Below are 52,984 nucleotides of genomic sequence, written 5' to 3' on the forward strand. Positions count from 1 at the left end.
AGAGGCTTCACCAGAGACAGAGTGGGGAGCAGAACAGGCAGATCTACGAAGTACACTGCTGAGGGGAGCAGCGGGCTTGTCAGGAGAGGTCTGCTGCGCCATGTGGATCTCCTCCCGGGCAGGTGGGGAGCGAACTCATGTGGAAGTGGCCTATATCTATTTTTTTATCAATACTTATTTAGAAAAGAAATCACAACTTTTGAAAATGGTGACATATACTATAAACACTACCCAAGCTAGGAAACTAGCCTAACATTAAACTATAACATACCTCTGAATAATTCACCTCTATAATGATTTTCCTCTTGAAACTTTAGTTGTAACTCGGATGGATTCTGTGTTAGTTGCGGTTCCATCAGAAGCAGATTGCACCTAACGGAAATATTTCTGTCCACCTGTCCCTCTCTCTACCTAGTTACCTACCTGGGAGTTTGCTACAGGACTTTGGCCTTCCACATGGTGAAGTTCCTTAAGTAGAGCAGGCAGAGTTGGAAGAAAAATGGACATAAAATAGAGGAGATCCAGAATAAGGCGAGACCCATAAGGACAGACTGGAACTCCAAACTTGATGATCTGGAGTACTCTGGGAGAAGCTGGTGTCCTGCTGGCAGAGCTAACACACCCTGGTGAGTCAGGAGTTAAGGAGCAGCAGGAGGGCCCAAGGCGGTGAAGCAGCTGCAGGTCTGGCTGCTGCCCCACCACAGAGGTGAGCCAGCAGGAAGGCAGAGCTAGAGTTATAGCTGCTTCCATCCAACCTTCATGTCTCCTTCCCAAATATCTCTTGTGGCCACCCTGATTGGAACAGAAGTGAATCTGGGAAGCAGGACTTTAGCCTAACCAAGTTAGATTACAAGTCAGCAGTACTTCCTAATGGTAAGCATTTGACATGTTTCCTTTTATCTGTAATAAAAATAAAATGGTGGACCCTCCCTGGTGGCACAGTGGGTTAAAGCGCAGCACTAGGAAGCTAACCGCAGCTGCTTAAGCACAAGTTCCATCCCAGACCAGGGGGGTGACCCACATGGCACAGAAGGCCTCTCCTGTGTCACCCTCTGCTCTCCTCAGCAACATACTTCGTCCATCTGCCTGTTCTGCTCCCCGCTCTGTCTCTGGTGAATCCTCTCACCACCCCTGCACCTCTGGTCTGCACCCTAGTTCTGTATGGATATATAAATAAATTAAAAAAAAAAAAAAAGAAAAGGAAAGGAAAAAGGCAACTCAGTCCTTCTGTTAGCATGTTTGATCACATTCCCCCCTCTTATTTCTGGCTGAAATTTCACAGAAGTGGATTTGATGTTTCTTCTCCTGTCATTTTGCATCCCACCAGTGCAGGGATTCTGATAAGTTCTATTTCATGTGATTCCTGCTCAAAAAGAAAAACACATACCCTCACATTTAATCAATAATTTCCCTGAATATAGAGTTGTAGGTTTGAAAAGTACTAGACACACACTTCCCTTAGTGTTTGGAAGGTATTGTGCAGTATTAAATACATTTCTGATGGGACACACTATTGTTGTTGACCAAACTTCAATAAGAGCTAAACTCTCATTATAATTTTATCCATCTGATGATGGGACATTTCCCACAGGCTGGCCTTTGGTTCCATACTTTTCAAATCTTGTTTATTCTACACAACCAACACATTAGGTTGCTAAATGCTATAGAGCGAATTCACATTACCATACAATATTTGGCCTTCCCCATTCACATCCTAGTGTAGTGATGGGCAATTTTACAATCAGATGACTATCCATAAAACTGTATATAGAAGTGACTGAAGAATGATTTAAACTTGTTAGTCCCAACTATCAATGAATGTAGCCATCCCCTAATTCAATATAATCTTAATCTGGCCTCATATATGCCTGCAGTCACCAAGACCACCTGATATGACTGCCCTGACCTATAGAAGGTTCTAGAAGGATCATTTGACTCCTGAGATTGGGTCTCCATAGGCTTGCAGCTCCCTCTTTGAGGAAGACCCAGCACCATCCTGTGGGATGAGAGGTCACGAGGACCCAGGAACACAGTGGGCAGCCATGGCCAGCTGCCAGCCCTTGTGTCAGGCGCTTCATGGACTCTGCAGCCCAGTCGGGCCACCAGCTGACAGCAGCTGCTGGTATCCACACCAGCCCAGCAAAAGATTGGCAGAAATGGTAAGTCACTTTTGTCATTAGTCACTAAGTCCTGGAGTGGGTTTACCATGGAGCAATGTGTAAAACACATATAATTGGATATCTGGAACCAAGTCTGAATGCCTTTCTTTTCATTGGTAACAACATATTCACAAGCTACTTGATTTTGATCTACTGGGGTCTCTTCCTAACACCTTATTTTGAGTTTTCTCCCTAACACCTGTTTTATTTTTTTATCTTCATCCTGTTTCTTGCCTTGTGTTAGCTAGGTTAGGTTTTATTTATTGCATTTTTCTCACTTGATCTTGAAGTTACAAATTCTATTTCTTTCTTCAGCTTTTTTATTTAGGAAATAAAAACATAGAGCTAAACCTGCTTCCTCATTTTTCTTTGGCTATGGGGTGTGCTGTGGGTGTAATTAGGTTGAATTTTACCCATCAGAAGCTACTGTTTGTGTCCTAGAAAAATATAAACCATAGAGTAAAGCAATCAAAATCACCACAGGATATGAGTCTTATGGGTCTGTCTGCATAGGGGCATATGAGTGGACGGCTACTGGGAAATGATTGAGAAATATCGTTCATCAGCGGAAGCCTTGTTCTTATCAGGCCCCCACCTGGCACTTATCAGAAACATTGGTTTCTGGAGATGTGCCAAGTGTCCAAATGCCCATTCCTGATGCTGCTGCCTTGACCCCACTTTAAGCCGGCTTCTCTCTTTCCTACAGGTCCTGTATGCTATTTACCCCCTCCCCAGCTGGGCAGGCACGAAAAAGTGGGATGTGCCCTACACTCCTTATTAGCTTTTCCTGGCAATTGACTGAGCACCCCGGATCTCACTAGTCATCTTCTTTTGTGTTCAGCTTCGGTCAAAGATTCTATTTGTCTCAACCTGTCCTCTATCCTGTGGAAGAAAACCCTTTTGACCTAAACACAATTGCATATTTCTGAATAGAGAGAGTTCTCCTGGTTGCCATTGTCTTTCTTTCTAATTAAAGTCTCTCCATACCGAAGCTAGATGTGTTTTTCACTGGCCAGACAGAGGTATCACTTGCTGGGTGGAGAATATGGACAACCCAGAAGCCTGTAGGGGAGACTCCTGACAGGCAGGAAGGGCATCTTACTTACCCTCTCTAGAACTCCCACTGTGCCGCAGGGTGGCGAGGGGTTGAGGATGTGTTTTCCGAATGAACAAGTGAACAGGTGCTCTACTAACGATACAGAAAAGGAAGCTGGGAGACCTGGTACCTGGGCTCTCTTTGTCCTAGAAACTAGGTTCTCCCCAGTGCACAGCTGTAACTATCAGGGATTCTGGAAACATCTATCTGCCTTGATGATAGGTGTCATTGCAGACACCCAGGGAAAGTTTAAGTCACTTTTCTGGGAGAGCCACAGCATTGAGAAGCAGATTTCTTAGAAGACTAGCTCCTGAAGGAATCTGTGACAAGTGACAATGATGGCAGAGACAACAGGGCTGGTGCTGACAGTCTCCCTTAAGCCTCAAAGCTGTTACAAATGGATAGAAATGCAGAAGCTACAGCCAGTTATTTGAGCTCCCTGCCAGTCTTTTCCTGGCTTTCTCCATGTTGATCTTCTCCAGCTTCTTGCGACCTGCTGTCCCTGTGACTCGACCATGGGCTTGCTTCCCCAATGGCTGCGGCAGGGAGTTGACCTGCTGGTCTTAGCTACTTTTGACAGTGTGTCCACTAAAATCTGTCAACCCCTCCTCAGAAGTCACAGCTAAGGCTGGTTCCCACCCCTTGGTGACTGTGCCAGGCTTCCTTTATGTTTGCCCCATGCCAGCCCCACTCTGACCTATTTCTGTATTTTATGTGTGTCCTCTGGCAAACCCCACATCATCGCCACCTTCCTGGTATCTAGGACTGTGAGTGGCATGGGAACTGCAGCATTGTTTGACAGAATCTGTGTTCCACTGTGTCAAAAGATAAGGAAAAACTGGCTTGTCAAAAGCAATGGAGCACACATGGAAGTCCCCATCACTGAACACCTCCATGACTGGCTTTCCCCACAGAGAGATTTTACATACACACCCCATTATTAATAATTTCGATTGTCTGATTTCAATTCTGGTGTATTTTTCTTTCTTCTCCATAGTTAAAATCATTTAAATCCATTTTTACCTGTTCATTCATTCGCTGGGCTGATAGAAACAATGGAACCACAGGACATTAGAAGACATTTTCCCTCTACGTGGTGTGCCTCTCTGTGCTCACTGACTTCCTCCCACTTTCTCTGAGCTTTCTTCTCCCCCAAAGATACTGCTGCTTGGGTGAAGTCAGTGGCCACTGAATTTGCCTGGGCATATCACACAAACCAACTCTCACTCCTGTATGTACACACACACACACACACCCATTTGTCACTTCATAAAACTCTCCTGGTGCCTAACTCTCACTTCCAGCCAGATTGGTCATTCCCAATCTGACAGATGACCCTGTCATTTTCAGGACACCAGCTGAGTGGAGAAAAGTCCCCATGCAATCTAGGCAAACATGCTTGATCTGTGTACTTAACATGCTCCTTCTTCCATGAACACAGTTTGGAGCCCAGGAACTGCGGTCGTTCATCCTCCCCGGTTCCTTCCCCACAGACAAATGAGGTTATTATGTCAGTGAAATCCGCTCATCATGCACCTTGCCAAACACTCTGCACGTCTTTCAATCTAGGCTGAAGCTGTTGATGACCACAGCACCATTGGCTCCCTCTCCGTTGATGAAATGCATCAGCCTAGAAAAGTCTAGAAAACCAGCTCTGGTTTGCAGAGGGGACTCATTCCTGTTCCGTTGGATGATATGTTTTGCCAGCCTTGCAACGCAAGAACGCTGTCTGGGGAGGGCAGGGTGTCACCGGCATATGGAGGCTGAACCCCAAGTCTGGGAAGGACAGTACTTAAAAAACCCAGAGCTTTCACCTCCCCCAAAGATTACCCAGGTGCACTCAGTGGCCCCTGAATTCACTGGGCAAATCACACAAACCAACTCTTATTTTGTGCTGTTTCTTTGATTGCTTCACAAAACGAAGTGACGCTATAGTTCCTGGCTCTGAGGATGTAGCTAAAATGTCCTGTAGGGAAACAAAAGGGAAACATTTTGCCGATGGGGCTGTCAACCCTTTACAGTGAGAGCAGCTTTTGTGAGTGACTCCAACAAACACATGCCCCTCAGTGTACCGAGCGACGAGCTGAACATGGCAGCAACAAAGACGTGTTCCCCTGCTCTTAGGGATTTTGATCTGAAAGATGGAGTTTCAAATCATTTTTCTGATCTCTATGAATAAATCACAAATATACGAAACAAACAATTGTGAATAGCTTGTCCAAATGCACACTAGACTTTGCTCATCCTGTTTGTTCAGACAGTTCTCACAGAGTAAAATCTGTTGGGCTGCTTTTAGAATACAGTTTCTAACTTTGATTATTAAACAAACTCTTTATCTATCGTTTATTTATTTCCAGTTAACTGACTAGGAGTGAAATGGATAGGTTGGATGGTAAATGTATGCTTCACTTTTTCCCAGGGGAGCATTAACAAATTCCTTAATGTGGACTTGGAATTGTGCACAACCTGGGGAAGGTGTCTGTGTCTGTGGGTCTCATCCATGCACTTACAACTGCAAGAGCCCACTCAGGCTGAGCGTGCAACCATAATGAGATTTATTAGCATAGGGGAAACTGGGAAAAAGGAATTTTGAAGGCCGCAAATGGTCATGTGTCCTATCCAGTTGTCTAAACCAAAATCTGCTGGTGCAAGATGGTGCTGTCTTTCTGACAACAGCCTGGAGCTGGTGGCACGTGAATAAGTGGTTAATCAGGACCCAACTCTTTTTTTTTTTTAAAGATTTATTTATTTATTCGTACAGAACTGGGGTACAGGCCAGAGATGCGGAAGGTGAGAGGCTTCACCAGAGACAGAGTGGGGATCAGAACAGGCAGATCGACGAAGTACACTGCTGAGGGGAGCAGCGGGTGGGTCAGGAGAGGTCTGCCACGCCATGTAGTCTCCTTCGGGCAGACGGGGATCGAACTCATGCGGAAGTGGCTTTAGCTTCTCAGTGCTGTGCTTTAACCTGCTGCGCCACCAGGGAGGGCCAGGACCCAACTCTTGGTGGTAGCAGGAGGTACACAGGTGGCACTGCTGAGAGCACTCAGTAGCCAGTGGCACCTGTCCAAAGTCCAGAAGGGACAGTGCTGGTTCTGCGGCCGCAGCATCTGGAAGTGGCACTGGACATGCAGACGTAGGGGTGATAGTCAAGAAGCAAAGCCAGAGGGTCAGAGGTGGTAGACAGCTCGTGGTCAGGCATAGGTCATAGTGCTAGTCAGTGCTAGTCAGTGCTGGTCAGTAGGCAGCGATGTGGAGGACCAGGAGTGTGGGACAGCTGTTTGAGGTGCTGCCAGAGGCTCATGCTCAGTGCAGTTCTTTCAGAGGTGCTAGGCCCAGTGGCCCCTCTCCGTAGGCCACGTGGAGCAGAACTGGAGTCAGGAGCAGCTGTCAGAAAGCCAAGCAGCAGTAGTCAAGGGTTTCAGATGATGAGTAGGAGAATGGAAGGTAGGAATAGGAGCCTATTCTGGGAGACAGTGTCTCAGAGGTCTGAGTCTCAGAGCTCAGGAGTGAAGGAGGTGATTGTGACTCTCTGCTGCCCAGGCTTATCTACCCTGCCGGGTGCAGGGGTCCAAACCTCAGTGGCCTGTATTCAAAACTGGTGCCATTTCTGATACTTGGTTGGCTCTGGTGTAGGTTCAAACCTGATTGGCATGTCAAAACTGGTTTCAAAACTGAAACCTCACAGCAAGCAAACCTACCCTACTGGGAGATCGGGGAGATCTGTGTCTCACACTGGGGCACAGCAGAGTGAGGCAAGGTTGGCTGCATCTCTGAACCGGGAGCCCCAGGTTGTTTTCCAAAGTGGTTGCACCATTTTGTGCTCCCCTCAGCTATGTATGAGTTTTCTGTCTCCTAGTTAGCACTTGATAATTTCAGAATTTTTAAAAAATATTTCCTTTTTGGAACTCTCCTGAACTGCTGGTGGGAATGCGAACTAGTACAACCACTATGGAAAACTGTTTGGAGGTTCCTCAGACTGCTTAACATGGAGCTTCCCTATGACCCAGCAATCCCACTCCTAGGTATCTACCCAAAAGACACAAAAACACTGATTGAAAAAGATACCTGCACCCCCATGTTTATTGCTGCTTTATTTACAATTGGAAAAACATGGAAGCAGCCCAAATGCCTAAAAGTAGATGACTGGATAAAAAAGACGTGGTACATATATACAATGGAATATTACTCAGCAACCAAAAAAGAGAAACACATGTCTTTTGCAGCAACTTGGATGGAGCTGGAAAAGATCATGCTTAGTGAGATAAGCCAGAAAAAGAAAGAAAAATACCGGATGGTTTCACACATAGCAGGAGTATAATGGACCAGACGAGAAAATAATAAGAATAATGAACAGCCATATACCGGGGGACATTTTGTGGGGGTGGAGTGGGGAATGGGATCAAAAAACGGGGAAGGGGGGGAGGGAAGCGCACGGGACTATGGTGATGGCACACCGGTGAGTCGGTGATGGGAAACCCACGAGGATTACAATTGAGACAAAAAAAAAAAGTACAAAATGATGTAAAAATAAACTGCTATATTATTAAAAAAAAAGAAAAAAGAAAGAAAAAAATTTCCTTTTTCAGTCATTCTGAGATATGTGTGGTGGCATTTCATTATCATACAGTTTCACAGCAGCCATTTTGATGGACATTCACAAGTGTCTTCAATGGAACGGGACAAAACAAAAACAAAGAAAATTCCTTCTGTGAAACTGGAGAGTGGGACAGGTGTGGGACAGATCCTGGGAATGAGCTTGATGTTGAGCTTATTCTGGGTAAAGCATCAGCTTTTGGCTGAGAACAGCAGGAGGGAGGATCAAACAGACCCCTCCCCAGAGCCCTGGAAGTTCTCTGAGGAATGAAAATATGGGGTGGGGGAGGGGAGGGAAGCCAGCAAGGCCTTGTAAGCCTGGGAGGCAGCCTGCTGTCAGTCCTGGCCTTTGCTCTCTCCCAGAGCCTGGCTCACTGCCCATAGCAAGAGCCCGGAGTGGAACATGCACTGATTGAGTGTTTAGACTGTTGGGTTGCTGCCTCCCACCACCCCTTTGTGAACAACACCCAGGAGTGGGCAATGCACTCTTCCTGCAGGCTAGAGGAGCACCCCCCCGCCCCCCTGGCCGACCTCAGGCCCAATGTGTCCCTTTGGTCATGTCCTTACATCCCTCATACTGCTCCTGCCTTCTGCTGCTTCTCCCCGTGCCCAGCACTCTTCTCTCCCCACGTCCCCATCTATCATCTCTGCACCAGATGCTCTTCATAGATCTCAGCTCTTCTGTTACTGTCACAGCCAAGTATCTGTACGAGTTCCCTGGCACCCATAAGAAAGAAGCCAGTGGACACCCTGGCCCCCGACTCCCTCCCAGCTTGTCCACTCCCACTGGCCCTCTGCAGAGTTTGGGATTTGGGCTTTGGATCAAATTCCACCTGCATATCCTTTATCCTCTTTCTTGCTGAGGCCATACCCTATTCAGGCCATAAGACTTCTCAATGGGATGAAAGAACTAGGGCTGGGGAACAGACAAACTTGAGCTTGAACTGGTCCTCCTATGCCAATCAAGGGCCACTGAAAATGCCTTAACCTGAACGTTAATGCTTTCATGTCTAAATACCCACCTTTTGTGTGGTTGTAAGGAGATAGTATTCTAAAATATCTAACCCATAGTACGCACTTAAAGAAAGGTAGATATGTGTTTTGCTAATACCTGCCTTGAGTAGGGGGGAAAAATGAAAACCAGCAGTGTGGTTAATGAAGTTATTCCATTTGGTGCTTGGACAGCTTGGGAAGTCGGGGCGCTGACATTCATGATAGGTTAAATTTGTGAATGTGGAATCTGTTGCTAGAAAACCTGAGTATAAAGGAGCCCTGCAATACAAACCCATGTTGTTCAAGGGCCGCTGTCACTTTTTCCTAATCCTCTCCCAATTAAGAAATTCAAGGATGATTCCCTAAACACATGGGAGGAACATTCTAGGGAGAGGCAATAGGGTTTCAAGTGTGGGTGCCCCTGCCGCCGAGTGAGGTCCCCTTACCTGGGTTCCGGGGCATGGCTCAGCCAGGTGAGGGGCTCAAAGAGCAGGGCTGCTGATCCCAGACACTGTCAGCACAAAGAGCCCACACAAAGCCGGGTCATTTTTAGTATTTGGCAAAGGCACATTATTCTTCTGACAATTAGAATAAAGAAAGCAATTAAAAAGCCCAGGAAATTAAAAGCTGGACAAAAAAGCCATCACCCAAATATAAAAGAAACAAAATGTGTCTTGTCTCTAAACAATTGATGGGGCCTACCTAAGACAATGGAATATGTTTATTTGACCTTGGTGTGTTATTAGTGTTTCTTGAGGTGTCTGGGGATCAGGAGGGAAAGAAATGTCATTTTTGGATACTCCTTGATGCAGCGACATGAGGGTGTATTGTTCTTGACTGATTGATTTCTTGAACTTTTTTTTTTTAATTTATTTATTCATACAGAACGGGGGTATAGGCCAGAGATGTGGAGGGTGGGAGGATTCACCAGAGACAGAGTGGGGAGGAGAACAGGCAGACTGTCGAAGTACACTGCTGAGGGGAACAGCGGGTGGGTCAGGAGAGGTCTGCCGCGCCATGTAGTCACCTCCGGGGCAGGCGGGGATCGAACTCATGCAGAAGTGGCGTAAGCTTTTTAGTGCTGTGCTTTAACCTGCTGCGCCACCAGGGAGGGCCAGATTTCTTGAACTTTTAAAGTCAATCTGTGTACAAAATGCAACTGTCTTATTATAAATTCATGAGAGAAAGAGATTTGCAGACTTAGGTTGAGAGGTAGAAGCTTGGGGAGAGAAAGAGAAGGAATGATCCAATTCTTATTTTATGTGGTGGGAACTTATTAGGTTGTAGTTTCTACAGAATTGGAGGTCAGATGTTTTATCTAGAGCACATATCAACCCCACAGAACTGGCCCTCCCTGGTGGTGCAACGGGTTAGGTCTCAGCACTGCCAGCTAGCTGAGCTACTGCAGTGCCAGTTTAATCCTTGGTCAGGGAGGTGACTCACATGGCGCAGCAGACCTCTCCTGACCTGCCTGCTGCTCCCCTCAGCAGTGTACTTCATCAGTCAGCCTGTTCGGCTCCCCACTCTGTCTCCTGTGAATCCTCTCGCCACCCCTGCACCTCTGGCCTGTACCCTAAGCTCTGTGTGCATAAATAGATCTTAAAAAAAAAGCCCCATAAAGGGCCCTCCCTGGTGGTGCAGCAGGTTAAAGCACAACACTAAGAAGCTAAAGCCACTTCAGCATGAGTTGGATTCCCGCCCCAGAGGTGATCCACATGGTGGCAGACCTATCCTGACCTGCCTAGTCCCCTCCGCAGTATACCTCGTCAGTCAGTCAGCCTGTTCTGCTCCCCACTCTGTCTCTGGTGAATCCTCTCATTGCCCTTGCACCTCTGGCTTGTACACAGTTCTGTATGCATAAATAAATCTTAAAAAAAAAAAAAACCCGCAGAACAACCAAGGTCAGTTTCATTAATAAAAATGAGGAGTAAGGGAGAGAAGACAATAGTTTAGACTTGGAAACAACCCAATTGCCCCAAAACAGATGACTGGATCAAGAAGATGTGGTACATAAGCACAGTGGAATACTACTCAGCAATCAAAAAGATAAACCCATGCCATTTGTACAAACATGGGAGGAGCTTGAAGAGATCATGCTCAGTGAAATAAGCCGGAAGGAAAAAGAAAAATCTCAATGACTCCACTTATAAGAGGAATATAGGGGAACCAAATAAGAGGTCATAAAAAATACTAATAAAACAAAACTAGCAGGCAACCATAAATAAGAAGACATTCTGTGATGGAGGGGCAGAAAAAAGGGGTCAAAACAGGGGGGAGAAGAGCAGAAGGGACTATGGTGATGGTTCACATGTAAACTGGTGGTGGGAATTGTGTGGTGATTGCACAATGATGCAAAAGCTATAAATTATACAGAAAATAAAAAGACATTTGCTGCTTGTTTCAAATTCAAAGTGGACCAGTGGGCTATATTTTGTCTGGAGCCCTCCCCTGACCTTGCCTCTCTAAGGGGTACACAGAGCACCTGTGTGTCCACTTCTGGACCTGGGACCCTGGAATTCTCTGCCCAGATGAAAGGGCGTAAACCTGCTTTTGGGATTCTGTATTATTGCCTACTGCCCTCTCCAGTACTGACTACCCCTTTCCAGAGAGGACTATACCTAAACCCTTACATGTAAGCCTGGGGTCCCTAGTAGTGCAGGATGGATCCTGGACTAGGAAGAGAATACGGACAACTTCAGTCTGGGAGCTGGGGCTGCCTGCTTGTCTACTTCTTTGCTGGGACTCCTGGGGGGGTCTAAGAATTCTAAATTCTAAATTTGAACTTGGCCTTCAAGTGGTTATGAAGGCACATGTGTCAAGGCAGAAGAACAGAAGATATCACCTAGTTTGTAGGATTTATAACTTAAATACTTAGACATACGGTGTGCACCCCCAATGGTACCCTTGCCTCAGGCCCTGCAGATATCATGGGCAGGCCTGATGTGTATGACTTCAGCAGAACTGAGAACAGAAGCCATCTGAGGCTGTCACCTCTGAGAAATGAATGGGGGAGGGAAAGAAGGAGAGCAGAGAACCGTAGCATTTTGTTATCAGCCTCTCTGTCCATTTGATTTTTGTCTGATCAGTTGCATGCTTTACTTTGATAAAACATGGAAGTTATCCAGGTCCTGATTCTTCCTTCAAGTCTTCTTGACACCCCACCCCCACCCCCCTTCCTCTCCTGTTTCAAAACTTCTACAACCTTTAGCGGCTGTGCGACATTCTGTCCTGCCCAGATCACTTTCCATGTTTCTGGGGGCACAGTCTCTTCTCCTCTTCTCTGCTGAGAGGTTATCTTGGGCCCAGGTCACCAGGCCAGTGGCCTTGCCTTCCCCAGGGTCAGTTGCACTCCTCCCGCCATTTCCAGGTGCTGCTTCCAGTGCACCCCGTGGGTAGCCCACTGGATTGGGGAAAGCCCAGGCTGCAGCCTCCTTCTGGCAGTGGGTGTGCAGCTTTGCACAGAGAGCTGAGCTATAGGTGACAGGCAGGCACCCAGTGGCTGTCTGCAGTCACCCAGACACGCCGCCTTCCTCCTTCTGCCTCTGGTTTTCTGCATCTCAGTTTTCTTCATGTCTAGCTCTCTGCCTGCATCCTGGCCCCATCTCTGCCCCTGCCTCCCTATTTTCCCCGTTGTCTCTCTTGGCCTTACTAAGGAGTAGTAAGCCCACTGCTTGGCTTTCATTTTCCCAACAGGACGCTAAGGCCGTGGCTCCTCTCCTGCCCGGACTACAGAATCTGCCCTACCCTCTTGAAGCAGGAATGTTCCCAAGTCTGCTGCTTAGATGCTGCTACTTTTGCAGGCCCACTGCTTGGGGGGCGGGGGGGTTGGGGGGGTGAGGGGGGACAGGGAAGGTCTTCTTGAATTCTGCTGCTTGCTGGAGCAGAAATTTCCTGCAGTGTTCGGCTTGCCTATAGCAATAACTGTGGCTACCTTGACCCCCTTCCCAAACAATAAAGAATGCTAATGCTCTGATGCTCTGATGGATGGGATGACAAAGCTTCCCATACAACCTGTATAAAACCTGACCATTCCTGCCATGTGGGGCTCAATCTTTTGGGACTGGCACCGTTGAGGCCCCCCCCCGTTCAACAGTAAATTTCTCTCATCCCGCTGAGTGCCGTCTGATTTCTCTGGGAAGTTGCTGTAATGCTCTGAACCTGAACCCACCTTTAGACCCTGTCCTTACTAGCTGACCCCTAATAGATGCCCTGACCTATCCCCAGGGCCCACCACCAGTGCAGGAGCGAGGGCCCTGGCCCTGTCGTTAGGGCCCGCATCTAGCACTTAGCACTCACTCTGGTTCATAATACACCCCAATTCTTGGCTTTGGGAGGGGCTGGGGCTGAAAGGTGGGGATCTGCTATGTGCTCTGGGTTTGTGGCCAAGGTCTGCATTCCTGCATATGGTGGGATCAGCCCAGGGAGGAAGAAAAATAATCCTATGAAATATGCCCCAGTCAGTGCTGCTGCTGAAGGAAAGCTCTGGAGAGAGCAGTGAGGATGGTAAAAGGGAGGGGGTTGCCTTCTGGGGAGGATCCAGGGGGGAAGAGGGAGGAGGGATTGGGGTCTCCAGGACAGACAGAGGCAGGCAGGGGACAGAGGCTTCCTGTGGGAGCCAGAGGTATCCTTCTTCCAATTCAACAACTACTTACGGAGCATCTGAGAAGCTGGGCTTTTGGCAGCGCTGGGGGTAAGGATGTGAGGAAGGAAGTACCACTTGTGGGGAGCTCCCAGTAGGGCAAAAAACATGCCCTCAGCCACTTCAAGGGCAATGACAGGAAGAGGGACAGAGGGTGGGGAGCAGAGGGTGACACAGCTGTTAATTTGGTAGCATGGGAGAGCCTTTGTGGGAGCCAGCATTTGAACTACTCTAGAAAAGAGGACAAAATTGGGGGATAGAGTATCCCTCCACTCCAGGTGGGAGCAGATAATGTGCAGGGCTGGGCGCAGTGAGCAGGGTGGCGATGTGGCCAGAGAGCAGCCAGGGGCAAACCACTGAGGCTTGTCCTGATTGCCAGAGTCTGAGAAATTGTGCCCCTCACACCGCGTGCCAGGAGGGGTGTGTGAGAGGCAGGTGGAGAGTGGGCTAGGTCACTCTCCACCAGAGTGAGCCAGGGCCCTGCTGTGGGGCAGCCCTGTGAGAACAGGTAAATGGCTGGGCCTCCTGGCTGGGGTTGCCTTAAGAGACAAGACAGGCCTGATCTCCGCCCCACCCACACCCTATGAGCCATGCTCACAGCACCCATTTTACCCATCGATGCGTATGGAAATGCAGCACAGGTTCATGGGTGTGTGAGCACCCACATGCATGTAGGTGCCTCATGCAGCTGAAGGTATTCTCGAGGAATTCCAGAATGGCAGAACCGAATGTAGTCTGGCTTCACCATAGGACAGAGAAACTGAGGCCCAGAAGAGGGAGACACGTCCTGAAGCCCCATGCTTTGATCTGGAAATACATGACTATCTTTGCACCCCCTGATCTTACGTGCATGCTCACACACAGGCGCTACCCCATCTTCTCATGGACCCAGGGCAGCCTCTGCCTCCAGGAGACTCACAGCATTAAGCAAGTCCTGCCAGGAGACTGAGCTTCCTCCCAGTCATTCCCACAAACTGCTTAGAGGTGGTTTGAGATCCACGGGCCCCATGGTCACAGCTCCACAAGAACAGCTGGCCGCACATCTGAGCCCCACTGTCTCCTTCCTCTTGGGGCTATTCCAGGGTGCTCCAGACTTCCTCTCCCTCTGCCCTCTAAGTCTGGCTTCCTTTCTTTACTTTCTGTCTGTTCTGGCTGTGGGTGACTGAGTGCTTTCTTTCTCCTGGTTCCTCCTCTCCCTCCCACTTCTTCATCTCTGGGTCTCTCTTCAATTCTTTCCCTACTGAGCTCTGAAACTCCCACTCCATTTGCTTTCTCTCTCTCTCCCCAGGATCTTTTTTTTTTTTTTTTTTGCCTTCCAGGAAAAGCTGACGTGGCAGTCAGCAGCCCCCAGGTCGCAGGAGTGGGCCTCTTCGGGGTGGGAGAGTCCCAGCTGAGCAGGACCCAGAAGGCGGGATTGGCTGCCAGAGCAGGAGGCGGAGCTGGTAGCAGTGGGAGGAGGTAGGGCTGGGTCTGTGAGGAGTGAGGAGGGGAGAGCAGGAAGCCAAACTGTGGGAATAGTGAGCATCCCCTCCTGTGCTGGGTGACCAACAGTCTTAGTTTGCATGGGACTGCCCAGGATTTAGCTCTGAAAGTTCCATGTCCCCTACAGCCCCTCAGTTGAGGTCACTTTACCACAAGCTACTCTGAAGCTCAGAGGAGCCAGGACCCAGGCTGGCAGGAAGGGCTCCCAAGCCTGGCCTGGTCCCCCCATCCATTCTTCCTTCCACTGCTCTGGGCTACTGAGTGCTTCAAGGAATGGGGAGGGGTTTGGAGGTCTGAGAGGAGCACTCCAGTCCTGGGCATCTAAGCCTTCGTCTGTGATCTGGGACAGTTAACAGCTCCAAGGGACTGGCCTACTCCCTGGTGGGCCCCATCTCCAGGCCTGAGTCAGGGGTGGAGGTGGAGGGGCAGAGAGAAATGACAGCAGTTCAGGCAGGCTTCCTGGAGTTCCTGAGCCCTGATGAGGAAGGAGAGCAGCTCTCTGGCTTGTCTCAGGCCTGCTCAAATTTTCTCCTGTGGGATAAGCTTTTCAAAGGAACTTTGGGGCCAGTGGAGGACTACCTAAGAGGCCATCAGCCTCCTAACGAGCCTCACACATCTCGAGAAGTGTGTGAATAGCTGGGAGGTAGAGACACCTACTCCTGGTGGCCCCCTGTGAAGTGCCTTGGAGGATGGGATGGCTCCTAGCTGAGGCCCCTTGGGCCCTGGTGGCCCTTGTCTGCCACCTTTCCTGGTGGGAGCATAGTTACCCCCTCAGCAGTGAGGGGCCCTGGGGAGATGGGGAAGAGAGCCCTGTTAGTGATGCATGTCCTCAGTGGTGGGGGAGGAGAGCCTGGCCTCTCTGGTTTCTCCTGCCTTCACCCCATGACTGTTCCTCAGTGGGGTTTTGAGAGTAGACTAATGTACATCTGCCATCAAGGTCTTCAATGACCAGAAGTCCAGAACCCAAGGGTGTCCCTTCCTGGAAAGGCTGGTGACTTAGCACCCAGCAAGGCCTGGGTCTTCACATATGAGCAACAGTCGGAAATTGTCCTGCTGTGAGGAACTGCTCGGCCTTGGACCCATCCCTCCCTCCTCTGTGTGGTCCCAGAGCTCAACTCATCCATTCACTGAATGAAGAGATATTTTCCCAAGCTTTTCTGTGCCAGTGATACACAGACACTGGGAGGGTGAGACCCACCCCTCACCAAGCTTCTGCTCGAGCAGAGGGTTTCATATTAAATAGGAGTGAATAAATCATTACAGATGGCAGTAAAAGCCATGAAGAAAAAGCAGGAGGTCTGTCTGTGAGGGCAACTAAAGGGGACCCTGTGTCTCGGAAGGGCTACTCAGATGAGGTGATGGTGACATGCCATGCCGGGAGGCACCAACCACAGCAGGCGGGACAGAGAGTAGGGAGGATCTTCGCACTTTACCCTGGTGTGATTTGGAGGAGGGGGGCAGGGTAGAAACTGAGCTCCTAGGAAGTGAGGTGTCCCTTGTATGGGTAATAAGTGGCTACGGTATGTGCCAAAGCACAGTGAAACCCCCTCCACCAGGAAATCCTCCACGACTGGTTTATTGAACCCTGGATATGTGGGCTTCTAGCCTATGACTGACCCACAAAATTCAGAAACTTTCTTAAAAATTCCCCAACATAATAATGATACCAGAGAGGGCTTCACCTGCAGTGGGATGGAGCTCAGACTACAAGAAGAGCAACATCAGCCTGCGGTGCTTTGCAGGGATCACACTGCGCTTTCCAGGATGCATGAAGTCTTCTTGCTTAGTGGCAGGAGATTGCATGTGAGGCCAGACGGGGCTCCTTGGGGCTGTTTTCAGCCTAAGCTGCACCTATTTGTTGTTGGCCCACCAAGAGGGTAAACTGAGTCATGAGCAGGGTTCAGTCAGCTATACAGAGAGTAGGGCAAAATTATCCAGCCCACAAATTTCCATCCAGGGCCTCCCTCATCTATTTACCCTCCAGCATTCTTGCTTTGGGCCTCTTTCTCCTTCCCACTGTCAATTCCTCGGGCTCTCCCGGGGCAAAGGTTCAGTTATGCTCCCCTGGAGGTATCCCAGCACTTTTATACAGTGCTGGGACTATGGTGCCCAGAGAGGGCAAGGCTGCCCCCGAGGCATGCAGCACCTTGTTGGGGGTTCACGCACATGGAGAGAGGGACAGAGAGAATATTCGGCACTTGATTTTAGCCAAGAAGAGATATGAGAGAATATTCTGGACAGAATGAGGGCCCTCAACCTCACCTGTCTGCCAGGTGGCTGTCCTCGGTGATGGGACCACCTCTGAGCCTGGGTATCTCAGAAGCCCAGCCAGGGAAGCTGAAGCCCAGCTGACTCCTGTTCCATACTTTCTGCTCTGGCTTCTGCTTCCTGTCAGCTCCCACCCAGCGTCGGTCTGGCACTCCTTGGACAGTGAGGTGTGTTCAGGAAAGTCCAGCCTCGGAGCCAACAGGACGTGGGCCAGGGGGATGTGATTTCCTACAAAACAGGACCAACACTGTGGCTTTTCACAGGGGCACTGGGGCCTTTCGGGTGTTCACATATTCTGGCCTTCTCAACTTTTCACTGAGACACACCCATCACCCACACAGACACACACAACCCCAAACACACACCCGGACTCATATCTATCACCACTAAGTCAGTCTCCACAAATTCACACACACACACACACACACACACACATAGCCTCGCACATACTCAAACAGTCCCAGACACACACACATCCCCACACGCTTGGTCTTCTGCATCACCACAACCACACACCCAAGTACACAAGCTCATTGCACTCACAGAGATGTCGCACCCACGCTCATATACACACAAACGTGATACACACAGCTCAAACAGTCCCGGCGTGGTGAACTCCCCTCTACTTTTTTGTTCTTGTTTGAAGCAAGGTTAGAAGTCTCCCGCCTTACAGTTTCTCACTTTTCCTCCATAAAAGCCCTTCTGGCCTCTTCTTTTCTTGGGTCCTATCCAGATAGTGCTGTGTCTTTAAGGAAGCTGAAGCTGCTAAAGTGAGTGAGAGAGGGAGGGAGGGGAAAAAAAACCCAAAAATTTGGCATCTTTTTCCCTCAAGTTTCTGGTGTCACTTATGAAACACGGGTCCTTACTGCTATAGAGAAGCAGTTTTTCCGCACGGAGGGAACTCGGGCCTGGGCTCCTTCCCTGAAGCCTCCTCTCAGCAAAAGTCCCAGCAGCCTGTGGGGAGGGCAGGCACAGGGCAGGGGCGGGCGTGTATACTCAAGGGGGTAGGAGGGACCAGGCTGCCCTTCTCCCAGCATCCTAAGCTTCCTTCCTCAGGGGCTCTTTTGACCCCGCAGACTGTCAAAGCTAACTTTGCCCTTTGTTGCTTTTTGGTTCCATTTTAGAAGCAACTCAGCCACCAAGAAAGAATACTTTGAAGGTAAGTCAGTGGGCAAGGAACACTTTGAAGGGGCAGTCGGTCTGCTGGTCATGGGGCCAGGCCCCTCTGGGCACGTCCTTGTTGGTTTGAGGTGCTGGGTCCCATCCCCTGCTGGGGTCTGTCCAGGGGCATCTCGCCCCTCTGACAGCTGCAGCCCTGGAATCTCAGCAGCATTTTGGTTAAGCAACTGGCCTCGCCCAAGCCAGCTGAGAGGTTGGGGGCCCAGGGCAGTGTGTGTGTGTGTGTGTGTGTGTGTGTGTGCGTGTGCGCGCGCTGGCGGGGGGGGGGCGGTTATTTAGGCAGCTGCCTGGTGTAGTTTGAACGGAACAGGCCACGGGTGTGATTCTATAGAAAGAGTCTGGTGTCTGCTGTGGTCACGGCCCATAGGAGCGGGCGGGGAGGGGGGTGGGGGGTGTGCACTGCACAAGGAGCCTTGTCTGGGCTAGGGCAAAGCATACCTATGGGGGGCTCTGGTGGGAGGGACTGCAGCCAGGATATGGGAGGGCAGGAGGGAGGTTCTGTGAAGTGCTGGGGGAGGGGGCGGCTGAAAAGCAGATTTCAAGTCGTAAAGTCAGCTAGAAGCTGTCCGAGCAGGGAGAGTTCTCTGCTGGGAGGAGGTGCTGGGCCCTCTTCTGTCCTGTCTTTACCCAGTCTGGCTGCATGACTTCAGGCAAGTCCTGGTCCTTTGGGCCTCAGTTTCCCTCTCTGTTGAAAGGGGCTTGGGGGCTAGGTGGCATGGGGTCTTGGCTGGGTTGTGTAGGGCAAGGTCTTCTCAAGGGGGAGGGCTCTGGAATGAGGTCATGAGGGGGTGTGCTCCTTCCATGGGTCCCAGGGGTCACCTGGGTGGCTTGTCTGTCTCTCCAGGAGCAAGGATGCAGGAGCTTTATCTGCTGTGCTGGGTGGTCCTGCCGGGCCTGGTGCGGGCCTGTCCTGAGCCCTGTGACTGCGGGGAGAAGTATGGTTTCCAAATTGCTGACTGTGCCTACCGAGATCTGGAGGCTGTGCCACCCGGCTTCCCAGCCAATGTAACCACACTGAGCCTGTCAGCCAACCGACTGCCAGGCTTGCCACAGGGCGCCTTCAGGGAGGTGACCCTGTTGCAGTCGCTGTGGCTGGCACACAATGAGATCCGCATGGTGGCCGCAGGCGCCCTGGCTGTCCTGGGCAACCTCAAGAGTCTGGACCTCAGCCACAACCTCATCTCCGACTTCGCCTGGAGCGACCTGCACAACCTCAGTGCCCTCCAGCTACTCAAGATGGACAGCAACGAGCTGACCTTCATCCCCCGTGATGCTTTCCGCAGCCTGCGTGCCCTGCGTTCACTGCAGCTCAACCACAATCGCTTGCACACGCTGGCCGAGGGCACCTTCTCGCCACTCACCGCGCTGTCTCACCTGCAGATCAACGATAACCCTTTCGACTGTACCTGCGGCATCATGTGGTTCAAGACATGGGCCCTGACCACGGCCGTGTCCATCCCGGAGCAGGACAACATCACTTGCACTTCACCCCACGTGCTCAAGGGCACCCCACTGAATCGCCTGCTGCCTCTGCCTTGCTCTGCACCCTCAGTACAGCTCACCTATCAGCCCAGCCAGGATGGCGCTGAGCTACGGCCAGGCTTCGTGCTGGCGCTCCACTGTGACGTGGATGGGCAGCCGGTCCCCCAGCTTCACTGGCATATCCAGACACCTGGTGGCACCGTGGAGATCACCAGCCCCAATGTGGGTACTGATGGGCGTGCCCTGTCTGGGGCCCTGGCAGCCAGCACCCGGCCACGCTTCCAGGCCTTTGCCAACGGCAGCCTGCTCATCCCTGATTTTGGCAAGTTGGAGGAAGGCACCTACAGCTGCCTGGCCACCAACGAGCTGGGCAGTGCTGAGAGCTCGGTGAACGTGGCACTGGCCACACCAGGCGAAGGGGGTGAGGACGCCCTGGGGCACAGGTTCCACAGCAAAGCGGCCGAGAGCAAGGGCTGCTATACAGTTGACAATGAGGTGCAGCCTTCCGGCCCTGAGGACAATGTTGTCATCATCTACCTCAGCAGAGCGGGGAGTCCCGAGGCCGCAGCAGTCGGAGAAGGGGTCGCTGGGCTGCGGCCCACTGGCCTGCTCTTGCTGGGCCAGAGCCTCCTCCTTCTCCTTTTGCTCACTTCTTTCTAGCCTCACCCCAACCTGGATTGGGCTGGAGGGGCTCCAGGGGTGCCCCGGCTCCTCCCTGACTCTGCCGCTGTAAGTACTGCAGAGTGCTAGGGTCAGCAATTCCCAAGGTTTTTTTTTTTGGGGGGGGGGGGATCTGCATTTTTCTACCTCCCCTTCTCATCTCTTCTGGAACACTCACCACCCCCAACTTCTAGACTTGCTGAAAGCTAGTGACTAGGACAGATCTGATCCCCAAATTCACCACCTGCGGTGCTCATTGCTGCTAACCACATTGCTCAGGCTCCCTCACTGGGCAGCACACTGCCAGGGCAATGTAGACAACTGGGGGAAGCCTCACTGGTAGGAGTCGCGGCACTGGGGCTGATCAGGTGGTGAAGGCTGGGGTCAGGGTGAGGGCTGGGCAGGGAGGTTGGACACAGGCACAGGAGAGGGGGGTAGGATGTCCAGCCAGCTGTGGCTGCAGGCCCCAAGGCTCTAGGGAACCTGCCGGAGCTAGCTGCTCTCTGCTGATCGCAGGGCTCCACAGTCTCTTTGTCTGAGTCTCAGACAGGATCTGGGACGGGCCTTCAGCTCCTCTCGCCCTCACCCCTCAGAGGCCTGTGCTCCTCCACCCTGCACGCCAGCCCCGCCTTCTCTCCAAGCATGCATCTGTAGCCTGCTGCTCTCAAAGAGGCCAGTCAGCCTGGGGGCAGCAGAGAAATAAACAGCATTTCTGATGCTCCCCTGTGTCTGCCTGGCATTTTGTCTGCCTCTGGGAGCATTCAGTGGGGCACAGAACCAGGAGCTGTGCAGTCCAAGCGCCCTGCCTCTGCCCACCGGTGACAGGAGCTCATGAAGTACACACAGCCCAGGGCACAGGAGCGCTGGAGGGCTGGCCTGTGTGGGCGAGAGCTGGGCCTAGGCCTGCTTCTCTCCTGAATAGCCCCTGGGATGCTCGGGGTCGGCAACCACTTCTGAGGCTCCCCGGGGTAAGTGGCACCGAGTGCTGCTTTAGGCTGGCTGTGGCCTGAAGATGCATTTTGGAGAGGGCCCTGGGTTGTGGTCCCTCTTCCCAGTCCTGCTCTGGAAAGGTGTTAGGGGATGGAAGAGGGTCAAGTGGGTGGGGGATAGGGTGTATGTGCAGCTATAGCATGGGAGAGGGAAGGGAGGAGCCTGGGGACAGGACTGGGGAGAGGGAGATCTAGAGACTGAAAACTCTTTTGAGGGAACAGTCAGAGAAAGTAAGTGTGCTTCCCCTCACTCTTCAAGAAAGAAGTGGTTTCCAGAGGAAAATCCTCCGAGTCTTACCCAAAAGAGCAAGTAGATTAGTATGGTGTGGAGGGGAGGTGCGGGCAACTTTAGGGTTTCTGACAGTGGGAAGCGTGAGGATGGGGTCAGAACCTGGTTCTGCAGAATCCCGTATCCGTGCGGAGTCAACGTTGTCTCCCTATGGCTGTGCCCCCCTCAAAGTCTGGAGTCCACACAGGAACAAGACCCATGGGAGGGCCTCTGCAGCCTCTGCCTGGAGCCCCCCAACTGCTGAGCCCAGCAACACAGAGGCAGGGAGGCCAAGGAGCCCAGCTGCTGACTGGAGCCGTCCCACATCCTCATGTGTGTAGGGCCTGCCTGCCCCGAGGCCCTGGTCACCCTGCAGCTGATGATGAGCTGGTGTCACTGGCAGCCAGAGTCAAGGGTGGCTGCCGGCTGGTGGAAAGCAGCAGGATGGAGCCCAGTTCCTGCCTGCACTGCCTGTGGGAAGTGGCTCCCTCTCTCTGGGCTTCAGTTTACTCAGACGACAGGGTAGGGCAGGGCAGTGCATAAGGGTCCAGTGGACGATGATGGCTGAGGCTGACAACCTCCATTCACAGCTGGCCAGGCTTGGTGTTGTGGAGAGGCACGTGGGACCCAGGTCAAGATGGCTGGGGCACAGTGTGCTCTGGGTTAACTAGCTACTGCCCTGCTTTAAAGTCTCCTGGGCCCCCACTTCCATAAGGGTGTAGTCCAGTTTCCCCCCGCCAGGCTCAAGGTCCCTTGGGCTGGCTCTCTAACAACACCCACTCTCTCCACCTAATCAAAGTCCCCTTAGTGCTCTGTGATGTGTCTTCCTCTGTGCCTTTCCTTACGCTGCTCACTTGGTCTGGACATCCTTTTCCTGCTCCTCATTTGACTAAATCAGCTCTCCAGAGTTGACCCAGGCACCACCTCCTCCAGAAAGCCTTCCTGGATGCCCTCTCCCCATGCGGATCATGTCTCCTCCTCTGGTTCACAGCCCCCCGATTGCCCAGTGTCCCAGCCTGGTTACATTCCCTTGTGACTATTTCTTGTGTAGGAGAGACCCCCAATCTGCCTTCTCACCCCTGCGGCCCTGTCAGGCCCCAGCACAGGGCAGGGAGATGATTTTCAACAGGCTGCTGTGGAATCAGTTTGCCCTCCTGAGGAATGGACCCCCACAGCTGTCTCACAGCCCTGCTAGCCGCCCTTCCTCCCTTTATTCTCAGTGACAGCCTCTCCCTGTATCACTTCCCCATCTTCCTGAAATTCTTCCTCCCCACACCTTGCCCACTTTTTAAGAGCCTGACTAAATCTTACTTCCAAAATCAGTGTCCACACCACTCAGAGTGCTATCACAGTGTCTCTTCTCTACCACCTAGAGGGGAGCAGCGATGAGGCCCCCACCCAGTGCTCAACCCAGCATGTGACCGGGCCCCCCCACCCCCACCCCAAGCCTCATGACATGTTGATTTACTAACCGTGTGGCCCATTTCCCTGTGACCCGCTCTCCAAGGAGGGCTGTTTCTCAAGGACAAGTTTATTACGGGGAATACACTAACCTCTTTCATAATATCTAAAGACATACCAACTACAAAAATATCTGGCTCTCAAGTGTGGGCAGCTCAGTGTGGGGCCTGGTTTGAGCTGGGACTTTGCTGCTGGTGGGAGCACAGAGCCGCCTTGCAGGCCACGAGGTGGGGGTGGGAAGTGGAGAGGAGAGACAGAAACCCTGGAGCTGGTCCTGGGTGGTGAGGCTAAGGCTGGGAGTTGGGGGGTGGGTTAGGCTGGAATCTGAGGCTTTCCCAGCCCCAATCACCTATCCAGCTCAGGAAAAGACTGCTGAGAGGCCTGGCAGCCAGCTTGGGGAGGGTGTGGCCCTCCTGGGCCGCAGGCCTCAACCGCTGATTGCTGTCTCCAGAGTCCTCAATTCCTGAGGCCCATGAGGCAGACTAGAGCATTCCCAAGGCTGGAGTATGGACACACCTCCACCCCAGCACAGTGACCCCTGGCTTCAGGAACTGAGTCCTGGGGCGCCAATCCTGGGCAAGCTATTGGCAGAGCTGGTGCTAAGCAGAGAGGCCACCATGTCTGGGGAGATCCTGGGAGAGCCAGGGAAGGAAAGCCCCCAGCGCAGATAAAGACAAGTGGCTGGGCCTTCAGCACCCTTAGGACTAGGCGCTGTTGGCCTGGGCATCTAACAGGGCCGGCTTCCGGAAGGCTTGCAGGGCCGGGTTGTGCAGCAGCGTGTAGGCCAGACCCCAGCGGGCCCTGCCTCGGTGGGCCCTGGGCCCAGCTGCCTTGGTGGCAGGGTCTTTCGTCTGCAGCAACAGCATTCCTGGAGGGAGAGACCTTTTGTGAGTCACTCAACAAACCCCTCAGCTAGACCCCTACCACCCAGACCTGAGTCTAAAAATCCCATGTGTAGTATGAGAAGTTGCTTATAGAGTTTGGGGAAAAGTGGGGCTATGGAGAGAGCTTTGCTCAGGATGTCATCTGCAGGTGGTAGACAGAGAGGGCAAGGATGAGGTCTGTTGCAGGGACAGGAGGCAGTGTCCTCTCCTTCCCGAGCAGTGGGAAAGTGGGGGACAGCAGAGTCCCCTAGAAAGACAGCAATTTACTTCTCTGTGGATGAGGGATGTGTGTCCACCCGTGAACAGAGAGAGAATACTATTATGGAAAAAGTGATCCTGAGACAGACCAGGAAAACTTTCACTTCCCACAGGCAGCCAAGAGAGGAAGGGAACATTTTCCTGGCATGGCCCCTGGCCCGTTGTATGTGGGGCAGGGGCAAGCCTCCTTCCTGGGAGGAGCTGGTTTCAGGGCTCCTGTCCCTGGCAGGAACACGCACCTTCTTCCTCCTCCAGTCTGGGGCCATCCTGGGGTGCCGCCGGGAGCTGGGGTCTCTGCAGGAGCAGGGTGCAGAAGGCGGTCACAGCTGGATGAGACTGGCTGACCTCGATCTTCAAGAAGTTGCAGTACGTGTGGTAACCTGGGGGTGGGAGGGGCAGTGCCGGGGAAGAGGACTGCTGGCAGGCGAGAGGCTCCAGGCTACCTCAACACACATCCAGGGCGCCCTGCACCCCCTGCTGTCAGCATGGGCAGTATACACAGGCACATGCTAGACACACTACCATGGCACATACTCCCACCCCTGGAACCAGGCACCCTCCGTGGGGTGCCAGGTTAGGGCAGGACAAACCCTCTGCCACTGAGCGGCCCTGCCCTGGACCTTACCAGGGTCAAGGGTGGCGGCTCTAGGGGGCAGCAAGCCGAGGTCCATCTGGCCCAGGTGGACAGCATTGTAGAGGGCAGACAGGAGCACCCGCCCAGCAGCCACCAAGGCACCCACCAGCACGTTGATGGGGAAGAGAAGGAAGGTGGTGGCGTAGAGCACTCGCCTGGGAAGAAGGAGAAGCTGAAGCCCACACAGAGCCCTCCGGGGCAGGACTCGGTGTTCACCGCTGCTGTGCATGCATTGAGTACCCACTGTTTACTGAGTGTACCTGTGTACCTGCCCTGTGCTCGGGCGCCTCCCTCACCCCACTCTCCCCACCACCACAGGGGACTGGCCATCTTCTTCCCTTCCGTAGAAGGGAAACTGAGGCTCAGAGAGCTTTGTGACTTCATTACAAATCTAAGGGTTTCGAGCTAGCCAGTGGCACAGTCTCTCCCTCTCTCCCGTGGGTCCTAACCCACTGACTCCTGGGGCCAAGTTTCTCTCATAGCCTTGCTATCTGACCGGAAACAGTATTTCTATCAACCTCCGTCCTGCAAAGGAAGAATCTGTGGTTTTGAGGGAACAGAGGCTCCAGGGGAGAGCACTGCTTGTCGCCAAAGCAGAAAGAGCTCATCAGGGTATTTCTGACTCTATGACAGATAAACAGAAGTATTTGGGAGTTGGTTGGGCCACTGCCCTCTCTCTCTGGAGACAAGGCAAGTTCTCTTCACTGCCTGCTGCTTTCCCTGAGAGAAAGGAAGAGATGGCAGTGGAGAGGTAAGCACACAAAAAGATAGAAGCTTGGAGAAGAGCCTGAGGGTCTGAGGGCGCCATGAGCCTGAAAACTGTCTCACCGATTGGTCAGCGCTGGGCGCCCATGGTGCGTGTCCAGGAAGACCCAGTGGGCTGCCGCGTTCTGCAGGATCACAACCAGGACCAAGGTCAGCCAGAAGGGCCTGCAGGCGGGGTGGGGTGGCCTTTATGTCAGTAGACCTCTGGGAAGGGGTCCCTGAGCCCTCGCTCGGTCCCTTGCCGCTCTTACCACGAGAACTCCAAGGATCGCAGGAGCAGGAGGCCCCTGCCATGAAGCATGGGCAGGAAGACCAAGAAGGCGAGGGCCATGCTCCCCAGGAAGAAGATGGTCTGCTGTACCAGGAGACCTGCCAGGGTCAGGGGGGGAGGGCACAGGCATCAGGCTCGGTGGGGCCCAGCCTGCCCCCAGCCCCCACTCCTGGAACCCAAAAGGGCTTTGGAGCTGGGTTGACCTGCCTTTTCATCCCTGCTGGGCCACTGCCTGCCTGAGAGGCAAAATGACTTTACCTTTGGGCTCTTGGTTTCTTCCCCTATAAAATGGGCCCCTACCTGGGGGAGCTGCTGTGACCAGCTAAAGAGATAATGTCTGGCCCTCCCTGGCGGTGCAACGGGTTAAAGCACAGAGTTATGAAGCTGTCCGCAGCTACTGCAGCACCAGTTCGATCCCCCGCCAGGGAGTTGATCTGCATGACGGGTGGACCTCTCCTGACCCGCCCGCTGCTCCCCTCAGCAGTGAGTTTCAGGCGATCTGCTTGTTCTGCTCCCCACTCTGTATCTGGTGAGTCCTCTCACCCCCTGCACCTCTGGCCTATATCCCATTCTGTGTGCATAAATAAATATTAAAAAAAAAGAGATAATGTCTAGGAGACTCCTTGGAAGCCACAGAGTACTCTGCAAATGTTATTTCTCCCCCAGTGCTCTTGAGTCGCTAGGGATAAGCCTGCTCATAAAGTGGATGTTTGCATTCCTACTGCTAGGGCCTGGCACAGGCAGGTGCTTGATGGCTGTCCATTGAAACAACCAGCTAATTGTTTACCTGGGATAATGTACACAGAAGGGCTTCAGTGGTATAAAGTTTACTAAGATGAGGAATTACCACTTCTAGTAATTCCTCTAAGCACTAATCCCCCTTCTCCTCCCCTGCAGAAGCGAACCGCAGAGAAGGAAAGCAGCCTTGCTTTAGCAACACTGGCCCCAACCCCTTCCCACTCGAGAAGTCTTTACTCACTGCAGGGCCCAAGGGGAAAATCTGGAGTGGGAAGGGGTCCTAGAAGTTAAATAGTCCAAGGGGCCCTGGAGGTTAACTTAGTCAAACTCCCTGAGGGCAGGACCCCCTTTTCAGTTCCCAACAATGACCATGACTCTGCTTGCATACCCCTGGTGACAGGGATCTCATCATCTCTCCTACACAGCAGGAATGTGCTGCAGGAATTTCCCACCCTCCAGCCCTGGGCCCACGTGCTACGTAAATACCCGGTGGCTCCCAGGTCCAAGCTTTCTTAGGGGTCTGCTTCTCTCACCAGAGTGAGCTGGCTGAGGGTAAAGAAGGCTAGGTGGACCCCCCTATTGTTCTTTCCCAAAGACTGATGCAGCAGACACCCAGGGCCAGCCAAAACCTGCTGGGCATTCTCCCCTCCCCCACTGGGGCCTCATCTTGGGTCAGTTGAGGCCCGGGGTGGTGGATAAGGGGTGCTCACCGAGGCAGGTAAATGCAGTCTGGTATGCGCTGAAGCTCATCCAACAGAAGATGGCGTGGCGGGAGGGGTGGAGGCTCTGGGGACCCAGGGCCAGGGCAGCCCCGCGGTGCAGAGCCTGAAGGTTGGTCCTGGGTGGGGGTGAGGGAGGTAGGGACTTCAGGGAGCAACACACACCCCAAATTCCTCCTCTGGACCAACCTCTGCCTGAACTCCCAGTCTCGGTGCAACCCACAGCCCTGGGCAGAGGAAGTCCAGTGGAGGCCACTAACCCAACCTGGGGTCCAGAGGGGGCTTCCAGAAGAGGTGATGCTCCAGCAGTCTCAAAGGGCAACAAAGAGTAAGATGAAAGGGAGGGTGGGGTGGGGGAGGAATCACAGAGCCCGTCAGGCAGCAGACTCAATCTGAGCCTCATCAGCCCTGTGAGAAACAGTAGTAGGAAAAGGAAGAACCAGACAGCCGGGGCAGGACAGCCCCTCAGCGCCCAGGTTCCAGGTGGGTAGACGCTTGGGGGCCTAGAATAGCAACTGAAGCAGGAACCCTGAGGTGCAGCAAAAGCACAGTGAATGTGAACCAGTTCTCTGGCATTGTTAAGTGCCTGGATGTGCTCTTCACACCCACCCTATTCTCTTCTAGATCCTTCTTTTCCTCTTCGCTCACAATTCCTGGGCACTTCTTATCACTCATCACAGATGACAAGCACCGCAGTTTGGCATTCTGCCTCACAAATAATGTCTTAAGCACAGCCAGGACCTTCCTCTCCTGCACTGGCACATGTCAGGTTAAGCCTCACTAGCTCCTGCTGCTTTCTCCTTCCTACATCTTCCATTCCCAGAGTACCAGCTTTCCCAGGGCCCCCCACCAGTCCAGGTGACCCCTCGTGTTTCAGGAGCATCAGTCATGCCCTGTGTCACAGATTCTCCCGCCAGGCCTCCCCTTCTCCACCCCCCACCCAGCAGGGCCTGCAGAAACCTCCCTACCTCCAGTGCCAGACTCTGCCCTACCTCCAGACCCCTGGTTCAGGGTCCCCCAGGACTCCCCTCTTCCCACAGCTGCACCGGGGAGTCTGAGTCCGCCACTAACCTGTGTGTCACCAGCGAGCGGATCAGCACGAGGAAGGTGAGTGAGCAAGACAGGGCCAAGGCAGAGACGTAGCAAACTGGAGGGGCAGAGAGGGAACAAGGTGAGAGACTAGAGCCTGCAGGGACTCCCGGGAGCCCCCAAACCCTGCCTGGTGGTAGTTACCCTGACCCACATCCGGGAGCAGAGACCTCTTGCCACAATCCCTAGATCTTAAACCCAGTGTGCCATTGACAGCCTTGGCTATTTTATTCTGTTAGGTGACATACGATGGGCAGGGTGAGGAGAAGACACCACAGAGGCTGCAGACCCTGCCCTCATGGCCTGCTCTTGTGCTTCTGTTAGGATTCCCTGTGAGAGACTCCATCCAGCCTGGCATCTGCCCTCTCCGCCTCCACCTCTTAGGCATGTGAACTTGGGCGAGGGGCATTCCTCTCCTTAGCCTCAGCTTGCTCATCCGGGCTCTCTGCTAGGCTGGCTGTCTTCCAGCACATGAGCCATCGAGCCCCATCTGTACCCAGGTGGCCTCTGTCCAGGTAACAGAGGATGTGCAGGCACATCAGTGTGGTCTGAGTCCATCAGAATATGGGAGGTGGTCACTGCTACCCATCTGGACATTGCTTCCCCTTCACCCTCTTCAGTGCCCACAGATCATAACTTCTCAGCAGCCAGGGGACAATGCAGTATCTGCTCTGACCAAGCCTGGGTATTTAAGCAGAGCAGGGGCAAAGGGAACACCCTCCCACTCTGCACCCAGCCTCACTCTGCATCCTCACAGATGCCACAGGAGAGGCTCCAGGTCCACCTGAGGAAGTGACTATGGGCAGGAAGTGGTGCGGGGGGCTGTGCACTCATCTCCAAGCAGACCCAAGCTGGGCCCCATTCCTGCACCTGAACTCCTCTGCGAGTGGGGGAGGTATTCCTGGGGGCTGTGTTCCCCCACCCTTCTCCAGAGACTCAGGAGGGGAGCAAACACATAGCCACAGGGACTGGAGTATTGGCACACAATAGGGTCACTTGGAGCTATTAGAACCTCCCATGGCCCAGGCTGCACCCCAGGTCAACAGAATAAAATTTGCTGGGCATGGGATCCTGCCCTTACCTTTGCTGAAAGTACACTCAGTGATTATAGCGTGCAGTGAAGGTCAAGGCCATTGGCCCAGGGGCTTTTAGAGGCAGAACCTGATCTTATTTCAACCAGCAGCTGCTTGAAATCAACCAACTGGTCACATATTGCTTGTCTATGCCAGTATTTCTCTAACTTAAGCTTGCATTAGCATCCCTGAAGAGAGGGCGCATGTCCAGTGGTAGAGGTAGGGGCCCCACTCTCAGGGGTCTACCATTCTGAATAGGGCTTGAGCATTGGGATTTTAAGAGTTACCAGATACTTGCACCCCCATGTTTATTGCTGCTTTATTTACAATTGGAAAGACATGGAAACAACCCAAATGTCCAAAATATGACTGGATTCAAAAGATGTGGTACATATACACAATGGAATATTACTCAGCAACCAAAAAAACAAACAAAAAAACAAACACATGCCTTTTGCAGCAACATGGATGGAGCCAGAAGGGATCATGCTTAGTGAAATAAGCCAGAAAGAAAAGGAAAAATACCAGATGGTTTCACTTATAGCAGAAGCATAAAGGACCAGGAGGAAAATAATAATAATAATGAACAGCTATAGACCAGAGACATTTTATGGGGTTGGAATGGGGAATGGGATCAAAAATGGGGGTGGGGAGAAGTGCCCTGGACTATGGTGATGACACACGGGTGGTTTGGTAATAGGAAGCCCACGGGGATTACAACTGAGATGGAAAAAGGCACAAAATGATGTAAAAATAACCTATTACATTATTAAAAAAAAAAAAGTTACCAGATGCTTCCCAGTCACAGCAGGGTTGCTACAGAAACCTAGGGCCTATGTCTGTCCATGGCTCACTGCTCCAGTGGCAGAAGGGGACAACATTGTTCAGAATTCTTCTGAACAGTGAAGAACAGAAAGCACTGGGTGGGCACAGACAGCTCCATCCTGCTCCATCTGCTCTTCCAGAGCACCACGCCAGCAAAGGTGTGTTCTAGGTTGCATTTCCATGGAAGTAAGGAGCCTACCCGTGGGCCCACCCAGGTAAATGCATAGGTGAATGCAGTGAAAAGGGCTAACAATTCCTGGGGCCCTGTTTGGCTCCCCTTCCCCAAGCCCCCTCCCCACCCAGGGTGTCAAAGGCAAAGATACATCTGTAGTTTCAGCAGCTGTATTGCAGGGAGGGCAATAGAGTGAAATGAAATAGAGTGGAATGACCTTGCCCAAGGTCGCCAGTTTGTGAAGAAACAAGAATTCTAATCTACTCTGCCTGACTCAGTCTAGGATTTCTATGACTGACACCTGGCTTATGCTTCTCGGGAAGCCCTCAAACAGGCTTCCAGAACTCAGAAAACTTTAGGTACCTTCACTAAGAACAGAGCAAGAGCCCGAAGCTCAGATCTAATCTCAGTTCTTCCCTTGGCTTGCTGAATTGACATGGGCACATCTCAATCTACCTGGGCCTCAGTTGTCCCCTTCTGTAAAGTGGGAGAATAAACACAGTTCTGTTTGGCCCCTGCATCCAAGAAGAAGCCAAATGGGAGCATTTGCTCTTGGGAACTACAGTATGTGGATATAAGTGTCAGGCGTGATGCCGAGAATGAGTCCAATGTCCCAGACATGTTGAGTCCTGTATCGGGCCTTAAATTCCTGCTCTGTGAGACTGAAGCTATGCTGCTGACCCAACAGGGCTGCTGAGAGTGAGGCCGGAGCTTGGATGTGAGCTGACAAGAGCCGTGGCTGCTTCTGCCTGTGGCTGAGCTCACAGCCAACTTGGAAAACCTTCCTGGAGGTATCATTTTCAGCCCACCCAGAAGCTGTCACCTGTCCAGTTTGGAGGACTTGGCCACAGTTTCAGGGAAGCTTCTGGTATGGGAACGGAGATTCTTGGAAAGGCGATGGAAGTGGGGGAGTCACACATCTCTGCCCACCCACCACACCCTGCCTGTCTCTATGCCTGGCACGTGTGGTTGGTGGGAACAGCCACGGAGCAGCTCCGCCTCCACCTGCCAGGCCAGCAGCCTAAGCGCCAACCACCTCATGTTACTCCTCAGAATGCTCACACCAGCCTGGCATTCCTGAGTCAGAGGGTGTAGGCCTTTGACTCCTGGCCACTGGGCTCTGTCTGGGGAGTGTCAGGAATCCATGCCTGGGGACCTGGCAAGGGTGAGGGGGGTCTGGGGGAGGTACCAGCCAAGTGACAAGGCACAGCCAGGCTGGCGCTGGCATGGATGCTTGGCTGTGCCAGTCCTCAGGGACTCCCGGACTTACCTTCCAGAGCCCACAAGTGGTGTCTCACCAGCTCCACCACCTCCTGCCTGTCATCCGACAGCACGATGCCAAAGCCGGCCAGCATGTAGGACACGTCCGTGCTGATGCCCGCCCTCACCTTGTGGATGGTGGGCACGACCCCCACCAGCAGCAGCAGGGCCACCTGCAAGGGCACCAGGATGAGGGCGCCAGGGCCAGGGAGTGCTCACACCAGGTATTCCCATCCCGGGAGAAGTGGCTTCCAGGGTAATGGGGAGGCCTCAGGGGAGAAAGAACGACCACACACACGGGCTGCCTCTGCATGCCGTCCCCTTTGCGAGTCTGCTCTGCCCCTAACGCAGCCGCCTCATGCCCGAGCACGTCAGGGGTGGGTTAGTCTTACTGCCCGCGGCCACCAGGCCTGGACTGGGGTGGACCTGCAGGTGTGGGACTCACAGGCCACTGAGATGCGCAGGAGGCACAACTGTGCTGCAGAGTGCTATCAAATACCTGCCTCAACTCCAGGAAACAAAGTTCTCAGCATTTCCACGTTGGGGAAAGCAAATGACCTATGTTAGACGGACTGTGATTCACATTTTGACTACCTTGGGACATTCGATGCAGAATACTGACCAAGTCAAATTCACCTCTCTGAGCCTCGACGTCCCGCACTTGTAAAATGGAGCGAAGCCATGATACCAACCAGGGTTTTGTTTTGTTGTTAGTTGTTGTTGTTGAAGGGAGATGGAGGTGGTGGGGGATTTATGCAACATATATTAAATCTTCCCAGCTACCTAAAGAGGAAAGTAATTGTATTTCCTCTGTTTCACAGCTGAGCTGATGGGTTCAGAGATGTTGAGTAACTTGCCCAGCATCACAGCAGGTAAGTAATGGAGTTAGGACTTAAGTGCATGTTTATGTGACTCAAAACTCCTACTTGGACTCTCTACAAGCCCAGCAAAAGTTTACACTCCTTCCCTTTTGAGTGGGTCAACTTCCCAAGATGGCCAGAAGCAACTGTGTGGATTGTGACTGGAGCCATTGGAGAGCTGAGTGGTCCTGGGCTTGTGAACAGCAAGCAGGAGTTGAGAGGTAAATGTCACTATGGAGGCAGGACATACCTGGTAAACGGCCGTGCCTGTCAGGGTGGCTGAAAGGACCAGCTTCAGGGGCAGTCGGAATCCTGCATTCCCCAAAAGGAGGGTGCATGTGAGTGCCAGCACTGCCCAGGTCCAGAGCACCCCTCTTTCCCAAGAGACCCAGGAAAAGGCTCAGAAGCCCTAGGCCAGGCCAGGGGCTTCCTCTTGTCCAGAGCTGGGGGTTCTTCTGGACGACAGGGTTAAGAGGGGCGCAGAACAGAAGCTGGTCTTCCACCGTGATGGTTCTGCACAATGGGGGCGGGCGGCATGTGTCACCCCGTCGCCAGTTCCCCACCTCTTACCTTGCTGTGGAGTGTAGAGATAATGTCTGAAGCGGATCCAAGCGCAGGACAGGAAGCCTTGCTTGGAACTGGGGGAGCTGGAGGAGGACCCAGGCAGGAGGGGCCCTTAGGAGAAGCCCCTGCCCTGAGCCCCAGTCATAGTTTGGCTGGTTGCTCATCGCTGCCCCACCATGCTGCCCAGAGCCAGCCCCCTAACCAGCCAGCCCACCCAACCCGTCCACTGCCCGCCGAGGCCATGCCTACGACCTCACCTGCTTCCCAGCTTCTTCCGGCAAAGGAGGGTCCTCAGATATTCCTCAGAGTAGCTACTCTGCAGCCCCTGTGGAGGCAGACAGACCAATGGACAAGCTGCTGAGACCGGCCTTGAGCCATCCCTGGCACCCTGGCTCAGGGTACACAGTGGGCACCCAGCAGGTGCCCTGTAAACATTCAGGGTGAGTATAGGCGCGAGTATGGACCAACACATGAGAATGAGGCCTGCGCCCCCAAAGCTGCCCTGTTCTCCAGTACCAATATAAGGCCAGTCAGTGCCCTATCTAAGACAGTGCTGGGAAGTTCCTCCTACAGTCTAACTCCAACTCGTCTTGCTTTAGCTGGTCACATGTCATCACTGCTTCTCCCCTGCCCTGCGGTCTGTTATCTGAGACTGAGACTGAGTAAAGGAATGCCTATGGCCCGAGCACATGCAGCCAGGACACAAGAAGGGCTCCCAGGTCAGATCCTCAGGCCTCTACTCCTACTCAAGGGAGATCACAGGGAGACCAGATTTGTCGAAGCCACATCCCAGGACTTAAGCTGCCTGCCAAGAGGCCCATGGGAAGATGGGTGGGCCCCTGTATTGGTCATTAGGAGAGTGTAGGACCTCAGATCCTGTTGCCATGGCAACCTGGGGATCTAGGGCAGGGGTGGGTCAGCTCAGTACTTGACTGTGTCCTCTGAGCCTTAAACCTCTTTGCCCAAGGGCCAGAGAGGATTTTCTTTCTCTAAAGACTTCTCTGGAAAGAGTGAGGCAGAAAAAAATTTCTGCAATAAAGGAACAGGATGAGGGTGCGGGCAGGGTAGAGACCTGACAGGTGCACTGTGTATTCTGGGCAGCTATTCTCCACTTTTGAGCCAGATGTAAAATGAAGGGGGACACAGTCTCCCCCAGAGGAGCATGGGAATGAGGAGGGCAGCAGTCTGAGAATCCTACCACCGAAAGCCAGGGACAGGTGGGTACCAGAACCCCCTAGCCTCTCCAGGCCTACTCCTCCCTGGAGGTGGGGATCACTCTCCCCCTGGCTTCGGCCCCAGTTCCTCTCCTGCGCTCCAGGCCTGAAATCCACCTGCCTTCTAGCCCCTTCAAGGCTACACACATGCACACACGTGGTCCCTGCACGCCCGCCCTAATCTAGGTTCCAGATTCCACAGTGCACCTCTACCTGCCATCTGTCCTAGAGGCCAGTCTCCAAACCTTTTCTCCTCCCCGTCTGAAGAGGAACCAGCTCTTTGCCTCTGCATCATTCTTGCTTCTGTGTCTCTTGAATTTGGGGTCCCCTGGAACAGTCCATGCTTCCTCCTCTCTCACCCAGAAGACTACTTACCCACCTCCACCTGTACTCCCATGGTTTGGGCTGAGTCCCTGGTGCATTTTCACATGGCACTGTAAATATTTTTGCTGCATCCTGTTCCCCCAGAAACCTGGCAGCTCCTGGGGGTCAAACCTGGGGCAGTTGGATCTAGGTCCCTTGCACCCAGCCCAGGCCTGGGACACGTAAGTGCTTAGATGGCACCTCAATAAGCTTGCCAGATCTTGTAGGAATTCTCTCTGACCATGAAGTATTTATCCGCCTACCTACCCGTCTATCCAAAACTCCAGAAATATGTGTTGTCTATTATATGCTGCGACCTGCCCAGGGTCACACATCAGATATGAAGAAAACAGAGATAACCCAGTTCTGCCTCACGCTCTTTCCTATGCCTGCACTATATTCTCTCCTTACTCCAGGACCTCCTTGTCTTTTATGCCCCCCAGTCTGCCTCCTCCAGGAAGCCCTCCTGACTGCTTCTGCTCTCCCAGCCCTCCCCTTTATCTGATTTCATCTGACTTATAGCTGATCTATAATGCAGCGCTAACCCAAGTGCTTCCTGAATCATTTCAGCAACTACAGAGCTCCTAGTACACGAGGCTCCTGGCCTGGCCCATTTCTCCAATTTCAGTGTTTTAGAAACAGAGCTATGAACTCCTGCCAGATGCTATCTCCTGGCCCATTTCTCCTCTGCCACATTCTTCTGTTCACACAGCTAGGTACCTGGGTGTACACACCCTAGCGCTTGCCCTGGAAGGGAGGACTGACCAGCCGCTCCATGCCCGCTTTATACTACGAATGCCCACGGGGACCCACTGACGCGGGCGAGTCCAGCGTCTTGGGCTCTGAATAGGCGCCCAGCCCAGCCCTGCCCCTTTACCTTAGAGCCTGCGCCTGTCCTGTGGTTGAGGCTCCTCACCATCTGCACTGGGTACCAAAGGCTCAGGAATCCGAGACCCAGGAGGAGAGGCAGGGAAGCCAGCAGGGAGTAGTACTTATAGATCTGGATGAACAGACACCAGGTGCAGCTGCCTTCTGCACTCCTTCCCCAAACCGGAGCGGGATGCTACCCCTTCCCACCTCACATGGGGTCCCGAAGGTGACCTAGGTGCCCTGGAGAGACTGGCTCTGTTGCCCCCAACCCACTGGCTCCTGGACTGTCATGCCCCTTAGAGGCCAAAGAGGGAGACTATGTGATTTCCTCCTGCCTGCCCCAAGGGCCTAAAATGGGGAGTGCACCCACTTGCTGTGTCCCTATATTCCTACTGCTTTGGAGACCCCTAATTTTGTCTATGCACAGCCTGTAGCCTGGGCATCGGCGAAGTATGTGTCCTGCCTCCCCAGGCTGGACCTTTCTATATTCATTCATTCATCCGTTACCTCAATATGTTTCCATTGAGAGATTAGTATGTACCAGTCCCTGTACCCAAAACAAGTCCCTGCACCCAAAGAAACCAGCTAGTCTCCCTGTCTCCTGGGAGGGGTTGGTATTGCCAGCTCCATTTACCGGGGGGGCTGAGTTACAGCGGATGTGCACACCTGCTTGCTTATTTTATTGTGTCTCCCCTCCCGGAATGACAGCTCTTGGGATACCGAGGACTTTGTTTGTCTTTCCACAGTTGTATTCTAGTGCCTGGAGCTGTCTCTGGTACAAAGAGTGTGCTTCAAATGTTTGATGAATGAGTAAGTGAATGAAGGAAGCTGGACTCAAACCCAGGTTGCCGGAGTCTAAAGACTACACTTCCACCCTTGGCGCGGCCCAGGTAGCTTTACTCATGTGCAGCAGACTGCGGGCCAGGTTCTAGGGTTCTGGACTTCTCTTTTGAGCCTTCTGAGACCTCTTCCGCCTCCCTGCTCACGTCCTTTGTTGCGCTTCACGGTCACAGGGAAGGCAGGGGACTCAGTTGTGGGTGTCTGCAGGACTCCTCTTCCTCTTTCCTGCCTGCTTGCCTCTCCCTGACCCCGTCTGGACAGGAAGGTCCTGGGGGGAGGGGCCGCTTCCTCATCTGTCCCACAGAGGGGCGTGCTTGGATGGGGTGCAATGGGAATGGAATCACAGGTACCAAGGAGGGCCTTGGGGACCCCCGGCGGCTTGTCCAGGCACCTGTGTCCCTCCACCCTGGGCTGTTGGGAGTCTGTGGTTACCTGTGGTGCCTGGGGACACTCTACTCTCTGCCAGACCTGGACCCCGAAGTGAGCCCAGGCTAAGGCGCTGCCCAGCAGGTGTGCAACTCCGTGCCTGACCGTGGCACAGGCGGCCAGGGGGTAGTACAGGGCAGGGTAGTAGAGCAGGGCCACCAGCTTCCAGGCCGCTGAAAATCAGACAGGCAGAGTGAAACGGGGCCCCCGGGGGGCCCGGGGGCAGCCCACACAGGACTCTCTCCATCTCCCAGGAACCTCAGCTGGTTCAGTGCACAACAGCCCAGGTTTAAGATCCAGACTCTGATCTTGGGCAAGTTACCTCTTGGAGCTTCCTTTTCCCCATCTGTAAAATGGACACAATAGCAGCGTATCAGCAAAGACAGATGGGACGCCCGTGTAGCCCAGCCCAGCACCTCTTCGGCACGCCGGAGAGTAGCTGCTGCTTTACCAGCCCCATGGGCAGCCCTGTCACGTGGGGCTAACACTCGTCTGAGTCACCATGAGGACTGAATGGCCTCGGTGGCCCCTGTTGATGGCAGCTGTCCTTGTTCTCAACAGCTCCGAGAGCCCAGCTCAGCGCTCAAGAGCCTTCTTGGCCCCTCCCCATCTTCCTTTTCACACAAGGCTGAGCTACCTGGAGGACTCACAAGCTCCCTCTTTCCTAGGAGTGGGGCTAGCACAAAAAAAAGTACTGACCTGAGCAGGGAGCTGGGGCCAACAGAGAGGTGGTTTCAGGTGGGGTGGCAGGGCAGCAGTGAGGCTAATGGCACAACCCCTTCTCGGGGGTGGTTCACGATAGGGGACAGGGAGCTGCTTGGCACACCCTGCTACCCTGGGTTGGCTCCCCCATTGCATCACTGCAGCCCCAGGGCCTCAACTGCACTGGGTACCTCGGTTGGGTGGTGACACCAGTGTCAGGAAGGGCAGCGGGTCCTCGTCAGGGAGCAGCAGGCACAGGGAGCTGAAGAGGACCATGAAGACAGCGGTGGGCACTGCACGGGGCCTGTCCCCAGCCAAGAAGTCCACAGGGCTGGTGCAGAGGACAGAAGAGAATCCCTCAGGCCCCCTTACCACCCAAATGCCATGTCCCATGAACTGGAGCTGTGGAGTGAGTTCCACTTTCCAGGCAAGGCAATGGAGCCCCTTGACTCACTCATTCCACAAATATTTGTGCACTGAGTCCTTACCGAGTTCTTCATTCAGTCCCACCAATACCCACATGGCAGGAACAAGCCTAAGCACTGCTCCCTCCACCACCCTGGAAGCGCCAGGAAGTAGCCGCCTCCACACTAATGGGTCTGTCTGGGCTGGCAGAGCTTCAGAGAGCCTGCAGGGTCACAACATCCTTTTGCAATGGCTGCTGCTCTGGCCTGGGTGTATCCTCAGGGCAGAGGGCAGAGGGCAGATGGCGGGCACAGCCATCCCATCCCAGGCATGGCCCTCAGGACTCCACACACTCAGACCCTCTGCTTCTGCGCCCAGCCTGCCCTTCTGCCCTGAGAGCCCAGCCTGCCTCCCCAGATCCACCCCCAGCCGGACCAGCTTCTTCTCTACCACCCAGAGTGTCAGTCTCCTTCCCCAGAAAGGTCAGGCACACTTGGGATGCCAGGATGTCTACAGTAGGGCTCTACCTGCCTCACCCAGCCCTTCTGTCTGTCCACACAAGCCTGCCCAGCCCCAATCCTCAGGGTCTTCCCCACACCCAGCTCTAGGGTGACAAGTCTAAAGCCAGCTACAGGCCAGTTCTTTATAAATCTACCTGGTGCATCATGGCCCCCTGGGCATCCTCAAGGGAAACGGGGGGGCATGATGGCACAGGTGGTCACGGCTTGTCCAAAGGGGCGTCCTGTGAGTTGGGTTCTGTTGGTCTTTATCTCCTGAATAGGAACTGAGCCCCTCTCCCTCCCTCTGGGGCCCCCACCAGACCTGGAGAGCTGAGTGGAGGTGGTGGTGGTGGGGTTGCCGCTGAGGCCCAAGCTGGTTTCTAGCTACTTAACAAACCGCCACCTTCCTGGAGTGGCCCTGACAGCTGGGTCCCCTGAGAGGGTGTGCCCAGGCCACAGCACCCACCTGGGCAATCCGGGCCTGCCGTGCCCACAATGGGGCCAGAGCCGGCGGCGCTGCTGTAGCATGGCCAGCAGCAGTGACACGAGCACCTACAGGGACAACACAGAGGAGGGGCTGGGGTGTCCAGGCCTTGCCCAAGGCGCTGAGTGTGGGGCTGTGGATGCAATTCCCAGGATGCCTCCCACCGCCATTGCACACTCATGCATGCTGCATCCTAGTTTGGGTCCCTGCCCTGGGAGCACCCCCAGACACCCCCGCCCAGATTTGGGGCTCTTAGTCCCCCTTCACCAGCCCCAGCAAGAAACTGAGCCCCCCTGCTCAGGAGGCGGTAGCTCACAAGTCAGTTTGGACTCACAGACAGCACGGCCAGGCAGGCATGGAGGATGCTGGGTGGCACACTGGGGTGGCAGGCGGGCACCATTCTGCAGAATAGTTAAAAGCTGGGTCAGGCCTGTGTAGGGATTCCCCTGGGGGGTCAGACCTGTGTAGGGACTCTCCTGGGGGGGGGGTCAGACCTGTGTAGGGACTTCCCTGGGGACCCCATACCTGGATTTCAAGTTGTCTACACTGGCATTTTACCCACCACCTCTTTTTATCCTCTGATCTCTCCTACCCAAGCTTGCCCAGCTCTGTCCTCTTAGGGTCATTCTCGGGCTCTCATGCCCCTGTTGTGTGCTGGCCCACACTAAGCACTGAGGGAACAGGAATAAAGGAGACAGAGGACTTCTGGGGAAACACATGGGAAAAACAAATGGGTCGGCTCAGCTTGAACCCTTCCTCTTTTTCACCCATCCCCTTCCCATCCTTGAAGACCCACTTATCTCTCCCTCCTCCAGGAAGACTTCCTGATTGCCCCATGCCCCACAGATCTCTCCTTCTTAGAACTGAGGTAGGCATTTGACCAAGTCAAGAAATCCAGTGTTTGGGCCTATGATTCACGCACTAGTCTGAATTCTGTCTGTTTCTCCCTTCTTTTTCTGTTTCCCTTTTCTAAACAGCTACCCCGTACAGCTGGGCAGTTTCCACACTGCACAAGGATGCCTGACCAAGAGGATGAGTGTGGTCTGAAATCCAGGCCACACTCCTTTTTTCTAATTACCAGGGACTCAATGGCCTGGCAGAGATGCTGCTATCATCATAACAGAGATTAAAAATAATTTTGATGAGGACAATTAGGGCCTCAACAAGCCAAGACTGGACCTGAAACTGGGAGAGTAGGAAAGAATGGGTCCATGGGGAAGGGTAGACTTCTCACCCACTCTCCTGAGCACCCTCCTGCTATGTGGAAAAGAGGAAGCCCAAGGCGCCTGGGATCCTACGCTAGGACTATTCAGGAAATCCCAGGAGGTGAGCAGCAAGGAAGGCCCTGGTTCCTGGGGTTTGTCCTTGGGCTGAGGGCAGAATAAAACTTTCTTCCCATGGATGGAGCTGGGCGGAGAGTGGGGCTCAGGGAAGGCAGGCCCCGTGCAGCCCCGAGAGTTCAGAGCCCCTGCTCCATGCCTGTTCAGCCTGCACGCCTCTCTGCCTCAGCCCTATTCTACCCTGTACCCTGCACCCAGCCAGGTGGGTCTCAGCACACTGTCCCTGGAGCAAGTGGGAGCCACCCCACACCATGGATTCAGGGTTCTGTCTGGGGGAACCTCAGGTCTCTTCTGTACTAACCAGGTTCCCTCACCTGTCCCTTAGCTCAGTTTGACTGAAGCTCATAGAACCTCACTGTTGATCTGAGCATCAGAAATTGACTGACCAAGGATTTGGCTGATGGGCCCACATGTGTGCTGTGGGGCAGATGAAATGCAGGTACAGAAAACACACCTCAGGGAAGGTGGGGATCTTGACCCTCCAAGAGATACAAGGAGATGCCGGAGCATTCAGGAGTAACAGACACCTCACAGAGGTGAGGTGGTATCGCTTTGTGGTTTTGATCTGCATTTTCCTGATAACAAGAGATGATGGCCTCTGTCACGTGCCCATTGGCCATCTGTGTGTCTGTAGTAAAACATCTGTTCAGAGCCTCTGCCCATGTATTAATTGGGTTTTTTGGGTTTTTGTCATTGAGTTGTATGAGTTCTTTATACATTTCGGGTGAAACAAGTGTTGGAGAAAAGGGAACCCTCTTATCCTGATGGTGGGAATGAAAATTAGTGCTGCCACTATGAAAACAGTATAAAGATGCTTCAAAACCTGATGAATAGAGGGCTCAGTGGATTAAAGCACAACACTGTGAAGCTATCGGCAGCCATGAGTTTGATCCCTGACCAGGGAGGTGGCCCACATGGCACAGCAGACCTCTCCTGACCTGTCTGCTGCTCCCCTCAGCAGTGTATCTCAGTACAGCTGCCTGTTCTGCTCCCCACTCTGTCTCTGGTGAATCCTCTCACCCCCGACCTCTGGCCTATACCCCAATTCTTGTATGCATAAATAACTAAACCTTTTTTTTTTTAATGATGAATAAAAATACCACATGGTCCAGTTACTCCACTCCTGAGTATTTATCTGAAGGACACTAAAACACTAACTCAAAAAGAGACAGGCGTCCCTATGTTCATTGTGGCGTTATTTGCAATTGCAAGACAAGGAGACAGCCCACACAGCCACTGATGAATGGGTGGAGAAAGAAGAGGTGGCATTTGTGCACAATGAAATCCCCACAACCAGCAAAAGGTGAAATCTTGTCATCTGTGACAACATGGATGCACCTTACAGGCTTATGCTAAGCAAAATAAGTCAGATGGGTGAAAGACACTTGTCTTTCTGTATGATTTCATTCACATGTGGAGTAGAAAGAGGCAACTCAAGCAAACAAGCAGAACAAAAGAGAAACAAATTTAGGTACAGAGAACAGAAAGCTGGTTACCAGAGTGGGAAGGGGCCGGTGGGAAGTTGGTGGGGGGCTCACCGGGAGTGCAATGGGCACAGAGGCATCAGCTCTGTGGTGAGGGATGGAAAGGAGACTTTTGTGAAGCTCGTGCTGTAGTGGACACAGATGCCCAATGAAACCAGGACTGCCACCTCAATAAAAAAATTGATGTAAAAAAAAGAAAAGGATGCAGAGGAGAGAGAGAAACTTGGAGTAAGGTATCGGAGGGGGTGTGGTTGGATGTGGGTCTAAGATGGTTTATATTGCTTTAGGCAAAGGAGGGAGAGGGTGTCCCAGGCAGGCAGAGATGCTGGAGGAGGCAGGCAGTAGAGACTGTGATAGGGCTGGGTAAGGCATTTAGTTGGAGTGTGGGTTACAGTAAGCCTGGGAGGCACTGGGGGTTGGCAGGGCCCCCCACCTTTGAGCAGGACAATGTCCTGGTTGTATATTTCCATAGCTAAGTTTGAATAACAATGGCAAACAGCAGTAACTATCTAAGTATTTACTAAACATTCCTAAGCACCAGGTTGTTGTTTGTTTTGTGCATTAACTTGGTTAGTAGCACTTAAGTGACTGGTGCTGTTATTATCCCTTTAGTGTGGACAAGGGGACCAAGACTCAGAAAGGCTAAAGCTCTTGCCCAACTCACACAACTAGTCGTGAAGCAGTCAGGAGTTGAATGGAGCCAGGGAGTGGGGAAGTAAGGAGCTCGTGCAGGGAGATATTAAGTTGAACCATATGAAACAGTCACGTCTGTGCAGCCGAAGCCGTCAGTTGCTGCAGACTGAAGTGCGGCTGTTCTCAGAGGTACCTAGGAGGGAGCATGGGCTTGCTTGATGTGTAGGAGCAGAGGGAAAGGGAGTTTCCAGGATGATTGTAGGTTTCTGGGCCTCATTCCAAGAGGAGGGATGTAGCCTCAGGAAGTCTGACTGGGTCGTGAACCTCCGGGACAGAGGCTTATGGTGTAGTGAGGATACTGAGGAAGGGGAGGGGCGAGACAACTGGTTCTAGAAGTTTGGCTCCAGCAGGAGTCTATGAAAAGCCCTGTCCAGAGGGCACGGAAGAGCATCTCCTTGAGTGAGTGAAAGCCTGCCCATCTGGAGTGGGGGCTCTGGCCTGTGGTCCCCAGGGAGGGGGGGAGCTCTGTTTCCTGACACATTCCCCATCCTATAATGGGACCTGCAAGCATACATGGTGAGGGGGACAGAGGGAAGCCTCCCAGGAGCCCTTTGAAGTAGTGGGGGGGGGCACGCTGGATGACTGCCACAGGCTCAATGGTGCCCCCAGACTAACTGGGAAGCTCAGCACTGATGCGGGTAGAATACACAGGGTCACATGCCAGGCTGGCACAAAACCTGGTTAGAGGAGCTTCTGGAGTAGGAAAGAGCTAGTTGGATTTGCACAGATCAATCCTATGTTCCAGCAGACTCATGCCCAACCTCTTCAACTGGGTCCTGGCACCAAGGGTGACCTGGGTAAGTTGTGGCTAGGTGAATGAGCCTAGCCCAGCCCATCACCAGTGCCCAGCTGCCCCCACTCCAGCCTGCCTGGGCACACTGATAGGCAGGGAACCCTACAGTCCAGAGCTCCTCAAATCTTTGCTGCACCAGGGAGAGGTAAGCCCAAGTTCACCTCCTTGAGATTCCCCTGAGAACCAGCTTCCTGCTCCTACCTTTTGGTGCGGAGAGGCTGAGGCAGCTGGACTTAGTTTGGCTAAGTAGAGTCCAACAATCCACCTTATCCTTCCCTGAAGTAGAAGGGAACTGCAAATTCTAGATGTCACCCACATTCGAGGCAATATTCCTCATCACCCAGACCCTGCCACTCCCCCGCTGTACCCAAACACCTTCTCTAAATATCCAAGCCACAGGTCTGGCTGCTGGCCCAGCCAATACCCAGGCCCTGAGACTCAGATGCCCAAGGACACAGGTTCAGACTCAGGTCAGGGTCTGTGTCCTCTTGGGGTTCCTGGACCCCGCCCAGCTCTGCAGTTCCTTTCATCCATACATAAACAGCCAGGCAGACAGGGCCCAGATTCTCAAGGCCAGCCAGGGAAGGGGAGGAGGGGCACACCCTCTCAGCCAGCAGGGCTACTTTCCAGGTGGTCAGAACCCCGAGTCTCTAAACAACAGCTCCTTCCCCCAGGCCTGGGTGGGGCCTCCCTCCCTGCTGGGTGACCCAAGCCTGGCCAGGCCACAGCCCCAGCCCCTGGGGAGACACGCAGCAATTTTCCCTCTGCAGTTTTGGTCGTTGATGGAGAACAGATGTGCACACATCTGGCTCCACGAGGCCCCCACCTCCCAGCCCCCGCCTCACCTTTCTAGTTTCCTAAACCCTCAGATGGAGCAGGGAGGTGGAGGATGCTCCCTGCCCCCCAGGAGAAATAAGGGGAGGACTGGGCTCTGGGGCTCAGACAGGCAAGGAGTCCTTGGCAGCTGGTGGGCTCACAGAGAAGCACAGCTCCTCTGCCAGGGTACCCAGACTAAACAAAGATAGAAAGGGTCTGGACAAAGGCCGCTGTGGGCTGGGCAGAGGCTGCCTCCCTGCCCTTTGCGGGCGTGAGCACTCCTACTACGGAGAACAGACTTCATCTCAGGGAAACACTGAGTCCAACAAACACAACAGGGGCAGCTTTTTCCACAAAGGCTGTCCCCCACCCTCACCCTCACTGCCTTTCCTCCCGAAGCCTCCCCCTGCCCCACTGGCCAGCCCAGAGAACCAACACTTGCTAACAAAACCCCCAAATGTATACCAGCAGGACCAGTATAACCTCTGAGGGCAGGCCCAGCTCCCCTCAACCACTCACCAGCATCCTCCATCCTGGCTGCAGGCCAGAATCACCCAGATGGCCTCTCTAGACTGGATCTGAATTACTAGGATGCAACACCTAAGAATATGCATTTTAAACACACCACACAGGTGTTTTTTAGATGAGCCTTTTTAAAAAGCTCAGATCCAGCACCTTACATATCTCAATTACAGGTCAAGAGCCATTGTTCTCATGTCACGGATGAAGAAATGGAAGCTCAGGGAGGTGGTAAGCAACGTGCCCAGGGTCACAGAGCATCAGTGAAGCCGAGAAAGCCCGTCTCAGTCACCCCCGCCGGGGCCTACCCCTACCCCGCCAGTGACCTCTGCCACAGCCTGCTAAGTAGACAGTTTCCAGACTCACTCTTCTGGCTGGAGCTCCTGGCCGCCGGGGGGCTCGTCGATGTACCAGCTGCCATAGGAATAGTCATCTGTGGCCCCGAAGGAGGAGGTCTGGTTCCCTGTTGCCCGGGACGACATTCTTCCACGCTGCTTCTCCTTTGACCCCCGACCAGAGAGAGAGGGAGAGGAAGAGAGAGAGAGAGAAACCACTACAGATGTGAAAAGAGGCTTGGGGGGGGGTTGTTAAAGAAAGAAAACCCAAACAAAGAACTGTTTCTCTAGAATCCTAAAGGTTACTTTCTTGCTTTTAGCTGTCTGGGAAAAGCCCGTCTTAGAGTGTGGGCCTGGGCAGCTGGCACAGGAGGAGGGGAAGGGCTTCTCATGTCCCCTCCCGTCCCTTCCCGCCCAGTCTCGCCCGATCCTGCAGGAGGGTTATCCCCTTGGGGAGAGTGCACCCCTCAGGGTCCCTGGGCTAGCACACCTGTCTGTCTGTGTGTCTGTCTGAGTGACCACCAGCTGACCTTTGCTCAAAAGACCATTTTAAAGGAAGGTTTGTCCAATCTGAGCTACCCACAAAGCCCCTTTTCCTTTCCTTTCCCCACACCCACCCAGATGGACCCACAGACACCCTCAAGGAAGGAACAGGGAGGAAGGCGCTGTAGAGATGAAAGGGTAGGCGGGCTCTAAAGGCTTAGAAACTCTGTGGCCCATCCTGCTCCGGCTGTCTGGGGTCCAGCCCGGTGCTCCCTCTTTGTTTAGATTCCCTTGAGACCTGTTGCCCCCCCAGTCCCCTCCCCCTTGCCCCAGCCTGCCTGTTGATGGTCCCTTTGGGCCGTAATGATGGGAGCACACCAAGTCCTGACAGAGCCCCCTGGGCAGGGCTATCCCTGTTCCCTCAGAGGCCTGAGCCAGAAGGGTGGGGCCAGACCCCCCCACCCACACCTGACTACCTGGCTACCCGCACATACCTGCCCCGGAGCGCCCACACTTTGCCCACCACATCGTGCCCCATTCAGTTTAGCAACCAAGGTGGTCACAGGTGCTGGGCTGGGACTGGAGGCAGGAGCCAGAGACTTCCATTCCTTCTCTTGGGTTTCCACGTGTCTCTCACTGGTTAAAACCTTTTTGTTTCTCCAACTTGATTTCACAAGGAGATAACTCACCCCCACAAGGCGGAAATTAGTCCTTTAAACACGAACCAGACCCGTAAGGACTCCGCCTTGCCTCCTGCTCCTGGAGTGTGGGATGAGGGTGAGGAGACAGGGCAGGGACTGGGGATCCTCTCTCTCCTCCCGCCCCTGAGAAGCTAGTTGTACCAGGCAGGCCCCCCACCCCCATCTCAGGCCCCAACCAGGAGACAAAGTCTCCAAAACCCCACAGAGAGCCTGGGCAGTGGGGTTACTCTGAGGTATTCTCCTTTGAAGACACATTCATTGACCACCTACTAAGCGCCAGCATTGTTCTGGGTCCTGGGACAAGAGTTCACGGCTGGGGGGTGGGGGGTAGGTGGACACAGACAAGTAGGCAAATAACCTTGAATCTGAGTGTCCAGGAGGGAAAAGCACAGAATGTCCAAATGTGTGCACCGTGGGGGATGGAGTTTGGTCAGCGGGAATAGGGGCATTCGTGGAGAAAGAAAGCTTTCATTTGAGTTCTGAAGCTGGGAACAGTCAGCTCAGCAGAAGGTGGGGTGTTAAGGGTGGGAGGGGGGTGAGGGGAAGTTTGTTTCCTACAAGAACAGCACAGGTGAGTCTCAGAGGGGGCAGAGCTTGAAATCAAGACTCCTCAACCCAAGCAGCCAGGCAGGTAGGGTCTTCCAGGACTATGGCCTCTGATGGTCTTGGCTCCTCCCCCACCTTCCCAAATGGTCCCTCTTTCAGGAAGAGGCTCTGCCCCCCTCCAACTCCCCCCCCACCCACACCCTCCCCAACTCAGAGAAGTCTGTGTCTAGTGACTCAGAGCTGAACCTGGACTTTATTTGATGTAATGCAGGAAACATAGCTGTCTGATCCCAGGGATTTGGGGTGAACCCTGTCTCCCAGGCCTGGCTGTAAGCTCCCTGAGGGCAGAACTCCACTTCTCCTTCAATCTCTCCCCCTGATGCACAGAGTCAGGAGGGTCAGAGGGACTTAAACAACTGGGGTTGGCAACGCATCACTTGTCTTTGAGACCATCGATCCTCCATGGGCCTGTCCCCTGAAGCCCAAGGTTGGGCCTTGTTTATTCCAGCCAGAGCCCTCCACCACAGCTGCAGAGCCCAGCATTCTCTCCCACTGCTCAGGAATCTCAGACCTGTAGTTTAGGGAACCACTGACTCTAATCTGAGTTTAAGGCCTCCTTGTGAGAGCTCTTGACAATGAGAGTCAAGTCTGAGGGGGAACTCATTTCCTCTCCAAGGCAGACTTGTCTCTGGAAGAAGCCTGAATCTGCCTCTTCAGCCCAGCCTGCTTGGTCATTCACTCATTCATTCATTCAACAAATATTAGTTGTAGGCCAGGCCAGGGTTTTCATGTTATGTGCCAGGCCAGGGTTTTCATGCTGAGTCTATAGCAACAAGCAGAATGGATATATAGTCCTGCCCCTCAGGGAACCTAACATGTAGTAGGGGGCAGGGCGTGTGGCAGGTGGAGACAGAAACATGTCATGAGTGCTGAGAAGGAAATTAAGGTCATGCAAGAGAAGAGAGACAGACAGACAGAAGTGGACTAGTGAAGGCTGGAGGGTCAGGGAAGTCCTTGCTGAGAAGATAATATTAAACAGAGACCTGAGGGGAGGAGGCTCCGTTCCTGGCCCCTAACTCCCATGCATCCTGCTTAGGGCCAGGAGGCTGGCTGGGTGGAAGCTCCATGGTTAGAGTGAACGCATGCTTGACTCAGGCTGGGGAGGGCACCCCACTTCTTAAGCCCAAAGTACCTCCTCAGCTTGGAGCTACAATAGCTTGGACTTTACCTGCAAACCGGGGTGAGGCTAGAGGGGTTAGGATGGTTGTCACCTGACCAGGGAACATATGGAGAAGAGAAAACCAGCAAGGAGGTCTCCTGAGGAATTTCTCTGAAGGCCTGGTGATTGTTCTCAGGGCCTGACCTCTGGAGTTGGCTCTACAGCAGCAGACCCACACCCAGAAGAGCTGAGACCAGCACCTGCCCTGAGGAAAGGAGTGGGGGAGAGCAAGGGACTTGGAAGAAAGATTGCAGAGGTTCAGGAAAGAGAAGTGGGGGCAGGGAGCCAGGAGGTGGCTGAGGAGGGGTGGGAGCTCCATGGCGGCCTGGTCGGAAACAGCAGCAAGAAGCAGATGTGAGTCCCTGAGGAAGGCTGAGGGGGGGAGCCTGAGGGGCAAGGACAGAGCAGGGCTGAGGCAGGACTGCCTAGTCGTGATGCATGTGGGGCCCCGTGGGAACACTCAGATAAGGGTGCTGGCAAAGCCCAGGGAGTAGCCCAGGCCAGCAGAGCCCCCAGAGGGGTCTAGGTTGGGGGGTGGCCAAGTCCCTGTCCTTGTGAGGAGGACCCCAAAAAGCTTCTGGGTTCTGAGCAGACAAAAGCCGTCTGCCATCTGGACCTGGCACGGAGCTTCCCTGCCCAGCTCCTCAGGCTGGAGCCGGCCTATGGAGGCCTCGGGACACAGCTTCCTTCCTCCCTCCCTGTGTTTTTGTTCAAGTTGATTAAATCTGAGGAATTTCTGTGTCCAGGAACAGAGGCCAGCGTGCATGCTTTCAGCAGCATGTGGTTATCAAAATCCTCAAAGGGCAAAGTGTTAAATATAAAGCCAGCTAACAGTGGACCCAAAAGAATGGGGAAGGCCAGCAGCATCTCCAAAAACCTCAGAACCGCACTCAGAAACACCCAAATCCCTCATGATCCCTCCAGAATTTTAGTAGCACTACACAAACTCTGGGATCTCAGTATCATCCCCATGAACCCTCAGAACTTCAGTAACACCAGAACCTGACCATATTCCAAGGACCCTCCAAACTCTGGCCAACTGAGCACACTTTGGGTCAAAACCATGGGAGCAACTGCAAAAGGCCCAGAGACACCCACTGTCCACCCACCTCCCAGCACAGTCCTTGGCTTTCTGAGTCCAAGTGCACCCACCCCCACAAAGTTCCTTAACATCCAAACCTCAGCGGCACAGCACAGCAAAGAATACCCTGGTGTCGTCTGGCCAGAGTTGGGGAATCACTGATGAGCCTGACTATGCAACCCGGCCTCTCTGTGAACCTGTGGATAAGAGGCCAAGACAGGTCAGCCCGGGCAGGCCAGCCCCCAGCTACAAAGCTCACTCACGTGTGCACGTATCCAACTGCCCCGGCATGCACTTGGGCATAATCCTGACTGCACGCCCCGGCGAGCCCACGCAGCAGACGAGAGGCAGTGACGCTGGCAGCTAAGCTCGCAGGGAGAGTGTGGATGGCTCTCTACCTCCCACCTCCCACGCCAGGCAGGAGAGGCAGAGGCATTGCCTGGCAGCCTTTTCTGGAATCCCATGCCCCCCTCACCAGTAATGCTACCATAGCCTGGGCCAGATTGTCTGATATGAGTGTGGACACTGGTGAGGAGCTGGGAGGCTGAGGATGTAGCTAACTGTTTTTAGGGAGCAGTTGGTTTTTCCCTCCAGAAGTTAGGCTAGAACTGTCTTGCAAGAGGGAAGGTAGGCAGGCTGATTTCAGCTCAGGACGAAGGTAACTTTCTGACTTCACAGAGTAGTGAGCCCCCCGTCCAGGCAGGCATTCAATAAGCTGCCGAGGGCCTCCTGCCCTCAGAGGAGAACACACTCCTCTCACCATGAAAGACTTGGATTTTCCCTCCCCAGAACATCACCCTCCCTGCGTCAGGGTCAGGCTCCTCAGGGTCAGGCTTGGAGCCGTGGGCTTCCTGCCGCCTCCTTCCTCAGGTTGTTTCCTGCAGACCACAGCAGCGCGGGGCTCTCTGTAGTCAAAGCCCTTTCGCCCTGTGCCTTTTGGGGCCCATACTAGCTCACCCGGCTTCCTGAGTACAGCCACTTGCTGGTCTCAGACCTCATCTCCCAGAATTATTCAACCTCCCACTCCTGCCCCCTCCTGCTTCCAGGTCTTTGTTTGTGCTCTGGCCCCCACCCCACCTTCATGCCTTCTCCCTGCTCCCCCAGCTGCTCCAGTCCTACCTGGCCTGCAGGACTTGACTCCAGCCCACTTCTGCCACGTGTTCTCTTGACCTCTCCCTCCTGGGCCTCTTCCTCTCCTTAGTGATCCCCCCAGAGACTTGTCCCTCCAGGCAGATAGGGTGCTCCCCAGTAGCTGGGGCCTCCTCCTCGGAGGGCCAGCACCTGCTCCCCCAGTGTCCTGAAGGGGGAGGGATGGCTGCTGGTGGGGTCACAGCAGTCGGACCAAGCAGCAACCTCAGCACCTGCTTTAAAAGGTGTTTCATCTCCTTCTCCGGAAAAGCAGCCCCCTCCTTCCCGCCAGCGCTGGCCCTGCCCCTCCTCCCGCCCCCCAAGCTTCCAGCCCATGATTTAGGGATCAGAGAAGCCCACCCCACCCCCACTTCTCCAGCTCAGCCCACAGCAGGGCTGGGGCCCCACACAACACACAGGACGGCTTGTCTCCGAGGAGCCTCTCCACCCCCAAACCATTTGCCAGAAACTTGATCTCCTTGGCCCTCAGAATCACCTCTCCAGAAGCCCGCATAGTGCTTTGAAGGCTGAGTTTCCCCAGCTGTGGCCCTGGACGGGCTCAGGAACCCCCCACCTACCCTCATTTGTCACCAGCCGTCACTCCCAGGGGGCCACTGCCCAAAGAATTGCGACAAGCCAAGGGGAGCCACCAGCAAGCTTTTAATAACCCGATGAGCAGCCTGCTGAGCCCAGCTGGCCTGAAGGCCCTGGCCACGGGAAGGGGGGAGCTTGTCACACTTTCATGGGGCCTTGGGGCTCAAATTTCAGGTAAGAGTCACTCCAGGGGGCAGCCAAAAGGAGAGTTTTCTCTCCTCAAAGCCCAGCCTCTCTCCTGGCCAGAGTGGGGTCTGAGGCCTGTGGTAGACTGGGAGGGGAGGAAAGGATAAAGGATTGGCAGGAAGCAAGGCCCTGTGTTCTCAGAAGAGAGCTGGGGAGGCATCTTCTTCAAGGGAGAAAAGGGGTACAATCAATAAAAGGGTGAGGTAGCCCAGGGAGCACAGACCTTGGGGAGCAAGATTGGCTTTCAGTGAGGGAAGAGCCCCCCACACCCTCCTGCACAGAGGACTCAGTAGTGATGGCTCTGCCCAGCTTGGGTATGCCCACTCAGGGATGGGGGGAGAGAGAGAGAAAGAAAGAAAGAGAGGGAGTGTGAGTGTACATAGCCGGAGCTAAGCCTGGAAGGGGTGGGCCACCTCTGACTTGATCCCCACCTTCCCCAAGAACAAGAGGATGTTTATGGAGAAAGGGTTAAACCCACCACACAAAAAGAGAACAAATCTTAGGAGGTCTTGGGAACCCATCCTCCAGAAACACCTGCATGCGATGTAGAGAAGATGCATGAGCTGTTTGTGAGGGCAAAGAATTGGCAGTAAGTTCAACATGCCTCAGTGAGCTCTGATAAGCGATGATGTTCAGATGCCTAAGAACAAGGTGCTTCCTTGGGGTCTGGCTGGGCGGCCCTCCAGGACAGCTGTCACTGCAACTGAAGACACAGGCTTGCAAGTCACTGAAGCGCTGCACAATACTTGATCCTGTCTTATGCATACAGGATCAAGTATGCAGGTGGGTGCACAGGTGTGTCTGCCCATACACATGCGTGTGTGTGCAAACTCAAACTGAGCCTGGCAGACACACAGTAACTGCACAATGGGCACACTTTGGGCAGAGATGAGTGTGGGAGGATGGAGGGTTTTCACCGGTTTGAAATGATGATATGTGGTAGGTAGGTTTCCTGTAGGATCATTTGACTCTTCCTTTCACTGCAAAACCATTAGGTTGTACCCCGACAATAATTCCTATTAAATAGATTTCAATTAAAAAATCTTACATTGTAATATGTATTTTTAGTTAAGCAGAAGGAAATCGTAAGGCTGTGTTGAAGCCTGCTGTGAGTGAGGTTCTATGAGGGTACCATTGAGCTATGTAAAATGGGTTTCTGGTGGCGCAGTGGGTTAAAGCACAGCACTAAGAGGATAAAGCCACTTCTGCATGAGTTCAATCCCCAGCCCTGGAGGTGACCCACATGGCGTGGCAGACCTCTCCTGGCCCATCTGCTGTTCCCCTCAGCAGTGCACTTCGTCAGTTGGCCTGTTCTACTCCCCCACTGTCTCTGGTGAATCCTCTCACCACCCCTGCACCTCTGGCCTGTACCCCAGTTCTGTATGCAGAAATAAATAAATCTTCAAAAAAATGGGTTTCTTCCCCTTTCCAGTATTGCACACTCCCCAGCCCCCTTTGAAGTTAGCTGTAGCCCTGAGACTCAGTATTGGCTGACAAACTGAAAGCTGCGCCAAAAGTGATTTTCAAAAGATGTATCCTTAAGAAAAAGAAGTGCTTTCTTTACTCCTTCCTCTTTCTAATTGACTGAAGTTGCAGCTGTGATGGCTGGATATCAAGCGGCCATATTGGACCACGAGGTGGAGGTTGTGCCTGAGGAAGAGCAGTGAGTTAGCTAGGAGGACAGAGGCTGAGCTAAGCTAGATCACAGGCTGGAGGGAACCTCAAAGGCCCCTGCTCTACCCAACATGTCCTCACATCCAGAGGAAACAGACCCGATGAAGTCACCGTGCTGGGCAGTGACTGTGCTAGTTTGCCAGAGATGCCTTCCTCCAATACCCCCATCTCTCTCTCCTTTGCTCTCTCTCTCTCCCTCTCTCT

The 52,984-nt window shown here is 53.4% G+C and overlaps 2 protein-coding genes across 4 annotated transcripts; one reads left to right on the forward strand and one right to left on the reverse strand.

The window, feature by feature from the left end:
- The first annotated feature begins 18,237 nt into the window (after nucleotides 1-18,237).
- On the forward strand, nucleotides 18,238-21,267 carry ISLR (immunoglobulin superfamily containing leucine-rich repeat). The gene is made up of 2 exons (XM_004687969.2): nucleotides 18,238-18,392; nucleotides 19,257-21,267. Exon 2 carries the CDS (start codon nucleotides 19,265-19,267, stop codon nucleotides 20,552-20,554), a length of 1,290 nt encoding a protein of 429 aa, XP_004688026.1. The 5' UTR covers nucleotides 18,238-18,392; nucleotides 19,257-19,264; the 3' UTR covers nucleotides 20,555-21,267.
- Nucleotides 21,268-23,335: 2,068 nt separating this feature from the next.
- On the reverse strand, nucleotides 23,336-50,910 carry STRA6 (stimulated by retinoic acid 6). 3 transcript variants are annotated; one of them, XM_012728564.1, is made up of 19 exons: nucleotides 50,905-50,910; nucleotides 45,200-45,327; nucleotides 39,523-39,589; nucleotides 39,171-39,256; nucleotides 37,991-38,130; nucleotides 37,420-37,443; nucleotides 37,104-37,270; nucleotides 35,839-35,961; nucleotides 33,642-33,709; nucleotides 33,391-33,467; nucleotides 33,071-33,132; nucleotides 31,971-32,133; nucleotides 28,613-28,688; nucleotides 27,533-27,660; nucleotides 26,065-26,182; nucleotides 25,877-25,978; nucleotides 25,040-25,203; nucleotides 24,654-24,794; nucleotides 23,336-24,140 (listed from the first exon to the last, which is right to left on the reverse strand). In XM_012728564.1, exons 1-19 carry the CDS (start codon nucleotides 50,908-50,910, stop codon nucleotides 23,977-23,979), a joined length of 2,004 nt encoding a protein of 667 aa, XP_012584018.1. In that variant the 3' UTR covers nucleotides 23,336-23,976. The 3 variants fall into 3 exon arrangements, with proteins under 3 accessions (XP_012584018.1, XP_012584019.1, XP_012584017.1); XM_012728565.1 differs by lacking the exon at nucleotides 50,905-50,910 and having other exon boundaries at nucleotides 37,991-38,103; nucleotides 45,200-45,396; XM_012728563.1 differs by lacking the exon at nucleotides 50,905-50,910 and having other exon boundaries at nucleotides 45,200-45,396.
- Between the last annotated feature and the right edge of the window lie 2,074 nt (nucleotides 50,911-52,984).

This window comes from Condylura cristata, unplaced genomic scaffold (assembly GCF_000260355.1).
Source record: "Condylura cristata isolate star-nosed mole 26May11 unplaced genomic scaffold, ConCri1.0 scaffold00023, whole genome shotgun sequence".
NCBI classification, from domain to species: Eukaryota; Metazoa; Chordata; class Mammalia; order Eulipotyphla; family Talpidae; genus Condylura; species Condylura cristata.

Coding starts and splice junctions, on each gene's coding strand:
- STRA6 (XM_012728564.1), bottom strand. Junction 26,183..27,532: donor GACTGCATTTACCTGCCTCG/GTGAGCACCCCT, acceptor TGACCCTGGCAG/GTCTCCTGGTACAGCAGACC. Junction 24,141..24,653: donor CAGACTGGAGGAGGAAGAAG/GTGCGTGTTCCT, acceptor CTCTCCCTCCAG/GAATGCTGTTGCTGCAGACG.
- ISLR (XM_004687969.2), top strand. CDS start 19,265: ATGCAGGAGCTTTATCTGCTGTGCTGGGTGGTCCTGCCGGGCCTGGTG.